This window comes from Vigna umbellata, chromosome 4 (genome assembly GCF_029865625.1).
Source record: "Vigna umbellata cultivar VRB3 chromosome 4, Vumbellata_1.0, whole genome shotgun sequence".
In the NCBI taxonomy this organism is placed as follows: domain Eukaryota; kingdom Viridiplantae; phylum Streptophyta; class Magnoliopsida; order Fabales; family Fabaceae; genus Vigna; species Vigna umbellata.
In genome coordinates this window covers 1,416,380-1,474,864 of record NC_142168.1, presented here as the reverse complement: position 1 = coordinate 1,474,864, position 58,485 = coordinate 1,416,380, and the positions used below count along the sequence as shown (strand labels likewise).

Below are 58,485 nucleotides of genomic sequence, written 5' to 3'. Positions count from 1 at the left end.
AAGAATCTCCAAGAGGTACGAATTTGAGGACAAATCCTCTTCAAGGAAGGTATGATAGATGACTATTTCCTGAAACATATATGAGAAAAACTTAAAGAAGAACATTTGCAATTCAAAGGATCTATGACAAGGTCAAAGATCAAAACATGTCTCCTTGAATCTTGATTCTTATAATCTTCCATAAAGAATGGAATTTAAAGAACATGAAGATTATCAGCACAATTGAAGAATAAATTAGGAAATTAAATAAATTGTATTTTTATTTTAATTGCAAACAATTTGTTTCTATTTTTTAAATTATTTTTGAACCCAATGTCATTGGGCTTTCTTTTAGGGTTTGTTAAGTGCCTTAAACATTTGTACCTATATATAGACATTTTTGAGTCAATATATGCATTTGCATTTTTGAGAGAGGATTCTCTTGGTTTTTGTTTTAGAACTCTGATTCTTATGAAAGATTAACATCTTTGTGACGAATCTTCCTTGACTTATCAATCTGCTAGATTGTGGCGTTCCCATATTTGTCTTATTATACATTCTTCTCTGATTTATTTTTATTGTGCCCCTAGAAGGTACTTTAGAGTGAAGAAATTCTTCTTTCTTGAGCTAAATTATTCTCGCTTAAATGAGAATGATACAAAAATTTAATAACTTGATGAATCTCGCTTAGACGAGGTCTTTGTTGCTTAGGTGAGAGTGACAATAATTCTAAAGCAAGGTTACTCTCGCTTAAGCGAGAGTATGACAGAAGCTAACTCTTTTTTCTTGTTTTTTTTTTGTTTCTTCTTGCTCTTCTAAATCCTTTCCTGACCATATTACCATTATTGTGCTTCCAAAATTCAGACGTGGGAGATCTTTCATCCACTCATAGGCTACTTTGCCAAATTTTCATTAAGAATAATTTATAATCTATTATAAAATTCTACTTGTCATATAAAAAACACTTTATGTTTTGTTTTTTTGGAAATGATACTTTTTCATAAAGTGTAGGAACAAAATAAATATATTTTTATTTAAGAATAAAACATAATTTTTAAAAATATTTTTGAAACATATTTAAATTTTTTTTCTAAAGCATTTATCTACATCCTTGGTATGATTTAAATGTTGGATTTTGTAATGAAATTCATTGAAATGATTTAATTTTAATAAATCATGACTCAATTCATAAAAGAAAATTTTCAATGGTATCTTAGAATTATATTATTTTTAGATTCTTGCAAAAATAATTTCATTATTGATCAGCGTCAGTATATTATATAATTTGCATATAGTGTACATTGATTAGGAAAATGCATGCATGTATAGGTGCATTCCACATATATGTAAGAGATATTCATACAATTATGAGTGAATAATCAAAATTGTAGGTTCGTTCAAATAGATAGTCATGAAAATTCTTTCATAATACGCAATACATAAACCAAAATCATTAACGAGTTAATTAAGCTCTGTAACATCACGTGAGGGGTTTATTTGACGATTAAGTTTCACTAGAAGGACTTCCATTCTCTACAACAATCGAATCCCATAATACTTTCAAAGGCCCATTCATCACTCTCCAAAGTCCCTCTTTCAAAGTTGTCATCTTCATCGGTTGTCAACTTTTGACTAATACTTATCAATTGTCCATTCTGCCATATTTATTGACTCAAAACTTCAAGAAGTGTTAGGCCCAATTAAGCCACTTTCAATATATTTTCAGTGCTTTCAAACTTAATCAGAAAATTAACAACTAAATAACTTTTTGTCCGACATATATTTTAAAGGTTTCAACATTTTTTCATCCTTTTTTTCATTTTTTGATTTCAACAATTTGCTCTTCAACTATTGTTTTCGTTGTACATGTCGACGTCGTTAAAATATGACAAAAATGACAATGATTAAAATAATAGTTATAAAAAATATCAAACAAGGATGGTTGTTCTTTAAGTGATGCTAAAATTTATTAAAAAATAATAATGTGTTACATATCATGACGAGATTAATAAAAATACACAATTTTTCTATGGGTTAATCATTTGTTTGCTTGTAAAGTTGTAAAGATAAATTATAAATAAAAAAAAATATTGAATAAATATAAAGTACCAATAATTGGTGGAAAGAGACTTATAATGAGGGTTTTGTCATGCGGTGGGGAGGGAGAAGCCTTCCAACACAGTGTGGAAAGCTTCATGGAGAACCTAGTGAGTTAAAATAAATTAACACCGTTAAATTATGTTAATTCTTTGACAAACGTATCAAATTGTATAAATAGTATCCGGTAAGACCGACTATTATAATACTAAATAATCATACATTTAATAAATAATATAAATTAAATAATAGTTTCATACTTTGATATCATGTGCAATAAAGTAAATTGATGCATAAATAATAAAGATGAACTTAAAAAATGGAAAATGTTAGAAATATATGGATTGATATTGTTGGAGCTAGATTTCACTTATCTCATTTTAGTGCATATAAAAACTTATATCCTTTCCGTTAATATACTAATGTCAATCCACAAGTCTACTAAAACCTTAATATCTTTTTAGAATGAGCCTACATTTTCTTATTAAGAGTCAATCTCTTAAACCTCTAATAATAAACAAACTTGCTTTATGAACTTGGTTTAAGACACTATCTTAGAAACAAGCTTTATTGTATATGTTCCAAGTCTAGGTTTCAAAAGATATCTTCCAATACCTAATGAGCCAAACATCAAGATATGAATGGTCACATCAAAGCGAGTATTAAGTACATAAATAACAATATTAACATTTAATGAAATAGTCATATATATATATATATATATATATATATATATATATTCAAAGCATTTGCAAAATACAAGAGAGTTTAGTTATTACATATACCCTTAACAAAATGGGTTTAGTTTTCCTTTGTCATGGAGAGCCCAAGACTACAATAGATGGAAGAAGATAGAGATACAAGAAGAAATATATGAGGGATGGTTCTTACAAGCTCCAATAGACCACCAAACTCTTGAAAGAGTGAAAAATTGTGTCTCAAATAGCTAAATACGAGCTTCCCTTAAGCATCTAGAAGCAATAGGACACAACTCTTCATATCAACATAAGTACCGCTCAACACAACCTTTGTACCACTTAGCGTTACATTTTTCAAAACGAATGACACTCAATATTTGGTACCTAACACTCAATGCTGACTTTTGCAAATAGAATGACACTCAACACAGTTTTCTTGGCACTCAATGGTAGATACAAGATTGATAGGTCTTACTTGTATAATACTAACACTCAACGATAAGGAAGTGACGCTCAATGTCATATAAACTTCATCATCTCTATTTTTGTTGTTCTTTTTTTTTTCTTTGGATTGTTAAATTATTTGATTTGAAGTAAAAATTTATTGTCACTAAATTGAAAATAAAAATAAAAATTAATGTATAATTAAATTAATATAACCCAAAATATAATTATTTAAAAAATAAAATAATTGAGAATTAAAAAATTAAAAGTTAGAAAATATTTGATTTTGTTAATAAAATATTATTAAGATAATAGTAAAAATTAACAATACCCTATTATATTAGGAAAGTTATATCCATTAATATTAAAAGTTTGACTATCAAAAAAGTATAAAAAAATTAGAAAAATAAATAAATTTTGCGCTTTAAAAATTAAAAACATATTAAAAAAATTATAATTCGTGTGTGATGATCGTGAAACTGATAAGGTGAATATATTGATAACTGTTTGTCCTAAAACTTTAGCATCTGTTCGCTGACATTAACAATGAAATCTTGGGTTTCGAAAACATTGGACCATTAATGAACACATGTTTTCCATGAATTCATACGTCACCCTAGTTAATTGTTCAGTTCACACAAACTATAATTGTGCCCAGGCATCTTCCAAAGCATATTCTATTAATGGGCTTATTCTATGCAATCCAATTGCCTCCAACTGTTACCATGTTGGACAACCTTAATCAAATTAATGCCCAAATTGTTTTAAAATAGTATAACATATTTTAATAATTTATAATTATTAAATACATACTATTTTAGTACTGGAAAATCTTGAATTTCGTTATTATTAAATATATAAAGAGATTGATAAAAAGATATCAAGGATATTACATTATGTTTCAAATCAAAATGAGTTGTTTCTTAAATGTTCCATACTAGAATTTTTGATTGAGGTAAGTAAGAAAAGGATTTTAGGGTAGCTCTGTTTTGTCTCTTGGTTTTGGAACAGTGGTGTCAAAAGTGGACATCAAGTCTCCACTAATTGCAAAGGTTTGTTGTCCACCCACTTCCCATGCCCATAGCACCCATTAGGTATGTAGTGTTATCTTTTTTTTTTTTTCAAATTGGTGAATAATATACAAAAAAAAAAACTTAAAATTTTTCATAAATTAAATCTTTGAAAAACATTTTTTTACATTATATTATACCACTTGAAAATCTATTTTGATTATTAAAAAAAATTAACTTTTGTAATTATAAAGACAGAGAATTATTGAAAGGTAAAATAATAGATATAAATTTATTGGGTGACAAAATAATACTACGTACCCAACTTCTTTTTTCTCTTATAAGGGTTTCATTTCCCTCTAACATAGCTTCCCATAGACAACAATGTCTTTAAAAATCATTCACATCACACTGTCCTCTTGTCAAATTTTACTTTTTTCTGTTTAGATTCTCCATATGCAAACTTTCATTTTTTGCTTACCAAAAAGAAAAAGAAGGATTCTTCTTATAAACTAACATAAAGAAGTAAAACTCTCTTCAAATGTAGTTTCTCTCTGTTCACAATACATTTTAACTCAATACTTAATTCAGAAAAACCAAACAAACTTGTCATTGTTTCTTAACTAAGTAGTGTGACAAATTTAAAAAATATGTTGGAAATGATTAATTAGTTTGATTTATGAATAACAGCAAAACTATAATTTGATTTAGTCATTGAATGTTTGGAAACTGAGCCTTCATTGTGTAACAACATATACGTACTCTTTTTTTTCATATGTCCTTACCCTTTAACTTGCTTTTGTTTCTCTTTGACTACCTTTTTCAAAGTCTGAAATGATTTACTAGCTAACTAGCTACGGAAAGCTATAAATTATTGAGCATGTCATGTATCGTAATATAATAACATTTAATTTAATCTAAATAGAAAAAGTAGTTTGTTCTAAAATTAGATTAGTGATAGAAAGAAAGGAATTAGTGAAGGAAACGGTTGTGTTGAACTTAACCGCGAAAGAGCGTTTGTTTGAGTGGATTGCGTATATTATAGAGAACGCACTTATGATTAGCCAGTCTCGCATGAGATGAGTGAATAATGGTGTTGGACATTGGGCCCAATTTGGGCCCACTTCACTTGACAGTGGCCCTTTCCTTATCTCCTATTTCTCTCCTCAATAATCAAATGCGCTTTGTCACAATTTCACTTTCCTTCTTTCTATCAAACCTTATCACTTCTCTTATATTTTAACAAATTTCTCATTCCTTTTTTCCAACTCTTTTTTTTAATGTAAATCCGTACTCTATATTCCTCATCTAGAATTATTTTTCATTCAAATTAGAGATTACATTAAATATAAAAAATAAAAAGTTATATTTTTATTTAAATAACTATTAAACCAAAAATTATATTAACACAATTATATTAACTAAGGTAAAGAAAACTACAATTATATTGGAATATAACACAATTTTTTCTTTCTTGAGAATATAAACTCTATTATAAATTTCATTTTTCTTAGTGGTGAAAATTGTTATTTAATATGTGATTGTCTTACACTTTTTCAGAACAGTGTGATAATAAATTATTATTTATTTAAACATATACAAGGTTGAGAATTTGACACTTCAAAATATGCGTGCGATACTAAAATATTATTTGATAGGCAAACAAGACATATAAGGTTGTGAAAGTTTCATACTTTTAAAAAATTTATGATTATCATATATAATAAAATATTATTTTATAAGAATCAAGATATAAGTTGTGAAAGTTTGACACTAATATAAACGGTGGAATAACATTTGATAAGCAACATGACACAAGGTTGAAAAAGTTTGATAAATGAACATTTTAATTCATGTTACAGTTATGTATATAATCAACGTTTTTCGTTATTATTATTTTTGTTTACTTAAATGCAAATAATAAATACAACTAACCGTATTAAAATTACTTCTCACACAAATATACATCCAATTATTATATTTTTAAATATTGGTATTTAACAATTACTTATACAGTCATTGCAATTTTTCATTGGTAATGCATGCATAAAAATACCTTGGTTTAATTTGTCAGCTTTAAGGTTGAAAATATCTCGAAAATTATGTGCCAATAAGATTTTTTTTTGTAACTTTAGCAAATGTCAGCAAAAAGCACCCTTAAATTTAGATTTACATCATTATTTAATATTTTGTGGTGTATTTTTCTTTTCAATTTTTCATAGGTATTTGCATCTCAATTTAGTTAAATATATTAAAAAAGTGGCTTAAAGCTAACGTAAAATCAAATACAGTTTTGATTTGGTTCGATTTCTTATTTAATATAATGTTTTACAATTTTCTTTGAAGTGATTTTGTAAATTTTTTTATCTAGAAATATTTTTATGGTAATTATTATTTTCTTTTAAATTTATCATATAAATTTGTTTTAAAATATTTGTTATAATTTTTATTACATGATTATTGGTATAATAATTATTCTTTTCGTATATTCATAAATAAATCACATACAAATAAAACTATAATATAAATTGTTATGATGGTGGATATAAATAAATTATAAATATTAGCGAAACGCATCCGCGCAAGTGTGTTATTATTTTATGATAATAAAAATAATAAAATAATAATTATTATTATTACATTATAAAATTAAATATAAATAATTTGTATAATTTATTGTAAATAATTTTTATTTATTTTTTAAATAATGTTTTAATTAAAAATATTAAAAACAATCAAATAAAATAATATTAAATTGAAGGATACGGTTACTTAATTAAAAGATATAATAAGGAAATAATTTCTTTAATTTAAAACAACTTTTATTTAAAGAATAAAATTAAAAAATAAATTTGGAAACCGAAAAAAAATTCTCTTTATATGTGTGTGTATATATATATATATATATTATTAAATCATAAAAAACTTTCAAAATCTGTTCTATATATATGATTAACTTTAAATATATAATATTATATTTCAATAAAATAAATTTTAGTTTGTCTCGATTTTTTTATTTTCAAACCACGTCACTTGATTGAAAAAAAAAATCAATCTAGTCTTTCATAAAAAAAAGTAAATTCTGACTGTTTAGAATTTCTTAAATACATTGTTATCAATCAAGTTTATATATCACTAATCCTAAAAGCTATAATTGATGTGCAAATTGAAAGTTCATGAATACATCAAAATCAAACACAATGTTAAAAGAAGTTTTTTAGACATTTCCATATATATATATATATAACAAGTAGGCAAGTAGAAAATGGGAGTAGCTAATTGGAAGATAGAAAAAGCAAAGAAAAACACATGTAATGGGTGCTAAAAGCTGTTCAAAAGAACCCCACATGTAATATATATATATTAGGCTAATGCTTGTAAATTAATGAGAAAAGTAGGGTTCTTCTTTTTGAACTCAGGTACAGATTGAATTGAGTTTCAAATAAGTCCACATTCATCCTTGCTTTATCTGTATATAAACCATGTTTGCCACTGTCAGAGAAGAAGGAAATTAATATACGAAAGTTGAGTTGAGAGCGATTTCTCTTCAAGATAGCTAAGTTTTTAGAAGCCAAGTGACATGGAATGGAAGAAGTGTTATTTGGATGTGATATTGGTGCCCTTAGGATTTCTTATGAGCATTGGTTACCATTTCTGGCTCTGGCACACTGTTCGAACTCAGCCACACACAACTATCATTGGCATCAATGCTACTGGCAGACGCAATTGGGTTGCTACCATAATGAAGGTATCTTAATTTACTTCCACCTCTCCAAAATTTGGATAAAGATATGTAAAACAAAAATCATCTCAACTTGTTTTAAACCAGAACCAATATGGATCTAGCATCATCTTCTTCAATGTAAAACTAAATATGTGAAACATTATCTAAAATCATATGTACTTCTTATAGCACTTGATGAACGTTCTTTTTAGCAGGTTACCAAACTGGTATATATATATATATATATTAGCATCTTCCCTTCCAATGGAGCGATGAAAAACTGAAAGTATTTTGTTTTCCTAAACACCATTTTCCTTCCTCACCCTTAGATTTTTCTTAACTTTATAGTTTTTTATACTAGAAAACAAAAGGATTGTTCTTATTCACGCAATGCAAAATGGTTGGAACGAGACGTAGATAATGTGCATGCAAATCTACATGTTAATAATATATTGAAAAAGAAAACGAGACTTATGACAGTTCAAATCTGTCACACTTCTTCATTTTAGCTTTTGTATTCAAATTTACCCTTATTTGGAGTTTTATAAACTATTTCGTCTTGTGTTTGTTTGTATCAATCTACTCAAAAAATTTCAGAGGTATCTATTTAAAAATGGTTTCTTGTGTAACTTTGTAGGAATCCTATGTGTATATTCACTTGAGTTCTAGTTTCTTCAGTATATTCCAGTTTTAACGTGTTGTGGCAACTTTAATGGTTATCACCGATAGGATTATGTCCCTTAATATAAAAAAGTATTTTAATATAAACTTTTTTTATAATATTTTGACATATTTTTTATAGATTTATTATTTATTTGTTATTATGAATTCTAAATAAGAAAATAACACATTGTATTAAAATATTATAAAAATATCTGTGTTAACTAATCATTATCCCCTAATAATATTACAAGTGCAGCAAATAAAGAAGATTATCTCTATGAAAGTTTTGTCAAGTATCCTACGATTAATCGAATGTGGACAACTCATTGTACTGCATGAAGAAGTGCATGTCTAGCGTTGCACTTTTCATTACTCAATGTTTTGTTCCACTAGTTTTATGGTACACTGAATTCAATGGTGAGGCAATAGATTGGAAAAAGAATGAGCAGACGCATGACAATAATTCAAGAATGATGAACTTTTTGCAGGACAACGACAAAAAAAACATCCTAGCTGTTCAATCACTGAGGAACACAATCATGGGTGCGACCCTAATGGCCACAACCTCTATTCTGCTATGCTCGGGCTTAGCAGCAATCATAAGCAGCACCTACAGTGTGAAAAAGCCACTTGAGGACACAGTTTATGGGGGTCATGGAGAGTTCATGGTATCACTCAAATATGTCACTTTGCTCTCCATTTTCCTCTTCTCATTCTTCTGCCACTCCTTGTCCATAAGGTTCATCAACCAAGTCAACATCCTTATCAACACCCCACAGGACCCCTTGTCCTTGGTCAGCCCTGAATATGTTCATCAGATCTTGGAGAAAGGCTTCCTTCTTAACACTGTTGGAAACAGACTCTTCTACGCTGCTCTTCCTCTTCTGCTTTGGATCTTTGGTCCTGTCTTGGTCTTCTTGTGCTCTCTCACTATGGTTCCTGTGCTTTACAATCTTGACTTTGTCGTTACTGCCAAGGATAAGTTGCACGTAAATCAAAATACACATTTTGTATGACCTAATCTAATGTAAAAATCATCACTGATCAGTTAAGTCAGATTTCAACTTTGTCTTTATATTATAATGTAAGAGTTCGAGATGGTATCAGAAAGGATCTTACTGTGTTCAATAACCTGGGTTTAGAAAATGAAAATCATCTATAATTGCTGTGTTCAATAACGTGGATTTTCATTTACTTTCAGCTTTATGCAAAATCAAGCACTAATGCATTTTTGTTGGAAGTTCCATATAAGATTAGACCAATTTAAAAAATATAAATGATAATCAAACTTATTAGAGATTAAATTAAATTTAAAGTCTGTTAAGAGACGTATATTTAAGCCTATCCATGTTGTAATATTAATTCAAGAAACTAAAAATCTTGAGATCATCCTTAAAGCAAGAGTTACAATCATTATTATATAATTTTTAATGATGATTTAAAATCTAATTAACGTAGATACTACAGTTCGAATAATTATAGTAATAATTGTCATCGTGTATTTTTTTTTATAATATTAGTTTATTTTCATGACTATCTCAGACTTACATTAACTCATGATTCTTATTCGATAATTCGTATAGGGCCACTTTCTAGTCAATTTATAAAATAATGACTTGAGCATAACCAATGTCGTTCGTCACTAAAACACATTTATAACTCAAAAGATATTCTAAATTAGCAAATTACGAAGTGTAAAAGCTATTATAAATACTAACTATTATAAATATGAATATTATGCATGGAGATACTTTAATAGTTTTGTATTCATGAAATAATACACAATGATAGGTTAATATAGATTTTTTAAAAATATTTTGATACAGTATATTTATTATATTTTCATTAGGTTTAATATATAGTAATTAACTTTATAAGTCTATAAATATAGTGATTTACTGGTTTGACATGATAAATAATATGATTCCAATCTTTTTCAATTTGACTTGCATAATAGTAATAATAGGCACATTGATATCTTTACGAATAATGCAAATAAAATTACATGGTTAAATATGTTTTTAGTCCTCAAGTCATTTTGTTTTTTGTCCTTATTTCAAACTTTGTACGATTTGATCTCTCTCCTTAAGAAAACCATAATTTTTGGTCCTCTAAAACAAACGGAGTTAAAAATCGGGTGAGGTGACTAACGTCTAGCCACGTGTCGTTTGCCACGTTGGTATTTTTTTGTTTCCCAGGAGGTCGTCCGTTGTTTCTTCTGAATCTCCACCATCGTTCTCTCATCCACAATCGACGAGGATGACACTCGAACAAAGCCTTGTCCAAACTCCCATTGGGCATCAAGTCATACACCAGCAGAATCTCCCCTTTTTCATGGCACCACCCTTGAAGCCGAACCAAATTCCGATGCCTCAGGCTCCCAATGATAGACAACTCAGACAAAAAGACATTCTTCCCCTGACTACTATGGCTGCATCTTTTCACCGCAACAGTGTCCCCATTTTCAGGCAAAACCCCTTATACACAGTCCCAAACGCGCCATGACCAATGATCCTATTAGCATTGAAACACTTGGTAGCATACTTCAGCTCCTGTAGGTAAACCGTCGCTCCTAAATTATGCTTACACAACCCATTGTGGCAAGACGATTTGCTTTTGCTATCTTTCTCTTCACTGTTAGTAGGAGTCGGAGAAATCCACCGGCATCGCCGATCGTTTCATCGTCCGGCGCGAGAACGAAGGCGAGGCCGCCGCCGATGGAGGATGGGTTGAGGTTGGCGACGGAGAAGGAAAAGAAGGTGGTGAAGCTGGCCGGATCTTCAATGGGGTACCTGCCACTCGTGGATCTCCAAGTGGTTTTCTCCGGACTTACCTTTCCTCTGTCCTGGTAAATCTGCCTTCTCAAAAACAGATTTTGTGCCAAAAAGAGCAATACACCGTGAAAGAGAGAGAAAAGGTGAGAAAGATTCAGTGAGTGTCAGAAAAAAAAATACTTTGGCATACACCGTTAGCCACCTCAGTTAATTTTTAACGCCGTTTGTTTTGGAGGACCAAAAATTATGATTTCTTTAAGGAGAGGGATCAAATCGTATAAAGTTTGAAATAGGGACGAAAAACAAAATCGCTTTATAGTTGAGGGACTAAAAACATATTTAACTCTATTTCATAATATAATATTAATATAAATGAATGTAGTTTTTCTAAAAAAAATTCAAATAAGTTGTAGCAAGTCGTAAAAGAATAATCTCTCTAAAATTCTTTTTAATTACGTAATTATAAATATAAATTAAATTCTATAAAATTAAATTCTAAATAACCTTTTTAATAGTTAATATTGTTTCACTAGTAATTATTTTTAATTTAAATTAAAAAATATTTAAAATACATTTTTTTTAAAAAAATTCGAAACAATAATTTGAAAGAGTAAAGATAATCTGTTAAATTGAAAATTTCATAAGATAAACTATAGATTTTCGATTTGATCGGTCAAAATTATTATGGAATGTGAAATCTAAAATTCATTTATTTATTTTCAAATTAAATGATCTGAAATTTTCTGAATCATCCAATCCCAAATTTAAAAAAAAATTAATCTAAATTGTATAATCTAGGTGGACTTTCAATTTAAAATATCATACATTCTCAAATTAATATTTTATATTTTCCAATTCAAATTAATTCTAAATTGTGTAATGATAAATAAAAAAGTCATTAAAATAATTTGAAAAATATTACGTAAGACTTACCACACAAGTAACTTGAAAACCTTGAACGACCAGAAGCCAAAATCATCACCACCGCAGAGTAAAACAATGGACTGGGGAGTACTGAAAATAATTATAGGGGTGCAGAAAGAGAAAGTATTAATATTTAAAAAACAAGGGGGTGTTGCTCCCTCCACCACCACCAATGCTCCCTGCACCTCCTCAAATTTTCCCAAAATTTTTTTAATTACAAAAGTACCCATTTTTACTTTAATCATATTTATTTACCTTTTTCTGAAATTCTAAATCTCTGATTCATTTTCACAGTCCCACCCCCCCTCTCATTTTTCCAAACCCGTTTGTTCTCACCCTCAACTCTCACTTCGTTTCTTTCCATCTCCCAACTCTCACTTTCTCTCCTTCATATCCGTTTCCATTTCTTCTTCATTTGGTTTTGACTCGTGGCGTGATGATGTCGCTGTTCGTGGTGCTTTTATAACTCGGAAGCGGTGGTCACCTTCACTGTATGCTTGCAAGGCTTTCACCCACACAACGCCCACAAGCCTCTGTGGGTCTCCGAAAAGTGCCAACTTTCATCACAAAAGTTAAACCCAGGTGGTTGTAGTAAATTGCAGAAGCAGGCACAATTATATGAGCTTATATATTGTTAATTGTCACCCTATAGGTGGTGATGATGATATATATATATATATATATATATATATATATATATATATATATATATATATATATATATATAATTTTTTATTTGAATGGATGTTTGTGATTGATGTAGTAGTAGTATTTGGTTTTGCAAGGAAGAATGTGAAATGAAGAGGAAGCATTTAGGAGTAGCAGAAAGTGGGTACGGGGAGTGGGTAGTTTATGATGATAATATGAAATTGGAATTCCAGTTAATGATTTTTAGGTTAGTTTGGATTGGGTATTTGTACAAAGAAGATGTAGCATGGCACTGCATTTATTAAAAGGAAAAATGGAATTGTGAATTTTGTTTAGCATGAAAATGGCATTACAGTGGTCCTGTAATTCAGCTTTTTTTGTGGCATTAATTAGTTGGTAATAAGTGTCATTTAAAACATAAAGCTAATACGTGGAAAATGAGAAAGAAATGTCTGCACTGATCAATCAAATCCACTCATCAATGCTTTGGAAAAAAATAAAGCAAAAGCACATTAACAGGAAGATCCACTTTTTTTAAACGGATTTCAACGCCCGTAAACGGATGTCGACATTCGTTTGTACTTCAACGAATGTCGATATCCGTTTAAAAGTGCATATCTCAATCCATATCCGTTTAAATATTATTAAAGGGTAAAAAAGAGATGGGGAGGTGGAGGGAGAACTCTGTAGTGGTGGAGGGAGTAACACCCAAAACAAGGTTAATAGAGCCCATACAATTTGATATTTCATAAGAACTAACATCAATCCCTATCTAATTTTTTATTAAAAAAAATAAAAATTAATGGTTTTATCATATATAATTTTTTTTATGTGGCCCAATAAAATAATACAGTCTAATAAGACTCTTTAAATCTATTTATTATAAAATAATCTAACTTATATCTATTTCAATCATATTCTCATTATAAATAAATCTTCATAATTTAATATGATATTATTTATCATTTTATTACTATTTATTATATTCTAAATAATATTATTCTAATAAAAACATAAATTCATGATCCACGTTAATAGAATCAATATTTTTCAAAAAATACTGACTTCATAATAAAGATTCACTCTCACGTATAAAATTTAGATCTTCAAGATCCTGGTAAGAAAAATAATAATTCACGATTAGATGAATTTATATACTTTTTTATTAATTGTAAATTTTAGAAACAAAAATCAAATTGAAACTTTAAATAAATGAAAACGGCAAAAAAATCTAACCTGAGTCGTTTATTGTTTTTTTCTTTCAATATTCCGGGCTTAGTATTAGTAAAGCCCAATTGCTCACTTACGCAACGGTGAATTTAAAGTTTTAAAGTTTGTACAGTGACCGACATTGCTTCCTCCCTGCGTCTTCGTGTTTTCCTCCTCTACCCTCTCTTAGGGTTTGCACGCTTCAATTTTTTCCCTAACCAAACCTCGCAACCCCCTAATTCTGTCATACTGCGCCTCTGCAGCGAAGGAATTCTACAGTGCTGCCCGATAAGGTAACCGTGTTTCTGTTCCTTGATGCCCTCTTTTTCCTTTGGAGATTTGATTTTCAAATCTGACTGCTTTCAATTATAGCTTATTCGTCTTCTGTTTGCCGATTTTTTAACACGATTTTATGTAAGCCTAAAAATTTGATTTTCTGCTTCTCTGTGTACGAGTTAGCCCCCATTCGTTTGTGGTTGTGACAAACAACACTGTTCAATTACCTTTTCACTCCGTAGGTTAACATTCTGTTTAGTAAATTTTGCTTGGAGGTTTTGCAATTAATTTTGTTGTCTACCATGGACTCATTGTCTGTGTTTGGCCACTGTTAATATTTGTTCAAACTTCTTGTATTTTCCAGTTGATAGGTTTTGGATCTTTCGTGTGACTGTTTTTTCTTAAATTGTATACACTCGTGAGGAGGGAGATGGCCCAGAAAACTTTGTAGGGTGAAGTTTTCGGGGCATGGTGTTAGGATGCATGGTGTTAGGATGTGTCGTCCTTAGGATATTTGACTACTTCTGCCTTCACTTTAGTAAGAGAATAAAACATAATAGAAAAGAGAGGATATAGGATGGAATTGATAGTGTTGTCATTGTAGCCATGAACTCTGTGCATCAGTTATTGCATGCGGGCTACGAAGGCCCCCTTTTGATAATCAATATCTTCGTAGTCTTTTTGTGGTGAGTCAGGAGAGTTGGTTGCAGACACCGGCGGGATCCGAGAATCAATCTTAGCGGTAGTAAGGGGAGATGATCTTGTGATTGAGTAGATTATTTTGTTCATACTTTTTGTTACAAATAAATGGTGAAACGTCTTTGTCAGATACGTCGCTTAACAGAGTGCGTTTTAGCCTCAGTTAAGCTTTTATTGATTATGGTTGTTAATAGTGTCTTTCTTTATGGAAGAATTGGTTAGAGCTTCAATCTGGAAGTATTAAGGTTTATGTTGATATTGATGCCATGGCGTCTTTTAGGTAATCCAGTTATCCAAGGTTCTTCATCCAGCATCAATCTTTTCATTCCTTTCCCGTATTCTCTTCTTAAGGTGCTAAAAACAAACACTAATAAACATCTATTTAATTACTGTGAACAATTTTAACAACAGTGAAGGGTGGTAATTTTTTTACCCAACTCGTAGGTGTATGGGACCTAAACATTCAATCGATCCAAACTCAGTAGTATATAATAATGTAAAATTATTAAAACCTGATCAGTTTGCCATCTCTTGCCCTTCACGTGATCAGTTTTTTTCTTTAGGAAAGTAGTCTCTTATTTATTTACTGTTGTCCAATTTTTAGTGACTGGCGACATAATGAGATAATAATTTCCACTCTCCAATTAATTGATAGTAATGCAACGTTTCTAGTTTTAAATGGTCCTCTGCATTTACTAATTTTCTTGCAAGGGTTTCTCAAAACAGGAGCAATGTCTTCCTCTTATCTTCCTGCCACTACTGAGTCACTTGTTCTGGCAAACGAGGCTGCAAGCCCAACTGAGGCCATCTCCATTCTTTATCGGGTACTTGATGATCCTTCTTCTTCACCAGATGCTCTGCGTATGAAAGAGCAAGCAATCACACTCCTCACTAAGCATCTCACGGAAGAGAATAGGGGAGAGGATCTGCGCAGCCTTCTCACTCAGTTGAGGCCATTCTTCTCCTTGATACCCAAGGCAAAAACTGCAAAGATTGTTAGGGGAATTATTGACTCAGTTGCTAAAATACCTGGGACGTCTGATCTCCAAATTGCACTCTGTAAAGAAATGGTGCAATGGACTCGTGCTGAGAAGCGTACCTTTCTGAGACAACGCGTTGAGGCAAGACTTGCAGCACTTCTGATGGAAAATAAGGAGTATTCTGAAGCTTTGACTCTTCTCTCTGGCTTGGTCAAAGAGGTTAGGAGATTAGATGACAAACTTCTTCTGGTTGACATAGACTTGCTGGAGAGCAAGCTGCATTTCTCCTTAAGAAACCTTCCTAAGGCAAAAGCTGCTCTCACGGCTGCAAGAACAGCTGCAAATGCTATTTATGTGCCTCCAGCTCAACAAGGGGCCATAGATCTGCAGAGTGGAATTCTTCATGCTGAGGAGAAGGATTATAAAACTGCTTATAGCTATTTCTTTGAAGCTTTCGAATCATTCAATGCTCTTGATGACCCCAAGGCTGTATTTAGCCTGAAATATATGTTGCTGTGTAAGATCATGGTGAATCAAGCTGATGACGTGGGAGGAATTATTTCCTCTAAAGCAGGACTGCAATATCTTGGGCCTGACTTGGATGCTATGAAAGCTGTTGCTGATGCACACTCTAAGCGGTCCCTTAGGTTGTTTGAAATTGCTCTGCGGGACTACAAGGCACAGTTGGAGGAAGACCCAATTGTCCACAGGCACCTTTCATCCTTGTACGATACCCTACTGGAGCAGAATCTTTGCAGATTGATTGAACCTTTCTCAAGGGTTGAGATTGCACATATTGCTGAACTTATTGAACTTCCCGTTGATCATGTGGAGCGAAAGTTGTCTCAGATGATTTTGGACAAGAAGTTTGCTGGAACATTGGATCAAGGTGCGGGATGCCTTGTCATATTTGACGATCCCAAGACTGATGCTATATACCCTGCAACTCTAGAGACCATTTCCAATATTGGGAAAGTTGTCGACAGTCTTTATGTTAGGTCTGCCAAGATAATGGCATGAGCTATCTGGTATTTTATTCCCTTGTCACATTTTGTTGCCGTTTTCTTCTTATTAGTGGTGACTAACTTATCATTTGTTTCGTTTTATTTTGTTATTAAACTCAATTGTGGGAAACCCCTCCCGGTGGCTCCGAACGTTTAAAGGGCTTTGGTGGTCATTGCCACTTGCCTAACCTTTGTCATCATAAAAATACATGTGTGCTGCTAGATTATTGAGTCTTTAACCAGCATGAACTGGGATGATTGTTAGAATCATTAGGTATTGGTATGCTATGCTCACATGACTTGTGTTAGTTTCATGCATATACAATACGAGCAATTTCCGTGGTGGGTTCGACAGCATGAAAGAAAAGAGGAAATTATCGATTGTTGTCTATATGCTCCTATACCATTATAAAATTATAGTTTGCTATAAAATTTCTATTATTTGTTACATTTTTTAACTTCTAAAGCTATTCTATAAAGTGGGTTTCAATATTTTTTAGGACTCGGACCACCTTTATCTCCTTATGCTTTCTTTATCTTCTTCTCTATTATATTTTATTTCTAAGGTGAAATTACAAGAAATAGTCAAGTTTTTTGTAAGTAAAATGTATAATTCAGCTCTTTGTCAAATTATTTGTCTTTTACCTTCCAAAATTTTTAAAATTATCCAATTATGTTTCTAGCCCCCAATTTCCCAATCAAACTTTTTCTAAACTACCGATTAAATTTTACAGAACAATTTCAAAACATTTCGTATGTTTTCTTTAATATTTTCCATTGCATTATCGTCCTATAATGAGTAGAAATATAAAAAATAATTTACCAATAAATTTTTCAAATCACAAAATGAGTGCATATCAACTCAAATTTTCAATCTAACATAACTCAGAATATAATACATCCAATAAAAGTGGGGTAGTGGTAACAAAAATCTACAAATCAGAAAAATAACTATATTATTTAATAGATATGCAGTTTATTTAGTTATGATATTTTGTCTTTAGATTATTTTAGAATCAACTATTTAAATATTTTATCTTTACATTAACTTAAAATCAATCTTTTAAATATTTTATTTTTATATTATTTTAGAGTTATATGATTAAGAATTTTTTTAGTTTGTGTCCTTATAAATAAACTTATTATGTAATTTCAAAATATAAAGTAGAAATTGATTTATGCTATAATCTCTTGTTAAATTTGTAGGTTTGATTCAAAATAATGCTTTTATTGTTTCATTCCATGACAAAACAAGACTTAACAAAATTAAGAGTGCATTGTCTCATTGAAGCACAAATCTCCAGTTTTCAAAGCCCGTGAAAATACAAATGAATCATGTCTCTCTTACATCATTTTGCATCCAGTACATTTCGCACTTCTTCTTTCAATAAGAGCCGCAGTGAGTCCTCCATGGTAATCCCACAGCTTCTTGCTGCAAACCAGACAACAAGCACACCAGTGGTCCAAGACTTGTTGACAGAGTATATTATGGTTTTTTTAGAGCTTAAGGGTTTGCCACCTTCTTGGTATAAATCACATCCAATTACTTTGGAGGAAAATTTCAAACCAGTACAAGTTAGACCCACGCTTTCAAAAAAACAGGAAATTAATTTTGGTGACTAAAATTTAGGATAATAATACTTTGATAACATTTTAACATCATCTACGTGTCATTCTGTGATTGGTCCATGTTGGTGTTTATGATTATTATTATGATTGTGGAGTAATTTTGGACCAATCACATAATGACACATAAATAATATTAAAATGTTGTCAAAAAAAATATTGTTAAAGTATCATTATCTTAAAATTTATCAATCGGGGATCATTCATGATATCATGAGCCTATTCTCTTCCTTGTACTTTTGGTAAAAAGAAAGAACAAATGTTGACGTTTTTGCATAAACTATCATGTCCTTAATGCCATTACCATTAGAGATTTTTTTTCATGTTTTTGTTAGAGGAAATTTTGGATGAATTGCATGGTGTTATTTTCTTAAGTGGATTTACATTCAAAGTATCATCAAATTTGTATGGAGAAAAATGAGATACATAAAACAATGTTTCGTACTCACAACATAGTTTCTTTTTCTTATGGTTCCATTGTGAAGGATGAACTGTCAACAAAATAATTACTTACATCATAAGCCATCATGTTTGACCATAATACTTAAAATCTATATAAAAATTCATATAAAAATTTGATTAAGTTGACTGACAACCCACACGTAGAGATTAATTAGGAGTTAAGAAATCTTTTATTTAACCTTTATACTAAGACAACAATTGAGAACAAGGTCTTTTTTTTCATGCGAAAGATAATGTTATGGCTCAGCGATAATGTTATAGTCTCTGAAAAATTAAAGATAAAAATGCACTATACATTATATTTTTAATAGGTATACAATTTATAATATTTTATCTTTAAATATTAAGATTTTATTAGCTTGTGTCTCTATAAATAAACTTATTATACAACTTTCAAATGATTTAAGAGTTTATCTATTGTGAGTCTCTAGGTTTGATTTGAAAGAAGAAACTTCAAATCATATAAAATAAAGTCCATATGTAAAGAGTCTCCCACGTTCTAGTAAATTGTGAATAAAAGTAATAATAGGATATATTATACTTCCTATTATGTAGATATATATTTATAACCCTTTCAAGCTTATAAATATCAAGTACATATCAACGTATAAACGTTAATAGATTATGTTTCTATTTAGAAATTATATATTGGTTCAAATCTTATATTTCTTATTTCAAGGTGGTTAAAGTATCATCCAAATCTCATATTTGAATCTTATTTATTGAACCAGCTAACATACAAAATTAATAATAACAATTTGGTGGATAGAGAAATTTATAATTGATACATCAATAAAACTCATGTCTCTTCAAAGCTGTTAAAAATTTAATAGTAAATTAAGTGTTGAACTAAATATCATTAATTTTAGAAGTAAAAAGATTTGGTTTCAACAACTTCCATTGACTTGAATCATTATTTCATGAACTATAAAGTCCAAAACACAGTGAACCAGCACCATTAAAAAAACAGTTATCTTAAGCTCTTAAGAAAAACAATTATTATAATTATAAAAATATAGATTGCATTTTAAAAGATACACACGATTGTTCTGGTACCCTTAAAATTTATTTTGAAGAAAATTTAAAAAATTATTTGAAATATTTATTTTTTTTCTCAAAAGTTGAAAAAGCCCATAAAGTTTTAAAACAATTTTACAAAAGGCGATATTTTTATGAAAAAAAAAAAGAGAATAAAATAATCGGGCTTTTAAATCTTTGTGAGTGGAACAAGTATGTGTTCCACCAAACCCATAACGTGCACATACGAAGGTCCAGAAGCTTCTAAGATATTTCAGCTTTATCAGTCATTTCTCTCACCAACTTACATAAAAAATAATAACTAAAAGTAATTAATCTTTTTTAAACATTTCACACAAATTTCTCATTAAATTCATTGTTTTATTTTTCCTATTACTGATTCAACAATTGTTAAATAATGATTTTGCAGACCTTTCTTCGTGCAGCTGCTTTTTAATATATATATATATATATATATATATATATATATATATATATATATATATATATATATATATATATATATATATATATATATATATATATATATATATATACCGTTTTATTCTTATCAATATGATTCATTTTATTTACTTTTTATTTATAAAAAAAATATAGCTATTAACAATAAAAAAATTGACGACTTTTCCACATGCACGTTTTTAATCACTTGGTTTTTTTTTATTTAATGTAGATTTTACTAATATTTTTATTTTAACAAACATTATAATATTTAATTATTTTTAATTATATTTTTTTTATTGTCATTAGGTAAGGTTAGTGTTCCAATTATGAGTACTAGTTAGAATAAGTAGCTGGATTAACTTAATGGTATTTATCAATATAATTTTAAACATTCCTTGAAAGATGAATGTGCTAATAAATATTTAATTAATATTTATATAAATAATTTTTTGCATCATAATTTCTTTTGCACATTGTATCCATTGAAATAACTGTTGTTGAGAGATAAATAATAGATTAACAATACCAATAAGCGCACAAGAAAGATGAGTTTCTTTCTTGGCACCAAAAATCCGTAAAACATATAAACTTTTTCGACAAATAGATATGAAAAAGTACTGAGTTAATATTCTTTTTTATTAATCGTAGTTAATTCAAAAATTAAAATTTGTTTATATTTTAAAGGGTTAAATATGTTTTTGGTCCCTTAACTTTCAGCGAAAATTGGAATTAGTCCCTCTTCAAAACTTTGGCCTAATTTAGTCCCCAAACTTTCGGAATGTGTGAATTTAGTCCTTTTAACTAAATTTTGTTAGGTTTATTTGATGTTTCAAGTGCGTTTCATGATAACATTTGAGTTGTTTACACCGTTTCACATATTTTTGCTTCAATGTTCACTAAGAAATGCATTTGAAACATCAAATAAAGTTAACAAAATTTGGTTAAAAGGACTAAATTCACACATTTCTAAAGTTTGGGGACTAAATTAGTCCAAAGTTTTGAAGAGGGACTAATTCCAATTTTCGCTGAAAGTTAAGGGATCAAAAACATATTTAACCCTATTTTAAACTTTAATATATTTTAGTTTTCAAACATTTAAAATAAATAATATAATATTTTAATTTAACTGTTAATTATTTTTATTTGTTAAATGTGTTACACCATGATATTTAAGTTAAAATTTAATAATAGATATACAGAATTCAAACGTAAATTTAAAACACCTGATATGTAAAAAATAATTTAACTCGATTAAATTATAAATACATAAAAAATTAATTCAATTAAATTATAAAAACTATATTTATTCATTAAAGTTTGAAATCATGTTAAAATTTAAGACATATATAAATTTTGATTCTATATAAAAAATTAAGATTAAAAATATATTTAACTTACACTTCTCTATTGAAATTTTTATGTTTTTAGTTTTTAAAATATATTAACTTTAATATCTATAAAAAAATAATATGTTTTAGAATAATTTAACAAAGGGTTAAATATGTTTTTAGTCCCTAAACTATTGGTCGTTTCTGGTTTTCGTCCCTCTTTCAAAGTAAGGTAAAATTTGGTCCTCATTCTTTTCGAAACGTTCGTCTTAGTCCTTGAAAACTAAACCTTTTTAAAAATTTGGTCCTCATTTAGCAACAAATGAGGACTAAAACTAAAATTCCGAGGACTAAAATGAACGTTTCGAAAAGAATGAGGACTAAATAACAAAAAACGACCAATAATTTAGGGACTAAAAACATATTTAACCCTTTAACAAATATTAGTAATTAATAAAGTCGATAAATATATTGTTAGAAAAGTATCCATGATCTGGAAAAAAAAAGAAAACGAATGCAATGGTGGTGTGATTAAAGCTGGACCAATGGAAAGCAGAAGTTACACAGCAGAGGTATGAGTGGCATATCTGAAGAAGAGACCGAACAAAGAAGCATGGTCGAAGATGCTAAGAATAATTGTCATAAACGTAAAAATATGAACATGACAAGGAAAAAGCAACAAGTGCAAAATGCAATCTCATTACTCTCTCATTTGTCTCCATCACATACAACAACAACATTGCACAAACAAAGTATTCGGAGATGATTTGGTTTTAACGTGTGAACAAGGTGAGTGGGTGATCCATTTTTTGAATTAAATAATAATGCATAAAAAAGTAAGTAAGAAATAAAAAAAATAAATAGGTAGCTGTAAGGTTTCCTTTGAAGTGAGGGTTAACTTAACCTACTTTTCTAACACCATCCATAAAGCATCTATGTTACTATCTTCCTAACTTTTTGCTTTGGGTCGGTGCTTGTCCCAATCAAACTCCATTACTTTAACAACACCTTCACACTTAAGAAACCCACTTTTTAAATTACTTAACGCACCCCCTTCCTTCCTCCTTCTTCACTTTTTTTACTTTCTATTTGCCAATGCCATTTTCCTTTCTACTTATTGCCTAAGTCACGTCAACCCACACAACACAACTGTCTTTAATGCTTTTCCAAAAGTAAAGTCGCACTGCCTTTTCTTCTTCGTTTTCCACCGCAATTCCATTGCCTCCTTCAATTCTTTTACTCCCACTCACATTTTATCTATGTCTTAAAGTTCAAAACACATGAATTTGCTTACACATGAGATATTATTTATTCTAGATTAAGGTTTACGAATTTATTATTAATACTGTCTCAAAAAAACCTCCTAGTAAGAAAGTATTTATATGTATATAAATTTATGTCTAATTTGTTAAAAATTTAAATATTAATTCATGTCTAATGGTGTTAATTTATTGCATGTATGAACTTATATTCTATTAATATTTGTATCTTTCGAATTAACCTTCTCTTCTCTAAATCCAATTGTGTATATAAAAATTAACCATACAAAAATGTTAGAATTTTGAAAGGATATTTTGGGTTTCTGCTTTGGTTTGATTTGTACTTTTGCACACGAGAATGTGAACTTTTTTTGGTTAAGATTGTGACTGCCAACTGTGGTAAATATTGTTTAGATGTTCTCATTCCGTAATAGATCACACCAACTCCTTCATTATTATGTGCTTTATGAATAGACCCGTTTTATAAATTATTTTCACATTCAAGAAACAAAAAAACAAAACTTATGATGCGCGTGCTTTTACAGATTGCGATATCATCTTTATTATATATATATATATATATATGAAAGTTTTCGTATTGACTTTACTATTTCATCCTAACGTAAACAAAATTATTATTTCATAACAATTGAAAATAAGGTTTTACAATATGCATATTAACTTTAGAAAAGTTGGTTTACCACATATTTAACTTTTCATACTTCATATATATATATATATATATATATATATATATATATATATATATATATATATATATATATATATAATATAAAGAATATTGGGTGTGTGTGCATTTCCCTTTCTACTCTCTGTTTTGGACAAGAGTAGGTGCAAATAACATAACATTTTCCTTTCGCCATTTTCACAGAATGAAATTCCCTCGCCACTTGTTGCTCATCAAAGTCAAACCGCCCTCAACAAGTTATCCATAATTCTACAAAACTACAAACTTTTCATTATTACTTAATCAAACATCCAAAATAAATTATTCTTATTTTATATTATTTATTTTTAAAATAAAATAAAAAACTACACTTATTTCTATATATTATTATGAAAATACTTTATCAAAAGATATGACGTAACCATTAATTTATTTAAGAATTTCTTACTTATATATAATGTGAAACAGAACAACATCCAAAGCGTGCCATTATTATTCTTTACAAAACTATTCCTCCCCTACCCTACTCTACCCTATGCCCTTTATTCCACCTCTGTTCAAAACTATTTTCAGCATGTATTTTAATTAATTTTATAAAAATGGAATATATAATAGTTTTATAAATACCATGATTTCTTTAAACAGTTGAAAATAATATTTATAATATTAATATTGCAAGAGAAAAGTATACGACGACAAAATTAATGAATTTATCAATCATATTTTAATTGTTTTATAACATAATATTATAATCCTGAAGGGGGACCCAATTCTAAAGGCATTGTACAAAGGAGAAATAGAAGTTAGTCCCACGTGTAATTTTCACTTTGCCACGTGTCAATATGAGGGCTTCCTGATTCAAGATAGACGGTTCAGATTTGATTCTAGAAAAATCCCAGTCACGGTCGGAACACGTAATTATACGTGACGGATCAGGTCACTTTCGTGATTTCAATGACCAAAAAAACTTTCTGGTTTGTTTCAATGTCAAGTGCCGCCCGATCTTTCTTTCTTTCTTATTTTTTTAATAAAAGTTTATTTGTTTATGCGCATTGGTTTTCTATTTATACCCCTGAAGCTGCTACTCTCATTCCCTTTTCCCTCCTAATTCTCTCTCCTACTGTTAACGCTCTCTCTCCGGCCACGTTCTGGCTGCGTCTCAACAATCTCTCACGCCGTCGTCGGTTTTCTCCGGCCACGGCTGCTTCAAGCGGATGACGACCACGGAGTCCGATCTCGATAACGACTTTTCTAATCTCGACGAGCTCCGGTATCTGAACCTCGCCGGAACCGATGTCTTCGCCGCTTTCCAAAATCTATTACCGGTCAGTCTTCTCTTTCTCTTTCACACTCAATTCTGAAACTGAAAACGCCTTCGAGCCATCTTTTGCCGTGGCAAACTGAAAACCTATTACGCGTGCGCCTAACGCTTCCTTAACAGTAATAACAGAAAGAGTAAACGATTCCATAAAAACAAAATAATAATAATTATGCGTTTCTGTTTTAGGCAAGACTTGTATTGTGATCGAGATTTGTTTAATTAAATTTGTCTTGTAGTTCAATTCATTATAGTTTGTCAGCGTAGAAATCTTGAGGAGAAGAGTGATTTAGTATGAACAAAATGCTATACTTATAGAAAGAAGATAATAATAAGAGAAATATTTCTAAAGATGTTTAGAGAAACAGTGTTGTGGCTGGCACTAATTATTGTGAAGTGATTTCTGAAGGTGAAAGGAAAGTTACTTTCTCCAAAAAAGAAAAGAAAAAAAAAACCGTGAGAGGTATGAGTGCGTAAGTGAAGGTGGAGGAGTGAAGGTGTTCGTGGAGAAGACATGGTGATGTGGACTGCTTCGTTCTTGGGTTTTGTTGAGAACTTGTGTGAACGCAGGACTTTGAGAAATCTACGATAATGCGCTTTCTTTTTTAATATTTTTTTGTCTTTCTTCCTATGGAATGGGTCCCATCCCATGGTGTTCTTTCTATTTGCAACTGCGCTATGTGCGTCCACAGTTTCGCAAGCCAATCGTGTCTCTTTGCCACTGGTCATTATAAATTTATTTTGTACAATAATTTCACCTGTCTAATCGTGTATCATATGAGGCAAATTTTAATTGAATAATTAGAATTTTGAAAAATAATTATGTATCTTCTTTTGCTTGTCAATTATATTTTCATGAACATTTTAAAAAAATAGCAGAAATGATTGAAAAGTTGTATGTTGTAACCTATTATATAGAGTTGTAGCTCACTTCAATGATTAGTGTTACAATAGCGGCCACGACTTTCCTCAATGTATCAATAAAAAAATTCTATTATTATTGGGTAATATTGTTTCGTGCGTGATTGTATTTGTATAATAGTTTTTACTTAAGAGAGTGTAACTAAGAATAAACAATTACTGTATGAAAATTATTGAAAGTATTATTTATTATAAGATAATGTAGTTCTGTTGTTTTTTCTAGTAGTTTTACCTCCGCCAGCAGATTAACAAAAAACACTGTGGAAAAGCTTTCTATAAAGTGACGAGGCAATTACCAAAAACAAATGTACCATAAAAGTGAGAAAGCAAACAACAGCAATAACACGAAACTGTTTTTAATCCAAATGCGGTAGGTAGTTTTCATGGTTTAAAATTGCCTAGTTTTTTAAATATTTGTTGTCTATTCAAGTGGACTGTCAGGAAAATTGTTCGGTTGATAAATAATGTTTTACAATTACGTAAAGAAAAACCCTTGCTTTTCTTTCTTAACTTTTTGTTTCTTCATTATGCGTTGGGTCTATATGTACAAATATTACATTAAAATTATATGCTAAACTTTTTAGATGTTTGCAATAGCTTCTCAACTCTTTTTTTTTTCTGGAAACTTTTTTTTCATTATTTAATATCAATACGATGATATCAACTTATTCTATGATTAAAAGCTTCTACCATTGGCCTAAATTTGCGCATCGCGCCATGAAGTATTTCACAATCACTAAATTCTAAAGAATTGAAATCCTTGGGTTACGAGTCAGTGGTAAATAGTTATTTTTTGTGAAAGTAGCAAATAGGAATAACACGATCAATTACTCTATGTTTGGTTGGTGTATAAGCCTTCATATGTTTCTATTTTGATGGATATATACTTGCAAAAAAAAAAATTCTACATTTCAATATATGTACTTAAAGAAATATGTTAAGTAAAAATGTTTGACCCTGGTATGAATACATTATTTTATTATGTAATGATTTTAAATTGATAACATAAATAGAACCATTAAACAAGAAATTAATATATACAAAAATATGCTATACATAAAAATAAACAGTTACCGTAACTTTGCATAAAAATTAATTAAAAAATGTTTAGGAAGTTGGGTTTAGTCAACGACCCATTAACCTAATTCAGCTAAATTTAATTATTTTAAGTTTTAACAAAATTTTCAGATTTGTCGGAGTAAAACTCAATTAAGTCTATAATGATCCTTGGTTCATGGAGCAATTGGAGGAATTCGTCAAGTTTTGTTCGATTAAAACCCAACTAAGTTGAGTAGCAAGTACAAAAGTTAAAGTGTTGTGTCGACCTAATTTGAAAAACTAACCCTATATTTTAGAGTCTATATTAGATCTAAAGGTTAGGAACAGAATTTCAAGGTTGAATATTTAATTGCTGTTCTTATATAGTGGAAATTGTCAATTTTAAATAAATGCATTGAAAAAATTATGTTTGAATTATTTTTTTCAATTCTTATGAAATTTATCCTGAGGAAAGAAAATTAATTTAAATTTAATCAATTAAACCTGTTTACAAATTCCAAAAGCATTAAACTAAAAAAATCACTAATAATTAAATGAAACACTTTCTCCTTTTTATTAATAGAATGGCGTCACTATTTTCTTCAAAAACACGAGTACAATGATTTTTTTTATAAAGCTTTGATATTATTGCCTCTATCTCAGTGGACCCGGTTTGAAGCTTGTGAATTATTGGAATATTGCTTTGTTATTTCCCTGTGGCTTATTTTTGGTGCATGTGCTCCATTGCTGTTTTGCATGTAAAGAAGAAAAAGAATAAAAAAAAAAGAGTCTGCAAGGACATTGTGATAAAAAAGGGAAAAAGATAGTTTTAGTGGCTAAAATGATGTACGAAAATTCAGCTAGCTTAACCATACTCGTCTGTAATATTGCAGGATGCCATGACTTCATTTTCAACTTGTGGACTGACAGATCCTTTTTCTTCCCAAAACCTCACTCCCAAGCATTCCACCATCACTGCTACAATCGATTCTCGGTCTTCCATTTGTGGCACTGCTAATGGTATGAGCACTATAATATATATATATATATATATATATATATATATATATATATATATATATATATTGTTAATCCTTAACTCAATATTATAGTAATATTATGTTTACAACATTTTGTTGTTTATCTCTATTGTATATCATTCATCAGATATCATAATTATAGGCAGAACTGCACACAAAAAAAATGTTGTATAAATTATTGCATTCATTATTCTATGTCTCTTATTCCTCACCAAATTATCATTTAATTATGGAATTTAACATTTTGGATTGAATTAAAAACTGGGCAGTTGGTAGTCCAGTGTCAGCTAATAAACCAGAGGGCTGGAAGAATCATACGAAAGGAGCCACAAGTGGTTCTTCTGAGCCATCTGATGAAGATGGTCCTTGTGAACAGAGCACAAATTCAGTTGAATTGAAACGTCTTAGAAGGTAAGTCAAATTATGAAAACTACACTTTATTTAGATGAAAGTCCTCACCAGAGAAGAAAATAAATAAATGGAATTTTATTTAAAAAGTATAACCGATCATACTTTTTCCCCTCCATTCTAAGTGTCAATGGAAAAAATCATCTTAAATAGTATCTTCGATGATTTTAAGCCTCACTGAGATTCTAAATTTCGTTGTAATTTTAGGAAGGTTTCTAATCGCAATTCTGCCAGAAGGTCAAGAAGAAGAAAACAGGCGCAGTTGGCTGACCTAGAGTTGCAGGTATTTGATAAGTCTTTAACAAGGGAAAAGTAGTAATGATGTGAAAATTCCCATATCAATATTAATTTTGTTTTGACAGGTTGAAAAACTGAAAGTGGAAAACGCAACCCTATACAAGCAGTTCAATGATGCCAGTCAACATTTTCATGAGGCTGACACGGATAACCGGGTGCTGAAATCAGACGTAGAAGCTTTGAGAGCTAAGGTATTATTAGGTTGACGAAAGCTTAATAATAACCTATAGTTTTTTCATTCAAGGTTGAAGGAAAATATGCTAATAGAATCTGACATCTTTTGTAGGTGAAGTTAGCAGAGGACATGGTGACTAGAGGCTCTTTCACTACGTTAAACAATCAGCTTCTTCCCACACAGTGTCAAGTGAACACACCCCCGCCACTGAATACGACCAATCTCCGCCGCATGGCGCATGTTTCGCCAACCATCACTGTGCATGGAAATGATGGCTCATACAACGATGCCACAGTTTGTGTACAGAATTCAGACCTTGGAAACTTGGACATGAATTTCAACGACATGAACAATGTGAACGTAGTTATGAGCGATGGCATGAGTTGTGGGAGTATTTGGCCACCTTTTTAGACTCTTTAGTATCCTCCGAGTAGATTCACCTCTATGATTTGCGTCTTGTCTTGTTAGATTAGTAGGGTATGTTATTGTGTCTTTGCTTTGTTTCTGTCCAATGATGCCTGTTTAAAATGGTGTCTTTCTTTCTTTTTCCTGTTGTTGTATCTAGTTTTGTATAAAAGGATTTGGTTGCTTTATCCATTTTCTCTTGTTGTAATTGTATAAAAACAAATATCTCACTTTGCTGTCATCCAATAGACCACATATTAATCCCATCTGATAAGGAAGGAATATGTTCCTTGGCAACACCACATGATGGAAAATTCCTTTCTATCTCTAACCTCTAAATGTAAAAGACAACCGCAATGATCTTTTCAATGGGCTTGGTCATTCTATTCAAATGGTTTTGGAATTTTCTGTAAAACTGTTTAAATTATAATTTTACCTTTTTTCTTGATCATGATTTTTCTTTCTTATTTTCTTTATTTTTCTGCAACTGGGTGGTGTTTTTGGACATTTTGGAGGCCGTTTTTGTAGTCTAAGTTGGGGGCTGATTGTTTCGTGATGCGTGATGTTTTTCCTCAACCAGATTAAAGTTTGAGTGTTTCATGCTAGACCTCCAAGATCTCATCCTGCACCTCCAAAAATTCCACTTTTAACCTTCTGACATCTCATCATCATCCTGCACCTCCAACTTTTTCAAAACTTTATTTTTAACTCTAATAAATATTTTTCCATTTTCTTTTCTTTTTTATTAAAAAAATCTTCACTACCTTAATAATAATTTAATTTAATTTATTTTAAAATTTAAATATTATTTAAAATAATTTTTTATTTTAATAATTATTAAAATATAATTTATATATAATAATAATTATATTAAAAACATAAAAATAAATTAATAAAAATAATAATAATAATAATAATAATAAATAATAGTAAAAATAAATTTGATTTAACATATTCAAATATATTAAATTATAATAAAATATTAAAATAAATTAAATAATTATTAAATTTTAAATAAAAATGAAAATTTTAAAAAGCTTATTTATATATTAAAATCTATAAAATATGTTAATACTTTTCTTTTTATTTAAAATTTAATAAATATTAAACTTAAATAAAAATTATAATATGTACTTATGATATTTTTATATTTTAATAATTAATAAATATAATTTATATTTTTAAAATAGTTTTATTAAGAAAATTGAAAAATAATAACTAAAATAAAATAAAAATAAAAATAAAAATAATATTTAAATCATATTTAATATATTTAAATATATTAAATTATATTAAAATATTAAATTAAATTTAATAATTATTAAAATTTAAAAAAAACAAAATTTTGAAAATTTGTTAATCGGATATCGATATCCAATGAGTTATAAATCGGATATCCATATCCGATAAAGAAGGGTTTTTAAAATTTTATTTTATATATAAATTTTAATAATTATTTAATTTAATTTAATATTTTAATATAATTTAGTATATTTAAATATTTTATTTAATATAATTTTATTTGTTAACTGTTTTAAAACTTTGTTTATTATTTAAATTTTAATAATTATTTAATTTAATTTAATATTTTAATATAATTTAATATATTTAAGTATATTAAATATTTTATTTAATAATTTACTTTTTTATTATTATTTTTATTTTTTATTATTTTATTATTTTATTTTTAATATAATTATTATTATAACATAAATTATATTTTAATAATTATTAAAATATAAAATTATATTAAATAATATTTAAATTTTAAATTTAATTATTATTAAGGTGATACAGAGTCTTTTTAACAAGAAAAAGAAGAAAAAAAAATATATTTATTAAAATTAAAAATAAATTTTCTATAAAGTTAAAGGTGTAGGATAATGATGAGATGTCAGAAGGTTAAAAGTGGAATTTTTGGAGGTGCAGGATGAGATCTTGGAGGTGTAGGATGAAACACTCTTAAAGTTTTAGTAGGTCCAAGTGAGTCTATATATATCATTGAATAAGTGTTTTATATATCCGCTGTATTATTGAAATTGAAAACGTGGTTACATTTTGCTTTTCATATTCACTCTACATATCTTGATTTTCTTGTATCTATTTTAATGTGTTTTTATATTTTACTATTCATCCAATTCTGTAAAAAATATTAAAAATTGTTAGAAGTTGATTTTTTATCCAATTTTTTTCTTGGTAACTTTTTTTAGTGTTTATTTGATAGTAAAGACATTATATTTGACAAAAATAGTGATAGATTTTGATATAACAATTCGTGATAAAGAAAAAATTTGAACAGTCGTAACTTCTATAATGAAAGTTGATTGAAGAGCTTAGATCTAAATACAGTAGAAATGAAGTTGATTGGAATGAGGAGAGGAATAATTTGGCCAATAGGTGAAGAGGATTAGAGAACCAAAATATCAAAAATTCGTCTATTTAGAAGGTTTTTTTTATTTGTTTTTGTATTTTGTAGGCATATTTTATATTCACTAGTGAAAAAATATTTTTTATAACAGTTATTTATACGGGTTATATTTCATGATGTATAAAAAGTAATACAACAACGTTACTGTAAATAAAATAACATTTTTTTAAAAGTTAATACGATAATGTTTTTGTAATAGGTAAGAAAATTATTTATATCAGTTTTAATTATAATTAATATAAAAGTGGAGACACTGAAAATTTTATAATAAATAAAAAAACTTTTTATATATGTTCTAATTATAATTGTTATAAAAAGTCTTTTGTAATTAGTATAATTTTTTTTTCTGTATTTGTAATTTTATGCATTTGGTTTACATAGCTATACTTTTTACAAAATTTTAAAATATTTTGTAATATTTTTTATATAATTTATTAAAACCTTTATATAGTAGATATTTCATATTTTCTAGATAAAAAAATTTCACTTTATGATTGTCATTTTGTATAATGTTATCATCTACATGGAAAAACAACATCATCTTAATATATATTTTTGGCTATTTTAAAATTTATTAAATTTAAAAAAAAAAAACACCAAAAGTTTGTGTAGCATATTTTATCAAATTTGAGGTAAATTTGTGTCTTAATTTCTACTTTTACTAAACATAAATAGTTTTAAATATCTTATATAAAATATCTCTATATTATATTAGTGTTTAGATTTGGGATGACAAATAGGGTCATGTTCGGTGGACCAACCTCTTAGCTCGGCCAAAAAAGTGAACGGAGATAACATTTTCAATATAAGAGCACAAATCAATCTGGCTCACCAAACCTGATAGTTTGAGAGGCTAGTCCTAGGGGTTAGTTTGTAAGCTTCTTAGCCCGGCTTCATTAAAAAAAATTTAAAACTCATGTCACAAAACTTCATATTAACACAGTTTAATAGTTCAATCAAGGCTTGATACAACTCGACTAAGATCTGAAATAGCTCGGATGACAATTTGTCATCAGCCCATGTAAACTATCAAAAAATTTAACTTGTTTTCACATGATATTAGACTTTCGATGATAGAAAAAAATAGGTGGACAACAACATACTAGATCAGGTTATAAAATTCAACTTGTTTCTAATTGACAAACCAGTCTAATTCAATCCGTTGTTGGCAACCAATGTCGAATAAGACTTAAACAAAAAGTTTTAACGCACCTCATCCCTTATATCACGAAGAAAGTAACAAAGATTTTTTATCCGACACCTCATTTGTGAGAAAAATATTACTTTTATATTTACTTTTATATATATAAGCGCCTCGATATAAAGCCGCAAAATATTTTAAAGTTAAAAAAAAACGAGATAAAAATAACCATGTGATGTATATATAAGCACTTTATAATAACAATTAGAAAGCTATTACTCATAACTAAGCGTGTAGGAAATGGTGTTATGAACGCGTTATGACTTGTGAATAGGTCATTGACGATACCAAGCCAAATAAATTGTACCATACAAAAATACCATACTTGATGTTAGAACATCAGAGTTTCAACTTCCTAACATGTATATTAAAATTTGTATTAGACAAATCGGGAAAAATTAATTCTAAATAAAATAGCTATGAAAGCACCAATAAGTCTAAATTATATTTAAAATTTGTTTCTTGGCAGTTTTGAATCGGCCTAGTATTATAACATTTAGATCACTAATAGTAATCGAAACAAAATGGAACATATACAACAATATTCAATGTAGTATATACTATTATTTTTCTCATTTTTATTATTGTGTTAGATCCAATCCAATGTAGCAGTGATTCATGTGCAAAACACCTGGCATCATGGGATTAAGCAAACGAAAATGTTAATGTCGTATGCATATATATAGTAAAATAGAAGAAACAGAAGTGAATGTATTATAGAATTGAAAGATAGATTAAACAAAAGCTGAAATAAATCAATTAATTAATATACAATTGGGTGCTGAATAATTATTCCAAAAATTAATGATTTTTTTTTTTTTTTGTGATTAACTGCTACCCCATCATCATGAATTCAAACTCAGCAAAATCAACCTTGCCATCGAAGTTCAAATCTGCAACCTTGACCATCTTTTCAATGGCATTCATATCCCAACCCTTATCCAAACCCAAGCAATGAAGCACCCTCTTCAACTCCATTGCATCTATGTACCCATCTCCGTCTTCATCAAAGATTTTGAAAGCTTCATGCAGCAACTCACTGCGCTTTGACATGTCTTCCAACTCACCAAGAACCTCTTCCACAGGAACTTCATCGTCCATCAACTCACCCAGCTCAAACCCTGTCGTCGAACCCAAACCAAGCTTCTCCACAACTTCCCTTGCACTCTCCTTCTTTATCCTTCCATTGCTTTCCATGCCAAAAACTGTTACAAGGGCACCCACCATCTTCTCATCAAGCTTCACCATCCTCTCACCTTTGCATGCATGCTCACTCACCGACCTCTCTGGGGAGCTTTTAAATGTTTGTAAAAAGTCCCCAATGAACCTGGAGCACACTTCTGCTATCCCCATTTCACTCAATACACTTACCACCAACACACTATTTTACACTACGTTATGATTTTTCAAGTTTGCCACATACCTTAACCTTTTCTTATCACCCTCTTTTATAGTTACACCCATCACATTACACCCTTCTTTCAATACCAAATCACTCAAATGCCATTGTATGCTGCAAATCATCTATTATATTATAACACTAATCATTCAATGCCATTATAGAGTTCCGATGCAGCTGGCATGCAAATTGATTGCACCAAGGGGATAATATATATATATTATATATCATCAGTAAACTTGTCATGGCTTCGATACAGTGAACCAAAATTTAGAATATATGAAAACAGTAGTTGAAACTAAGATATATTTCTTAAGTTAACTTAGTTTTATAGTGTTGTTATATTTCTTACTCCACTTATATATAGGTAAGCTTCTTGGAGACACACTTTCCACAAAGCTATAAGTTAATTGGTGTGATTTTCTTCTACCTAATTGATAAAGATAACGCACTTTCCTTTAATATATACCATTTGCTTCACGTTCACTTGAGTTTATTAATTAATTGACCTACTTTTTTTATTAATGGAGTTATAACTAGTTTTAGACTAATATGCATGATTAAAAAGAGAGATGTAATAATGATAAACAATTAAAAGAGGTAGAAAAATGTTAACCACAACGATAATTTAGAAGAAAAAAAAGTGTAAATTTAAAAATATATATATTGCTACAATCAAATTAATTATTTTTTACAGTAGCTAATTAAATATTATATTTTTTTCTTGTTGTCATGTGAAACAGTAGTAGAAAAAAGAAATCTTAATACAAAATCCACTTGATTGGTTAAGCTTCCGTCCCGTTAGACAGTACCTTCCTTGAAGAAACACTCGGATTAATTAATGTTTTGCAATTCTCCGTAATATAATTTATAATATTAAGTCAAGATCGAACCAAACTTTTGAAAAAGATACTTTGGTATACTTAATGTAATTATGTGCCGAAACCGCGTTTTGTTGCTGTACAGATTAATTTTAAATTTAATTTTCAATATATGTATGTTGCCCTCTTCCTTCATGAATTGTGTAACCCTATCACGTGGACTGTTTTTATTTTGTTCACCATTCTTGTTTCAATATTTGGTACTTAAAAAAATGCTTGTTAGCTTAATAATGTGATGTTCGGTTCCGAAATGCATTAGGCATAATTAACTACTGTTGTGCCAAAGATAAATTATAACGAAACTTAACTTACTTAAAAGTGGTAAAATTATAATTTAATTAGTATTATAAAAACAAAAGAGGAATGAAGATACAAACAAATTACAAACTAACATTTCAAATAATGTCTCAAATAAACGTTATAACTTCTTTAGGTATTATTTATAAGTTCGAACAAGGTTTTTAACTGTTAAAAAAATAAATAAATAATATATTGCCAAATATAACCTTAAATCATCTCAAGTCATTTTGATTTTTTTTTTACTATCCTTTGTATGCTTCTTATTAATAGTAAACAAAATTAACTGAATTACAATGTTAAAAGCTAATAAAAAATAGTCAGACTAAAGTAAACTGAATTAAAAATTAATTTAGACAAAAACTATTTTTTTATTTGATAAAACTACATTAAATTACACTTAACTATTTTTTGTTTTATCAAAAAAAAAATCAATTATTTTATAAGAAGCTTAATTTTCTATCATTGGTTGTTGTATAGCTAAAATTGCTATAAGGAGTACTACCTAAAATTAATACAAGTTTTATAACAAAAGGAACGAAAATGTGAAATGAATAGTAAAATAAAAAAAATGCAAATAGGTATAATAAATTGTTTAATGAAAATACTATTAGTGCTAAAAGCTTTCATGAAATCACATCTACCAATCAATCTAAAAGCTACAAAGAAACTAGATCCATGAGTTTAACTTATTTAGGATATGATGCTATTGAAGAGAAAGAAAAAACATAAAAGTTACGGTTGTAATTAACTTATAAAAGTTCCGTTTTTTAAAAATTATACTATAAGATAATACAGTTCAATTTTTATTATAATAGTTAAATTTTTTATAATATTATATAATATAGTTAACTATGGTTTAATATAATTAGATTAATTTTGACCAATCTTATGAAAGCTTTCCTGATAAGAAAAACATTCAGGTTACCAGAACTAGTTTCTTTCAATGTAATTTTTGTAAAAACAGAATTAAAAGAATAAGATGAGGGTCCAAAAATTAAACAGATGGTGTATATAGTATTTTTGGCAGCATATCCAAAGTAGAATGGGCCAATGTGAACATATACTATGTTTTAAATTTGGGTTTTATTCCTTCCACCACCACACACCATGCTTCCTCCACCTCCCCAAATTTTTTTAATTCCAATTCTATCTTTATTTCCTCGTCTTGGTACGTTCTCTCGAGCGCTATAGTTTGATGTCCGGGACTATCAATTATTTTAAAGGGAAAATTACTCGGAACCCCTTCCTTTGCGTTGTGATCGTCAGTTTCCTGGCCGCATTCGATTTCAGATTCGATGACTCGGAGAAGGTTCTCATCGGAGGTTGGTTTCTTCCGGGCAGCTGCAGAAGAAAAGTGAAACTTTGGAACAAACGAATCCTTGTGGTGGTTGATGGCAGAGAAAATTAAGGTGCGGTAACCCAGGTGGTTATTCTTCGTCAATTGACCCGCCACCGCAAGGGCCCTCACAAAAGAACTTGACTTGCAAAGAATTGAGTTGAACGCCATAGCCAAACACGAAAGAGGCCTATTGTTAGACACGTTATGACACCACGACGAAAACCTAGAAATCAATCGAGCCAAAACGCTGAAAACGGAAAACGTGAGCAAGGTCAAAGCCGCCGAAGTTTCAAGGAAATGCAAGGTGGAACGGCGGCAGGAAACGACGAGTCTGCGGTTGTGGTCGAGAGTAAGGAGGGTTTGCAAATCGAGGTAAGCGTCTCTTCCGGAAAGTATGAATCAGCGAATGTTAGATTGGAAAGCGGTCAGAGGAGTGAGGTCGATGACAGCTTCGAACTTGTGTTCGGATGAGGAAGAGGTGGAGGTGGTGGCGGGGAGGAAATGGCGTCTGCGGCTGCGGCAGCGGAAGGAGGAATAGACGACGGTGAGTCGGCAGAGGCGACGACATGGGTAGGGTGGAGGGAAATGGGAGGGAAGAGTCCAAGTGCTGACAGAAAACATATAGCTACTCTGTTTTTTCTTAACACAACAAAACAACTCTTCCACCTCCCTCTTCTTAAACGTACGTCAACATCATCCGTCACGTCTTGATTCTTAAACAAATGTCAAACATTTGTAGACGAATATCGACTTTCATTTGTCTTTTAACGGATATTCGTTTATAAATATTGACATCCGTTACTCAAGGATAAAAAGGGAATGAAGAGTTATTCAAGGATAAAAAAGGAATAAGGAGATCGTGTGGTGAATTTAACTGAACGAGTTAAGTCTAACCGTTTTTATTTCCAATACATTAAGATAACAACTTGTTTCGGTAACATGACTAATGGTTTTGGTTTATACTCTATACTTTATAAATATTTATTTTAGATTTATAATAAACTCTTTTAATAATTAAATCGTGTTTCTAACAAAGTTACTCGTAAATAGAAAAGCATAGACTCTTAAGAAAATCATGTGTAAAGATTAAAAAAATAATAAAGATGATATATTGAAATGTTTGAAGAAAATAATATTTAGTTAATCATGGGACTATCTTGAGATTATCATTATTATGAGTTGGACTGTATAGGTGAAATGATTAAATATAATAATTATTTAGACAAATTTTGGTGACTTAATCCACTTACCCAAGCTATCAACCTAGTAGGTTAAATCGTGTTCTGCCCCTAATTCACTATTTTATAATTTGAAAAAAAAAAGATATTAAGTATTTTAGACTTAATATTTTTCGTTTGTAATTATTTTTAATTTTTTTATCATTAATGCTATGTATAACACATTATAGTAAAAAAGTATTTAAAAATCAAATTTAAGACATATTATTCATATGTTTTACGATATTTAATTAATTTTGCCCAATTGATTTAGTTCTAAAAAACAATTGATAAGTTATATGAATTCCTTGAAAAATTCTGTAATATTTAAATATTCTTTAAAACAAATATTTAATGAAACTTTAAATATTTAATTATGTTTCGGTTAATGACTTGTTCAACCGAGAATTCAATGTTTTTATCAGCTATGTTTGGTGAAATTAACTTCTCCATGATATTTTTTTAATTACTAAAATATGGGGCCCGTGCTCTACAGGCTGAAACTGTACGTATCCTAAAACTCAAATTTAAATTTACAAAAATTCACTTTTACACCATTATTTTAAATTTAAAGGATACATGAATGTTAAATTGTATAATTTAATTACTGGACTAACAAAAAAAGGTATACCCAGTATAAAATTATTATTAATAAAATATTAAAGTTGTCATTTATATGAACCATAGGTTAAAGGTTAAAGCTGTTGTACGGGAATACTAATTAATATTTCATCTGTTGCATGTACTGTGTAAAATACAAAAAATGATAGTTTCTAATAAAGTTTAAAATAACAGAAACATATCAAAAGTGTTTTCGAGTAATTCTTCATAATACTAAAAAGTAAAAAAAATAAAAAATAAAAAATAAAAGTATAGAAGCAATAAGAGGCATAAATGTATTGGCCTCTCCGTAATGAATTTGTGAACCAACCAAATAAGAAACAAAAATTGAGGCTAGCGTTGGCATTTAAGTAACTCAGCTACTTCCATAATTTCGCCAACCACAAACAATATTTCCATCAGTTATTATCACCACCATTGCTCCTATTAAGGTATAATTAATAAAAATATTTATATCAACTAGTGATTCACATGCTACTCTACTATATATATATATATTTTTTATAATATTTTTTGTTGATAAAGAAAATTCACACATAATAAAATAGTTCATTGGTCGTTCATTTGGTTAACTTAAATATTTTTCTTACCTTGAAATGTTTCATACATTAAGGTTAAAGAGAGATGAAGCAAAACACCAAAAAGCTTATTGAGGGAAGGTAAATGAAACCGCGGAATACATATAAAGGAAAGGAATTTATTGAAGTTACACTCAAATGGATGTCCTAGTTTATCTTTTAACTACCTTAAATTTTTGGAAAGAAGATGTTTAAAGGGAAAGAGCAATTTGTTTTTGAAACTTTTAAGGCACAATGAAAATGTAAGAATGAAAGAAAAATATATAGTATAAATTAGTGTAGGGAATTCAAGTGTGGAGCACGAAGTTTTGGAGTTTCTCGTTAAATAAAAAAATATTGAGAGTGTTAAAGTATGAACTTACGTCACATTTAGTAAAAATGAAAAATTTAACAATATATAATAAGAAATAAAAATTATGAACTCGTTATTTTAAGAGTTTTTAAGAGTTTAGATTATAAGTAACGTGAATCTCTCACGAGTTAAATCAATGTTTTGTTAATATTGTATTTCTAAGATAACGAGGTGAAAAATATACAAGAAAAAAAATCAGCAAATTAATTATATTTCGAAATTAATTAAATTTAGATTTTGAATTAAAAATAATATCATATAATCTTTTTTATATGAATTCCCTTGTGATTTATGAGATGTAAATCTCTCTAACTATATACCAGTTTCTTTATATATACTTATTTATCAATAAATCTAACTATTAGGAATAAAAAGAAAAAGACAATAACTTAGTAAGTTACTTTTTTATACAACTTTATATATATATAATATTTAATTTTTTCTCAAACCCTTGTCAGTTTTTTTAAGTTTAAATAACCGTTATAAATTGTATAGTAAGATATTTATTGGATAAAATATTTTTGATATTTTAAGCAGTTAAGATATTTATGAGTAACTAACCACATTTTGAGGTAAGGTTATTTTTATTGGCCTATAAATACAATGACAGGGCAAAAGTCCAAGTACGTTCCCTTTACACACTAGATAATATTCTAGGGTAACATTATAATCACTTTCTTGAGAGCTGAGGTTCCATAACCCTTTTCTTACTTGAGCGTCGGAGACAAGAAGGAGACGCGACAACAACAGCATCACTGGAAGGAGCGGTGAAGATTCAGTACGCGTATCTCGGCCTCAACCAATTTACCGAAACATAAATTAATCAATATAATTATTTATTAAGAAAAACACTAAGTCTTCACAAAGTATACAATCCTTAGCCCTTATCCCTTATGCTAACTTATTCGGCCATAACAAAAGAAAAATAACTTACGCTTTTAACGATAAATCACTAGCCACATCAACCCTCCACACACTTGATGTTACATCCAACTTATAATCAATGGCAATGCCAATGACAAATAATTAGAAACACGGTGAACAAAATGAAGGAAAACAAGTAGAAAGTAAAAGAAACACCCTCTTATACTAGTACATATATAAGAATAATATTAAATATGAGATTTTACAATAGGACAATGATAATTTGATAATATTTTTTTGACAGCATTTTAACATCATCTACGTGTCATTATGTGATTAATCAATGTTGATGTTTATGATTATTATTATTATTATTATTAATTGTGAAGTAATTTTGGACCAATCATAGAATGATACATAAATTATATTAAAATATTGTCAAAAAAATGTTGTCAAAACATCATTATCCTAAAAAATATGTTTACTTGAGTGACGTATGATATGTTAGAAAAGTTCACAATTATTAATAAATAATTGGTGTAAAACAAAGACCTCTCATTGAAACATCAATAGACTTGAACATTGAATTGTGAACGTAAAAACTTCATTAGTTACAAAAGTTGAAACCTAAAACCACCGTGCATTTCTATTAATACTCTTGTGATTTAAAACTGGTAAAATTTAGAACTTTTGTCCTTCTAACTTTGAGATACTCAATATTACGAGTACAAGAAAGAAGGAAAATAACCAAAATAGAACAAACGAGGAAGGATATGAATATACGAAATATATTAAATATTAAAAGTTTTACTTAAGGTAAACTTCAAATAAATAAATAAACATATATATATATATATATATATATATATATATATATATATATATTAATTACATTAGTGTAAAAATAGTATTTAACATCACACATTTAACATTTAACGAACAAAAATCTAACATAAAAAATGACAGGTGACAGTTAGTTTTATAAAGAAAATGTCATTATAGATTCGACTCCAAGAGTATCTCACAGATGTTAAAAAGTCTGCAAACAAAACTGAAAAGTCACTGTTATATTGATTTTACATGTTGTCTACAGGTCCTTTGACATCTAATTTGAATCAGACTTCGGTCCTTTCACCCACGAACGTAAAAAATGTGCGAAAATACCTCATTTTGGATGTCAATATTAATTTTTTTTACAACTTAAACATCGACTGCGAATGGGGAGCCGATGTCTTAAAGCAATTTGACGTCAACTGGGAAGGGGGCCGACGCCAGATCCCTTCCATAACGTGAGCATCATTTTGCGTTTTTTCTCTCGTTGTTTTTGTCTTTTCGTCTTGCTTTCTGGTTTGTCATTATCGTTCAAGTGAGTTTTCTTCCACTTTACACTTTTTTAAATTATTTTGTAGAAATTACATTATGTTTGGAACCATTATCTTTCATTTGCATCGACTAAAAATTGTTTTCATTGACTTTTGGTGCAATTCTTGTGCGCGAGTTCTCGGACCTCGACAGCGACGTTTTCCCTCTCCACTTCTTGTGCTCATTCTCTTTCGGTGTTTTTCATTTTCAACCCTTCAAAAAGGTTAATATTTTGGTTGGTTGTTGTTTAGTATTTTAATTACTTGAAACCCATGATATATATAACTTTGTGATGCGTTGGGATCATTTTCTGTATTTCATGTGTGGTATTATTGTAAAAACAATTTTTTTTAAAAACAAAAACAAATTCGAGGTCAAATAGTATCAAACCGACATCAATTGATGTGTGATCCACGTGAAATACGATGTCAATTAACGTCCATGTAAAATTCAACGTTTTCTTATAAAACGTCGAGTTTAAGTTAAATCCATAACAAAAAATATCAAAGGTCCTTTTTATAATAATATTACAAACCATTTTTTAAAATTAAATTAGATTTAAAACTCGCATATTATTATTTGATCAACACTTATTTTAGGAAATATATATATATATATATATATATATATATATATATATATATATATTTACATAAGGTGGTTTGATTGAAATTTTCATTGATATAAAAATAAATTTTATATTTATTAGTTTTAACAGCCATATAAGATTTAATCTTATAGTTCTATTTAATTTATGTCAAAATATATTTATCCTTTTAGTAATTAAAATCTTGTATTATTTTTTTCATTTATGTAAAAATAATTTTTATATTTATCACTTTTAACATAAGATTTTTTCAGTTAATTACAAAGGACAGTATATTTTGACTTAAGTTAAATACAACGTAGAATCATAAGACAAAATGCCGTGAGTTCATCGACTATGTCCTGTATTTTTGTTTCTCAACTTTAATGTCGTGAAACCATTGTGTTCGGACTACCATCGTCACTGTTGAAATGTCACAAAGACACATAGGACTATATATATATATAAAATTAAACATGCGAATTTTTATATAAACTTGGACATTTTTCATCTGACGTAAAATTTCGATGACTTTGCAATTAATCATACACATTTTTTATATTTTAAATAATTTTATTTTGATTAATCTCCAATTTTTCCTTATACACGTCTCACGTAGAAAAAAATAAAAAATTCAACATGTTCGCAGCATATATGTCTGTAAATATTTGTTTGGGCAATGTTTTCATGTGCCACTTATTTTATTATATTTTCATTTGAATGACATTTTCAATCAATTTTATATATTTTTTGGCCGTTGGATATTGTTGCTTGAGTAGTCATAGTCTTTGTTACGTGAACATGCGATTCATCATTTATGGAATAAACAAAAACAAGTTTCCATCCATAGAATTGAATTTTTCTCCTTTTCACTCCCACAACACAACACATGTGGTCACAGTCAGTCTTTCGTAAAATATCAATATCATTAGTTTAATAAATAATATCCATCAATAACGTTAATCGACTTCCATAATAAAAAAACAACATCTTGACAACAATCTTGCTATTTTTTCTCGAGAAAAAAAGTATTTTGGTAAAATAAATTTATCAAGAAAATCCCGAACACGAAAAAAATAAAATAAAGTATCTGATAGTATAATAAATAATGCAATGAAAATAGTAAAATGTAGTATTTCCAAATTATTATTTAAATAATATATATATTATTGGGAATCAAAGTATAGTTTTATCTGATTGGACTCTGATTTCACCAATTAAATCCTTCTCGATAAATCAACATTTATATTTTTTATAAAACTCCCCTACCACTATTTCGCATGTTTTCAAAATCTCTTAATAGTCAACTACTTTTGTTGGTCCTGTGATGTAATCCATTTCAAACCTCCCACGATGTCTTCACCTACCCGAAGCACACAACTACTCAACCACATTTCTCTTTTATGATCTTCTAGAAAATTATTTTTCCATATAAATTTAAAGTTTGGAACAGTGAAATTAATTATGAAAATCACTAATGAGAAATACTTGATTTTACTACTGTCCTAAAAGATTTATTCAGCATAGAAAAAGTTAATTATATTTTGGAAAAATTGAAAAAGTTAATCGATTGTGAACAAACATGTCTTGCATCAATATTATTATGGATGAATCATTAGATTTTGGTGGGCCTGAGTTGCCACTTGTTCACATCGCATCGTCTTTTAAAATAAAAGATCAGATCAGGTTCTCCAACGCCACGCCCACCTCGTGCTTCCCTTTTTCCTTATTTTCTGAAATTTATTAAACCACTGAGTAAAAAAAGAAAAGGTTTAATTTTAGGCTATTTTTGTAAAATTAAATAAAAATTCTATAATTGACAATTGCCGATTCAATTATAGCGTGAAGAGTGTATGGGTATGTATCATCAACATTCAGTATATACTATATAATAAAGAAAAACATGAATATTCAATTACTATTTATTTCTAGAGAAAAAGAAAAGCAAAATAGAAAAGCTTCTTGTAAACGACGAAGGTGTTATAAATATCAGAACACCGACGAGGGTGTGTTTTTCTCCGAAGCTTTGTTGGCGGCAAAGCAAATCTGTATTGCGATGGCGCCCACGAAGCTCTTCTTCTTTGCGTTTTCAGTAGCCCTAATTTTCGCCATCGTCGGGGCCGAGGCTGATGTTTCCGTCGACGGAAGCGTAGCAGAGCCTGATTCCTCTGCCTTCAAGATCCAATTAGATCAACTCAATTCTAAGATCCGAATTCTCGGTCTGTTTTCGTCTTCTATGCAAAATGAAAACCTAACTCTGTTTTTAATCTCGATTTTTTTCATTTCCAGATTTTAATTTTAGTAGTTGCACTCTTCGGTCACCAGCAAGTCCGCGTTTACGATTTTTGTTTCTCTGCAATTTAAATTAGGACCGTGCTATGATTGTGAGTCGTAGTGTTGTCGTGCTCACGGTTTTAAATTAGGTGCAGTCGCTGTGTTTAAATAGCAATTTCTGGTTTTTGTTTATGCTGTCAATGAGAGTGCTGTTGATTGATCTTTATACAAGTACCTTTTTTGCGTACTTGCTAACGATTTACGATTGTAATGACTTCTTTTTATGGTTTCGTTTCATGTCATTTGAATTCAAGGAGTTATAATTCCCTCCCCTTTTTCATCTGGATACATGCTGATTTCTTACGGTTTCTTTTTATGACTAACATGTGTCGTGTTTAATTTTATTTTGAAGAATCTGAAATCAGAGAAAAGTCAGAAGAAGTGAAGAGGAAGGACGAAATTGTGGCCGGAAAAGAAAAAATTATTCAAGATAAATCGGTCACCATACAGTCCCTGCAGAATGATATTGCTTCTCTCCAGGTGTGGGACTAGACCTGGATTACAATTTTTCTTCATTACACAGATGTTTTCTTTTTTTAATATTGATGTGGTATTGTTACTTCATGTAATAATGATAATTTGAGTATCGGTGGTTAGTGTAAGCATCCCATTCTCATGCTTTATTGTATTGTTGGTAGTATTTTTTTTTTGTTAATAAATTGTACTTAGAAAACTTTAAAAAATATTTTTCCTCTCAGAAAAAAGGGTCATTGGATGCTGAAGAGCAAGTCGGAAAGGCTCATGCACGGGCTGTTGAACTACAGAATCAGGTTACTTATAAATCAGCCAGTAGACGTGTCTTGTATGATCATTATTCTATAGTGCAGACTCAGAAATTCTTTATGCAGGTGGACAAGCTTAAAGGGGAACTAGAAACACAAAACAGGGAGAAAGGGAACTGGGAAACTCGAGTGCTTGGGTTAGAGAAAAAAGTTAATGACTTGAACTCAAAATTAGAAGATGTAAGTTTTACGTTTACCAACAGTTCTGTTTTAACTAATGTGCCTTAAGTGCACCTCATTATTGTTTTGTCCTTGAAACTAATTCTTAATCACTATTTACAGTTGATTTTTGTGTAAATACTTTAGTATTTTAATTACACATACGCTGAGTTATATTCCCTTTTCATTTCACTTCTTCTTATCAATGTGTCTTGTAATAAAATTGATCTGTTCTAGGAGTAACTTATGCACCTTCACATGTTCAATTCTCACTTGGGAAGGGCATACGTTAATCTCCATTTTCTACATATCTACCTTTTGGTTTTCACATGCCATTCTCCTTTTTCCTCCTTCGTTTGTATTGTAATTGTAACTGTATTCTTCTAGCTTTGAACAACATGCTATACTTCTCTGCCATTTTTTTTTTTGCATGTATAGTCCTGCCTATCTCTACTTTTCGCTTTCCACTATGACTTAATACATGCTGCATGTTCTGATTCCTCAAATTTGGAAATTTTCGTAGAGTTTGCTTTGAGATGTTAATGGTGTAGAAGTTTTTATGCTATTATTGACAAGCAAGTGTGAATTAGGATATTCTCTTGGTTGGAGGCTTCAGTAGGTCTTAGAAACTGACGTTGTCAGCTCAGCAGGCAGCCGCACCTTGCTGTTTGTTTATTTTCATGTCGAATTTACTATTCATTTTTTTGGTGCATGCTTTTGGATTATGCTTGGCTTGACGTGCATCCATCCTCTGATGTATTGTGTATTACTGCAGCATCATCATTAGCTGCTAGTTTTTTGTTAGTTGGTATGATAATAATATCTACTGCTGTTGGCTTTAGGTTGATCCGACTCTCATTTTAGATCTAAGAGAATTACTATTGACCTCTATTACATCCAAAAAACGAATTAAAAACCATTATGTCATTATTTTTCACTAGTTACCTGCAGTACTGTAATCGATTTTCAAGTTATTCAAATATATTCTGTCTAAGGATGACGCGGTGACCTGAGTAAGTACATTTTTCACAGCTTCAAAAGATAAACCAGGAGCAGAGGACACAGATTCAGAAAACGGAGCGTGCTCTTAAAGTTACCGAGGTATGTCAGTGCATAGATTTTCTTGTCTATGTTGTGCAGGAGGATGCTTGATGATATTTTTGATTGAAGTCTTTTGATTTTCACCTAATATTCTTGTTTAGGAAGAGATGGTGAAGGCTAAGTTTGAGGCAGCTGTCATAGAAGCAGAGTTGAGTTCGGTAATAATTCACCAATTCAGTTTAATACCTACATCATTATATCATTCTTACACGTCTGTAAATTTTGATAGCCGTTTTAGCTATCGATGTTGTGCCTTCTATCTGAAACTGAAGAATATCTTTAAATTCTTTGTCATTTTATTTATAGCCTTGCAAAATTGCGAATAGTTTATTTGTTGGTTAAGGTTTTAGGGTTGTTATTGAAAATGTCAACATATTATTAACAATAATGCAGGAAAATAAATGAATTAATTGGATGTCATTGCTTAGCTTTTAGGCTCAGTCTTTGTGTGACACTGCTATTGCTTACTGATTGGATTGGATAAAATCGTGAGAAAATAGCTGAAGTTGCATAGCAGTTGAAAAGATGAATTGTGTATGTATAAAAAAGTTAAGGTGTATGCTAATAAAAATAAATGCACAAAAATTAAAAATTAACTTAAAGTTCAATTGAGTGGAGGCTTGTTGGAGATGGCAGGACGATGTAGGCTGCATCATGCAATCATGGCAATGACAGAAGGAGTTGCGATTGTCGATCCACAAAATTCGACTATGTAATGGTGATTTTGTGCTGCCATAGCAGCCATTTAAGTACACTGCTTTGTGATAAACATGGTGGCTCTTACCTTGGACTGGAGTTCTTAAATTGATATTTTACTAAAAAACACTGGAGGTCAAATAAAAGTGAATTGTTCATGTTAAATACTAAATAAAATATTATTTGAAAATACTTGTACATGTAAATACTGGTTTCTGATGGATTGTTTTTCAATTAAATTCAGTGCTTAATGAACAGAATCCATAAGCTCGTAATAACTTAAACTTCATAAAATAGAAAAGGTAAAATCTCATCATTCATCCTTGATTTGATCCTTTGAGTGCGGTTACCATGGAGAGCTACGTTTACAAGCTGCACTTAGACATTCCTTTTTTTTTTTTGACAAACACTCCAAACACCAACAAGGGACAATAGAAAGCTCTAACCATTGTTGGACACTGTAACTCAAACTAGCATGTGATTCAATCATAGAAATCTCAGCCTTAGTATGTTTAAGTCGGACTCATGGATAACCAGGGTGAGACTGAACATATGTTGTGGGGTTTTGATGTAGCTCCAAGCAATTGCCAAACTACCATTAGCCTTGCTTAGATCCAGTTTAATATCCACGACCTGGAACTCCTAGTCTAAATACCCTTCAAAATATGAAAAATATAAAATCTTTAGTCCAAAACGAGTTTCCGTTATCTTATTATTTTGAAAGGCTTTGTGTAATGATTTCACCATATTCACTTCAAAGATGAAAAACTTAAAATCTTGAGTTCAAAACGAATGTCCATAATCTTAATATTTTGAAATGGATTGTGTAATGTAATGATTTCACCATATTTTTCTTCTCATATCTAATATTTTCTATTTCATTGTTAAATTGTAGCATTTTAGATTTTTCCATTTTTTGTTTTTGTGTGCAGCAGTTGCCTATTGCTACAAATAATGATAGATTAGAAAACCATTTCATTTTCTCGAAATTTTTTATCATATTAATAATTATAATTACGTACATTGAATTGATTCATACTGGTGTTATAATCAGACACGTGGTGCTTGGCTTCCACCTTGGCTTGCTGTACACTATCTTCATAGTAAGGTGAGTCTATGTTGTATCTCCTCTGATGTTTTTTGTTAGAACATCCTTCCTCACCAGTTCTGAGAGTTTTATTTTTCTACCAGTCTTGTGTTGAGACTCAATGGAACAAACATGGGAAACCTGTTTGGGAAAAGGTTGCTCAAAAGGTAATGTTATTGGTTTTCATTTTGGCTATTATTCTTCTGTTTCTGTTATTTCTTTTGATATGTTAATCTATTACAAATACACTTTATTTTGTTTCTTTATCACTGCAAGCGAGTCATATTGGCTTCTTTATTTAAATGTCTTTCCTATTTACTCTAGGCCCTAGATAAAAAGGCACAAGCTGGAAAGTGGGCTGAACCTCATGTGGAAACCATTAAAACTGTAAGACCTCCATTTACTTAGTTTTTTGCTATGCTTTGCTGGGCATGTTTCTATTTACGTGTAACGAATAGCCAAAAAGCATGCACTTCTAACCAGTGGTATACTGCAATTTTAGTTCATATGGACTTTTTTCCGAATTGTCTCTTTTTAACCCTCGTCCTGATAATATGGTAATTGGTATCCATTTGCGATCTTCCTCGTTTGTAAATATCTTTTCATTTTCTTAAATACCCAGCCAAACTAAATTGTTTTCATTTTCACTTCCTCCTTTTTCAATTGAAGAAATGGGTCCCTGCTGTAAAAGAACAGTGGTCTGTGGTGAAAACAAGTGCTGAACCGCATTTGCAATTATTGACCACAAAAACTGTTGAAGGTTATGAGGCTACCAGGAAGACAATTTCTCCCCATTTAAGCAAGGCAAAAGAATTTGTTCATCCTTATTATCAGGTACAAACCTCTTCAATTCATCCTTTTGTTTTGTTGGTTTTGTTTGCAGATGTGTCTCTTAAGACTACTGGTTGACAGGAAGCTAGAAAGTTCAGCAAGCCATACATTGATCAGATTGCTGTTGCAGCTAAACCTCATGTTGATAAAGTACAAGTGGTTTTGAAGCCCTACACAAATAAAGTTGTTCATAGTTATGGGAAATTTTTGGAATCAGCTACTACATATCATCGCCAGGTTTCAGTCTTCATCTTTTATTAGAATATTGGAAAAGTTGTGCAATCCTTATTGTATTTATCATTATTTATTGCTGATATAAATACCTTTATTGTTTTTTTACATGTTTTCCTTTTGCACCGTATTTAAAAAAAAAAATTGAAAAATGTAAACTTTGGTTGGACAGTCTGTCTTTTGAAACATGTAGTTGTCCTTTCCTTCAATCATTTTTAGTTGTTAAAGAAAGGAAGTATATGCAATAACTTATTGCTTGCCATTATTTATTGTTGATATCGGCGCTATTATTGTTTTTTAATTGTATTCCTCTTGCACTGTATCTACTTATGAGAAAATTGGCAATATAAACTTTGGTTGGCAGTATGTATTTTGAAATTTATAGTTGGTCATTCCCGTAATCAGTCTTAATTGTTTTTTTTTTAAAGGAAGAAATATAGTCAAAGGAAACTTCATATATTTGCATATCAGAATTGTGAAGAAATAAAAGAAAGAATTTGTATTGGTTTTATGAAATTTACTAAAGGTGTTTGAGTCAGATTAAAGCCCTATATATATTATCAGGACTCAGTATGATAGAACTAAAGAAAATAAAGGAGAAATTATTCCTTTACATATATTTATTCATTTAAGGGGGCAATGTGAGTGGTATGCCCGAATGTTATCAACCAAACTGATCATTGACTCAGTAAAGGCTTTTAGGTTAATGGGTCATTGGTCAAACTATTGAATCACTATTTGAACCACATGAAGTGGTGCATATAAGTTTTTTTAAGTTTGTATTAAAAGTATTATGTTTTTGTGTTAAATAAAAATCTTACTCTATTAATAATATTTATTTTAAAGTGCTTGTGTCTTGGATTGAAGTCCTATTACTGAAACTTTGAAATAAACTTCTGTCAAAATTTCCTCACTTAGCAGGATAATACACTACCCATCAAGTAAACATTTAAATTGAATTAGTAACTGTGTGCACAGTGCTAGACACAACGTGAAAATTCAAGAATTCAGACCTGGGAGATTGTACAATATTGACGGGTGAGCTGTAGTCAAGAGAATTCACTTTGCATGCTAACAGAAGCTTCATATTTTATAATAAAAAATCATTAAAAAATAGAGTGTTTTGTGTTGTTTTAAAATTCAACATGATTAGTTCAAATAATTTAATCACACTGTCATCCATAGAAAACTATCTGGTACATACTTCTTTGATCTGGTTCAAATAGCATTTCCAATCCAAAACTTCCTTGGACTCTACCAGTTTTTTGTCTAACTGGTCAGATTGACTGGTCTGAGCCAATTTTATTCATACTGGTCTGCTCATTTCATAGTCTTTTTACTGTTACATGCTAAAACATTTTACTTTTGCTCGGTTGTACTGTGATTTAGACATAGAAGTGATGTTGCTGAAAACAGATTTGGTTAGAAGTGTTTCTAAAGTTCCTTTCATTTACCATAATGTGATTCTGACCTAAAGCTAGGATTTTAATATCTTGATGACATACTCACTGAAATTCATTTTAGTTCCATGATCTGAAATGACTTTTTCATCTGATTTTACTACATTATTAAAGAGTTCTGTTGACTTTTCTAATTATTGTTTAATTAATAAATGCTGAAAATTTTGCCTAGTATTGAAATTAGGATTAATTGCATTTTCATTTTGGTATTGATTTTTTTTTTAATGAAGGTCCAAGCCACTGTCCAAGAGACACTGAAAAAGCATGAGCTCACCAGACCTCTTGCTACTAAAGAGTTAGAATGGTTTGCGGTAATGAATGATTTTCTGTCCTGATAAGTATTACTGAAATTGTCAGTGATTAGGTGAAATGACTAATATTTTGACAATTTTGCAGGCCTCGGCTCTTTTGGCTCTACCCATTATTTTTGTGGCTAGAGTGTTTTCAGCTGTGTTCTGGTCGATCTTTAATCTTTTTCAAAATTTGTGCACTAATTTGCTTTATATTGATCTGTATGTTCTCTTTACACATATATTTGGAACTTAATAGTAATGACTTTTATTGTCTGCAGCGATAAAAAAGTGAATAAACCTTCTCGAAGTGGAAATAACCATGCACGACGCAAAGCTAAACGAAGCCATCCAGACAAGCACACATCATGAAGTTAGGTCCTGCCTTATTTTTTTTGTGGAAAGAAATTTAGGTATGCTATTCTATTCCATTATTGATTTGATTCGGGATATCTTCAATAACTAATATTATTTTATGCAGGATTCATGATGTAAAAGTGTGCTTTGATATCTTTACCATAAACTGCTATATATAATGCTTGTGTGGCTCAATTTGCTTTTAAATTTTCGTGAGGAACATTAGTTGTTACTGAGTAGGATTCATGTGGGTTCTACCAAACGATGTGAGTTCTACTCCTTATTAACAGGTCCCACATTATTTTTATCCAATAATAGAGTTGTTCTTTGGAAAATAATGTTTGATTCGTAGCTGTGTATATGGAAATCCTTTTGTTGGTGAAGGTAAAACTTGCTTAGGTGATCTTTATACCAAAAAAGATATCAGTTTCTTGCTGTTGGGTGTTGTACAACAAAATAAGTTGGCATTTCTCACTTTTTATGAGGGTCTTCTTTCCTCTGTGATCTTATTTTCAAATGACTGCCTATTTTGATTTACTTGAAAGATTTTAGAGCTAAAGGGGAAATAATTTTGGGTGTCTAACTGAACATCCATGAAAAGCTTTGTTTAGTCTCTTATACAAAACGACCTTGTTGGGAATTGATATATTTCTCAGAGGAAAGCAAACATGGTCACTCATTTACTAAATTATGAGATTAGAAAGAAGCTTCTCTAAGCTGAAAACCTGATGCCCCCTGCTATCTTAATTGTATTTGATAATTCCGTCTTATTGAAGCCTTATTGTTTGAAGGTTTATCTTCCTTCCGTATCAAATGGTTTTAACATGAGAAAAACGAGTGTCCTATTTTCCGCCTCAGAGTCTGCTCCTATACATGTTGTGGTGTTCAACAACTTACTGGGATATAATACAGTTGTTTTTTGAAGATCAGGGTAAAACATTAGTGTCATAGATTGTGTAATTGGATGTAGTAATTAAGTTAATGTGCCTAGGTCATGTTAATTTATGTGACTTCATTTTGAAGGGCCAAACCGATCTGAATGACCGCCATAATGTTTTTTCTCATTTGGAGATACATCACTGTAGATTGAGTTCCTAATCTGTGGAACTAGTATTGAAAATACTTCTTTGGACGAAGTGTTATAAAGGAGATCTGTGACCTAGTAGTGGAAGCGGGATAGGGTAGGTCAAAATGGGGGAAAAGTAGGGATTTCATCCAAGGATCAAATAAATCCCTGAAGGTACTTGGTCACTTTAGTTAAGGCTCTTTTGGTAAACTGCTTTTTTCTTAATTTAAGTGAAGCAAGTGAAGAGCATCAAGAGTCTTAGACTTTAGAAGATCCATCGTGTGCTCAAAGCTATTTGAATTTGGTAATTGATATGAAGAGATCATGAGGTCAAAAAAAAGAAAGAAAAGAAAAGTGGAATTCACTTGATGACATTGTGTGAGCATCGTATTGGTAGAAAACCACATAGTTTATTAAAATTGGTCCTCTACTGCTTAAGGATGTTCGCAAGTCTTCTCAAATTCCTTCTGTTAGATGATTTAACATCTGGATGGTGGTGTTGTTAAGTATATATTTATCATTTTGAGTGTCATAAATGGAAGCGTGAAACTATGATACATTTCAGCGTTTCTTATTTCCAGAAGAGGTTTACATAATGACTTTTTGTTGAGTAAAGTTGTAAAGTGAATTGAAAATAATTGTTTGGATGAGACAAAAAATGACTTTAATATATGAAAGAGAGTATTTGTGGAAAGTTAAAAGGGAGAATATGAAAGAGAGATGGAAAATTAAAAGGGAGAATAGTTGTTGAAAAATAACAACTTAAATATTTTCAAAAAAAGCCTTTTGCAGATTTTAGTTATTACTCAAATATAAACTGAAATTAAATTTTTTTTTTTCATCTCGACTGTTAAAACTTTAAAAATCCATCTTTTCCTAAAATGTTTTCACTGTTTATTGTGCAGTCGAGTTTTTTACATCATTTTGCTTTTCATTAATCATATTGAAATTTGATGCTGAAAAAAAATACTCTTTCTGTTTATTGCAGATAATTTTTCCTGTTCGCATGGGCTTATGGTGGAGGGCTATATCTTTCATGTCATGAGGGGTTTTGAATATTTGCTTCTCTTTTTCTGGGTGAGGTAACTTTAGGATGTTTCACTGTAGAGTTGGGCACACACTATGTTTAGGTGTTTATGTATTGCCTTGTCACTGTGTTATATTTGTTATTATACTTGGCACTCCCATTTCCTGTCGGTTTTGTTTTCTTAAATTCTTGACAGTAGAAGTGTTTCCACTTTATGTATGTTCATTAGAATCAGAAATTTTCTTTCTATCGCGGTTTTCTGCGGAACGTTAAATTTAGAAACTAATTCATGAGTTATTCTTCATTGGAACTTACTGACTTCCCCCCTCCTTTTCTGTGTACGTTTCTTGAACTATCGTTTGAAAATTATTAAAGAGTAGTTTAAATATCATATTATGTACTCCCGTACCGAGAACTAATTGACTTGTTAAATGAGGAATTTCTGTTTAAGTTAAAAGTGCTTGAGAGTTTCCCTATTGAAACTTTAATGTTTATTCTCGTGGAGAATCTCTCAAGGGATCTTAAAAGCGTGTGATTTAATTTGATTTGGTTTAGGAGAAAAATATCATGGTTCAGTTCACGAATTATGGATCAAATGGACCCGGGTAATATGTACCTGAATTTCTTTATTTTTTTTACCAATGGTAGAAATACCCAGTAGTTGTTAATTATATTGTAAATCATGCTTTGCATTTTACATAGGTATTTCAGTATCTACGGGATCATTTACCCTAGTTCGAAATCTATTGCATTACAATGTTTATTTTGAAGGTTAAGTTTTATGAAAAGAGTAGTAGGAGATGAAATGAGTCGTGTCAGATTACTAGTGAAACCATGTACATAAATGTTCTGTTCCAAATAAAAAATTGGAAAAAATATACAACTCGCTAAGATGCATGTAACAGATGGTGCCCTGCCTGAATCTCATCAAACACAATTGTATATAATATAACCAGCGTGATGGAATCTGTTGCATTATATAAAGGGTCGAGGTTGCTTTAATGGATGAATGTTGGCGGACTAAGGTGGAACTGGAGAAACAAATGAACTTAACTGTAAATGAATTGAACATAGACTGCTTTGGTTTATCAGTTTTGGAAGATCGGAAGGTGCTGTTTCGTTTTCTAACAACACTGATCATGCCATGAGTGGCTTGATTGAAAAAGCTTGAAATTTGTTAGCGTAGTCTTATTTTCATTCTTGGTCTGGAAGTCTCTGTTTCTTTAGGTGGAAAAGGAAAATGGGTAAGCTCTTATTTCTTGTTCGCATTATCTTGTCATTCTATATACTAATTTATGTGCTAACTTAATTGACCTTCTATCACTGGCTAGACAAATGCTTATTTGGTCATTGAAGCTTACAACACGTAATAGTACATACTACAACTTAATTTGTTAGTTCATACTGTTTAATTAAAAAACTTAGAAAATTAATGCCCCATATATGTGACAAGCAGGTTAAACTTAATGGTTGGCCTGAAAAATCAGCACTATGAGGTTTGGGTGTTTCTTCCTACACCTCCAAAGTTCTTCTTGCACCTCCAACTTTTCAATAAAATATCAAAACTAGCCTTGGTTAAAAATGTTTTCAATTTAGGTAATTCATTTTAACTTTTTCAGTGATTTAATAAACTCACACACTCACCTACCATGACACAACTCTGTTTGTAAATCTAGATTCCTGTACCTTCAAAAGTTCTTCTACATTTTCACTCTACCATGACACATTTTTTCTTCTCCATTTTTTTCTCTACTCCGTCCATGAAAGTTGAAAGGTTGGTTGAACTTTAATCGGATTTTTGCTTAAGTGTTTAAATAAATTTTGAAATCCGTGAAAACAAAGTTTTCATCAACAGAATTTAAAATGGATTTTGAAATTTATTAAAATTTTCAACGATTTTGAAATCTGTTTACATTTCTAAGTTCGACCATCATTTTCATACTGTTTGAACTTTTTTTCTTTTTTGCATTTCATGTTTTTAATTTCTTTAGATATCTTTTACTTGTTTTAATTTAATAAAATATATTTTAAATTATTAAAATATTAATATATTAAATTATATCAAAATATTAAATTAAAGTAAATATTTATTAAATTTTAAATTAAAAATATATTAAACATATTTAAAAATCCGTTAACACTTCTATATAAAATTAACATATTAATGTATGTTAACGGATTTCAAATTTATTTAACATATTTTCAATTTTTTTAATTTAAAATTTAATAAATATTTAGTTTTATTTAATATTTGTATGTAACTTAATATATTGATATTTCAATATATTTTATTAAACAAAAACAATTAAAAGATATTTAAAAAAATAAAACAAAATATGAGAAAAACAAAAATAAAAAAGTTAAAATAATTGGAATATGTTAAATGAGTTTGAAAATATGTTAGATGTGTCAACTAATTTTAAAATTCGTTAGGTTCTTTAATTAGATATCAAATTTGTCGAGTGTTTTAATCGGATCGAAATTTGATTAGTTTTGAAATTTATTGGATTTATAATTTTAGTGAATTTTTTAATTGGATTTTGAAATTTATTGAGTTACTAGAGTTTAAAATTTCTTCAAGTGAAAGGAGATACATCATGTTAAAAAAAAGGGTAGTAGGTGAGTGGAGTAATTATAAGAGAGAAAAAAAATGTAGTCTTCTCAAAAGAATATTTTAGAAATTTTGAAAGGACAGGGAGAAACTTTGGAGGTGCAAGAAGAAATACTCTTGAGGTTTTGATGGAAAAAAGACTTCGGGCCATTAAAAATGTAGGCTTAACTATTGTTTATGTTAACTTTATTTTTTACAGAGCGATTCGGATAACTTGTTTAATATAAAAAATTAAAATTAATGTTGTGTGTTTAAGTATATTTTTAGGTGTCGGGAATTATGAGCTAGTTGGTTTAAAGAGAGACATAAGAAGTTCTTGCTGATTAAAAAAAGCAGTTTCTATCATGTCAACCAACGTTTATGAATATGTTTAAATATAAATATATTAACTCAATCTGAATATTTTTATGATTCTGTCAACTTGATTGATATAAAATATTAAAAATTAGTCTGAATATGTTTCCTGGAAAGTAAATTACTTTTACTTTATATATATATATATATATATTATATAATATATATATATATATATATATATATAAACATGAAATATTATATGCTTATTATTTTTTTTCATGGTTATCTGAGTCATTTAAAATTTGGTTCCTATTTTTATATTAAAAAAGAAAGAAAAAAAACAAAACAATAAATTTATTTTTGAAATAATTCAACCAATCTCTTTAATCTACCGATCTATAATAAATAACCTGATTATTTCTTTAATCTCAATGACAATTTAATGGGGTTAAGTGTACCACCAAATAACAATCACTAATGGAGTGGGTTAGGGTTCCTTCATCTTCCACCTCCATTTTTTCTTCCGTCATCCCCATAAAATTTAAAATTCCCATTTTACTCTTATTTCCCTTTATGTTGCAAAATTGTCTAGATTAAATTCAAATCCAATAAAATAGATTGAATTTAAAATCTAAATCAATGTTAACTTTGGATTTTTTCAATTTTAATTTAAATTGAATCACTATTGTATTCATTTTGTAAATTATAATAAATTTCAACATGAGATCGACCTAATCGATAATCAACCTAATTCAGCTTAACATAATCTTAAACGATGTAGGCTTAATCTACCAAACACAAACCCAAGAATTTGACTTGGATAGATATGACTCAGTAAGTGTTTGATTCCACATGCGGCTGACTCAACATGGACCAACTAAACTTAGTTTAATCTGGATTTAGGTAAATCGAACACAAACTAATTCAGTTAGACCTCGACCTAGGCCTACTTAGTTCTATCTAGGGCTTTGTTGATTGTGCTCAACATGGACTTAACTAGACTTGGTCCTGATTGGGTTGGACCCAACGTGGTCTTAATTAGACTAGTCTGTACTCGAGACTAAAAACACTCTAGGCATAGCTAAACTTGGCTGAACACGAGTCAATCCTAACTAGAATGAACATAGACCTATCCCAACGCAACTAATGATATTCACTCGCCTTAACCAAGGCCTAGATGAATTCATCTTCTTGACTTGAGCCCAATCCAATTCGTTTCAACACGGATCAAGGTTGACTTGTTTTGACCTAGTGATGGATTGACTTCTCAACTTGAACTTGGGAGGCTATACTTAACTTGGATTCAGGGTAACTCGACTCGACTTAAGTCTAGGTTTACTCAGTTTGACTTGAGCCCAATTCAATTCGGTCTTGATCAAGCTAAGCCCGACATTGTCTTGAATGTGTGGGTTCAAGCTTCATCTTAATGATGCGGGACTAACCTAATCTTGA

At 29.8% G+C, this 58,485-nt stretch overlaps 4 protein-coding genes and 1 pseudogene across 5 annotated transcripts; 4 read left to right on the top strand and 1 right to left on the bottom strand.

Annotated features, from left to right (window-relative positions):
- Positions 1-7,685: 7,685 nt before the first annotated feature.
- LOC124848920 (uncharacterized) lies at positions 7,686-9,763 on the top strand. The gene is made up of 2 exons (XM_047326745.2): positions 7,686-7,976; positions 9,104-9,763. Exons 1-2 carry the CDS (start codon positions 7,809-7,811, stop codon positions 9,629-9,631), a joined length of 696 nt encoding a protein of 231 aa, XP_047182701.1. The 5' UTR covers positions 7,686-7,808; the 3' UTR covers positions 9,632-9,763.
- A 4,518-nt stretch (positions 9,764-14,281) lies between these two features.
- Positions 14,282-17,351, top strand: LOC148198920 (26S proteasome non-ATPase regulatory subunit 11 homolog pseudogene; annotated as a pseudogene). Its single transcript, XR_015786166.1, has 2 exons — positions 14,282-14,463; positions 15,872-17,351. The product of XR_015786166.1 is annotated as a 26S proteasome non-ATPase regulatory subunit 11 homolog pseudogene (transcript).
- Positions 17,352-25,049: 7,698 nt separating this feature from the next.
- On the top strand, positions 25,050-29,842 carry LOC148198919 (basic leucine zipper 9-like). Its single transcript, XM_088114319.1, has 6 exons — positions 25,050-25,299; positions 28,145-28,271; positions 28,561-28,702; positions 28,907-28,982; positions 29,062-29,187; positions 29,283-29,842. Exons 1-6 carry the CDS (start codon positions 25,189-25,191, stop codon positions 29,580-29,582), a joined length of 882 nt encoding a protein of 293 aa, XP_087970445.1. The 5' UTR covers positions 25,050-25,188; the 3' UTR covers positions 29,583-29,842.
- Positions 29,843-33,906: 4,064 nt separating this feature from the next.
- LOC148198918 (calmodulin-like protein 2) lies at positions 33,907-34,639 on the bottom strand. The gene has a single exon (XM_088114615.1). It carries the CDS (start codon positions 34,556-34,558, stop codon positions 34,040-34,042), a length of 519 nt encoding a protein of 172 aa, XP_087970741.1. The 5' UTR covers positions 34,559-34,639; the 3' UTR covers positions 33,907-34,039.
- A 9,953-nt stretch (positions 34,640-44,592) lies between these two features.
- On the top strand, positions 44,593-54,435 carry LOC124826131 (uncharacterized). Its single transcript, XM_047298890.2, has 15 exons — positions 44,593-44,923; positions 45,391-45,518; positions 45,737-45,808; positions 45,887-46,000; positions 47,012-47,080; positions 47,182-47,238; positions 48,831-48,884; positions 48,968-49,030; positions 49,188-49,250; positions 49,533-49,697; positions 49,776-49,931; positions 51,616-51,696; positions 51,782-51,843; positions 51,957-52,088; positions 54,087-54,435. Exons 1-14 carry the CDS (start codon positions 44,608-44,610, stop codon positions 52,045-52,047), a joined length of 1,491 nt encoding a protein of 496 aa, XP_047154846.2. The 5' UTR covers positions 44,593-44,607; the 3' UTR covers positions 52,048-52,088; positions 54,087-54,435.
- The last annotated feature ends 4,050 nt before the right edge of the window (positions 54,436-58,485 follow it).

Bases quoted from the DNA above. Each gene is read 5' to 3' on its own strand.
- LOC124826131 (XM_047298890.2), top strand. From the start codon at position 44,608: ATGAATATTCAATTACTATTTATTTCTAGAGAAAAAGAAAAGCAAAAT. The intron at 48,885-48,967 runs GTGAGTCTATGT...TTTTTCTACCAG, and splicing joins TACACTATCTTCATAGTAAG to TCTTGTGTTGAGACTCAATG. The intron at 49,932-51,615 runs GTTTCAGTCTTC...TTTTTAATGAAG, and splicing joins CTACTACATATCATCGCCAG to GTCCAAGCCACTGTCCAAGA.
- LOC124848920 (XM_047326745.2), top strand. From the start codon at position 7,809: ATGGAATGGAAGAAGTGTTATTTGGATGTGATATTGGTGCCCTTAGGA. The intron at 7,977-9,103 runs GTATCTTAATTT...AACTTTTTGCAG, and splicing joins GGGTTGCTACCATAATGAAG to GACAACGACAAAAAAAACAT.
- LOC148198918 (XM_088114615.1), bottom strand. From the start codon at position 34,558: ATGGGGATAGCAGAAGTGTGCTCCAGGTTCATTGGGGACTTTTTACAA.
- LOC148198919 (XM_088114319.1), top strand. From the start codon at position 25,189: ATGACGACCACGGAGTCCGATCTCGATAACGACTTTTCTAATCTCGAC. The intron at 25,300-28,144 runs GTCAGTCTTCTC...GTAATATTGCAG, and splicing joins CTTTCCAAAATCTATTACCG to GATGCCATGACTTCATTTTC. The intron at 29,188-29,282 runs GTATTATTAGGT...CATCTTTTGTAG, and splicing joins TAGAAGCTTTGAGAGCTAAG to GTGAAGTTAGCAGAGGACAT.